General features: G+C 44.1%; 1 protein-coding gene and 2 long non-coding RNA genes across 6 annotated transcripts in view; 2 read left to right on the forward strand and 1 right to left on the reverse strand.

Annotated features, from left to right (window-relative positions):
- Positions 1–22,055: 22,055 nt before the first annotated feature.
- On the forward strand, positions 22,056–26,781 carry LOC123137194 (uncharacterized). Its single transcript, XM_044556821.1, has 5 exons — positions 22,056–22,355; positions 23,002–23,319; positions 24,697–24,898; positions 25,692–25,920; positions 26,364–26,781. The coding sequence occupies exons 1-5, from the start codon at positions 22,257–22,259 to the stop codon at positions 26,593–26,595; spliced, it is 1,080 nt and encodes a 359-aa protein (XP_044412756.1). The 5' UTR covers positions 22,056–22,256; the 3' UTR covers positions 26,596–26,781.
- A 13,356-nt stretch (positions 26,782–40,137) lies between these two features.
- Positions 40,138–42,934, forward strand: LOC123137195 (uncharacterized). 4 transcript variants are annotated; one of them, XR_006467848.1, is made up of 5 exons: positions 40,138–40,813; positions 41,305–41,439; positions 41,622–41,756; positions 41,879–41,974; positions 42,516–42,934. It is a non-coding gene; the product is annotated as an uncharacterized lncRNA (long non-coding RNA). The 4 variants fall into 4 exon arrangements; XR_006467846.1 differs by having other exon boundaries at positions 41,622–41,974; XR_006467847.1 differs by having other exon boundaries at positions 40,139–40,464; positions 40,570–40,813; positions 41,305–41,974.
- A 28,796-nt stretch (positions 42,935–71,730) lies between these two features.
- Positions 71,731–72,089, reverse strand: part of LOC123137196 (uncharacterized) — a 743-nt gene continuing 384 nt past the window's right edge. The window contains exons 1-2 of the long non-coding RNA XR_006467849.1: positions 72,075–72,089; positions 71,731–71,979 (exon numbers count right to left, since the gene is read on the reverse strand). The exon at positions 72,075–72,089 is cut by the window's right edge and continues 384 nt beyond it. This is a non-coding gene — a long non-coding RNA (uncharacterized lncRNA). The remainder of the gene's footprint in view (positions 71,980–72,074) is intronic.

Below are 72,089 nucleotides of genomic sequence, written 5' to 3' on the forward strand. Positions count from 1 at the left end.
TCTGAAAATTTAGGACCACGTGGAAAATTTGTATATTAATCTTGTGCAAAAAGAATGAACACAAAATCACTCTTCTGTTAAAAAAGGGATTTTTTCGTGAGCGCAAAAGTTTCCGTTTTTCAGCAAGATCAAATCAACTCTCACGCAAATCATCCCATAGGATTTGCTTGGCACAAACACTAATTTAAACCACAAAAACACATTCAATCAGAGGCATAATTGGGTATTTTATTTAAAACAGCAAGAAAACCAAAAAGCAAAAGAGATACAAGTTGGGTTGCCTCCCAACGAGCGCTATCGTTTTACGCCGCTAGCTAGGCATAATGCGAAGGATCTAAGTTTTATCATCTTTGTCCTTGTTTTCCTTGGGGGGTTTTTGTCAGGGGTTTTGCAAACAAAACATAAAACACATTATCCATGGAAACCTTAGCACTATCAAGTTGTTTATCATCATAACACCTTTGATTTCCGGCAGCAATCCAAGAATAATGTTGATTAACATCATTAAAAACTTGTTGGATCATGTCTAAAATAGGGACTTGCCTTTTAAGATTCTCATCAAATATTTGATTATTCCTAAGCAAATGTCTCAATGCATAATTACTATTATAAAGGATTTCATCAATCACGGGTTTTTCACGATTATTAACATAAAAATCAATGATTTCCCTAGCTTCCCATGTTATGTCGTCAAATTCATTCATGAGATCAAGAGTGGCTAACTTTTTAGCTTTAGGATTCTTTATAACGGGTAACTCATAGAACAATCTTTGCAAGGTAGGATGAGTACGAATAAATTTATTTTCAAGTGTTAGAACTAGTGCCGAAATAGCTTCCGCATAAGATTTAGTCTATTTAAGTATAGGAGCATCACCAAGACTTAAATTTCCAACACAATTGAAAAATTCTTGGATATGTTCTTTTCCCATAAAATTTCCCTGCCCCAAGACAAAAGTTTTGGCATCCAAATTACCCATACGCTACATTTTAGGAATTAGGGCATTATCTATTTCTGCCATACCAAAATCACTCAGGATTGAAAGCAAAAGGATAGATCTGGCGAGAAAATGGCGAACGAAAAAGAGGGCGAATAAAATGGCAATTTTTTGTAAACTGGGGGAGAGGAAAATGAGAGGAAAATGTCAAATAATGTAAATTGCAAGGTGATGAGATTTGTGATTAGGAACCTGGTTGATGTTGATGATGTCTCCCTGGTAATGGCGCCAGAAAATCCTTTTGATGTTTGCTTGAACTACATTGGTATTTCCCCAAAGAGGAAGGGATGATGCAGCACAACAATGGTAGGTATTTCCATCAGTGATGAGACCAAGGTTATCAAACCAATGGGAGAACCATGCAACACCACGTAAACATCTCATGCACACAGAGAACAAATAGTTGCAAGCCGACGTAAGAAAGGGGTTGTCAATCCCTCACGGGTAAAAAGATAGGTAAAATTGTAGTACATTGGATAAATAGATCTCGCGGGAATGCAAGATAAAATAAATTACTAAAAATTGCAGCAAGGTATTTTTGTATTTTTGGATTAATAGATTTGAAAATAAAAGCAAATAAAAATAGCTCGCGAAGGCAAATATATTAAAGAAGACACCCGGGGCCGTAGATTTCACTAGTGGCTTCTCTCGAGAAAAATAGCAAATGGTGGATAAACAAATTACTGTCAGGCAATTGATAGAACTTCAAATACTCACGACGATATCCAGGCAATGATCATTATATAGGCATCATGTCCAACATTAGTAGACCGACTCCTGCCTGCATGTACTACGATTACTCCACACATCGACCGCTATCCAGCATGCATCTAGTGTATTAAGTTGATGGAAAAACGGAGTAATGCAATAAAAACGATGACATGATGTAGACAAGATCTATTTATGTAGAAATAGACCCCATCTTGTTATCCTTAATAGCAACGATACATACTTGTCGGTTCCCCTTCTGTCACCGGGACCAAGCACCGTAAGATCGAACCCATAACAAAGCACCTCTTCCCATTGCAAGGTAAATAGATCAAGTTGGCCAAACAAAACCCAAATATCAGAGAAGAAATACGAGGATATAAGCAATCATGCATATAAGAGATCAAAGAAGACTCAAATAAATTTCATGGATAAAAACATAGATCTTATCATAAACTCAAAGTTCATCGGATCCCAACAAACACACCGCAAAAGAGTTACATCATATGGATCTCCAAGAGATCATTGTATTGAGAATCAAACAAGAGAGAGAGGAAGCCATCTAGCTACTAACTACAGACCCGTAGGTCTACAATGAACTACTCACGTATCATCAGAGAGGCACCAATGAGGATGATGAACCCCTCCGTGATGGTGTTTAGATTGGATCTGGTGGTTCTGGAACTTGCGGCGGCTGGAATTGATTTTTGTCGACTCCCCTAGGGTTTCTGGAATATTGGGGTATTTATAGAGCAAAGAGGCGGTGCGGGAGGCCACCGAGGCCCAGGTGCACCCTAGTTGGTTGTGCCCCCCTCGGGGCACCCCTCTGGTACTTCTTCGGCCCATCTTGTGTCTTCTGGTCCAGAAAAATCCACAAAAAGTTTTGCTACGTTTGGACTCCATTTGGTATTGATTTCCTACGATGTAAAAAACAAGCAGAAAATAGCAACTCGCACTGGGCACTATGTCAATTGGTTAGTACCAAAAAATGATATACAATGATTGTAAAACATCCAAGAATGATAATATAACAGCATGGAACAATCAAAAAATATAGATACGTTGGAGACGTATCAACTGGCATGGCATATGTGCTCGGGTCCGTCCCTGTAGTGTCGCTAAACCCAAGTGGCCGAGCTTTGTCGCGCGGGCCAGCCCCGTGTATTTCACCTCCCGTGGTCCTTGGTGCCTTGTTCTCGCATGAGCTAATCATGAGCGGATGAGTTAGAGCGTGCGGCACGGTGCCTCGCTGCGGTGGGAGCCGAGCGCCAGTTGTCTTTCTTTAGGATTGTTGCATGAGAAGACCGCGCACGGTGTCTGTGCTCGGGTCCTTCCCTATAGCATCGACAAATCCAGCGGCTGAGCTCTGTCTGGCGGGCCGGCCCCATTCACGTAACCTCCTGGGGTCGTTGGTGTTTGGCCTTCTCATGCAATATCCTCCGGAGATTCACTCCGCGCAAGTGACCTAACCATCTCGCAGGACCTCCACAAACATCCCAAGCCAAGAATTCAGGCGCAACCCGCCTTGAGGTATGGTCCCGCGAGTCCCGCGCTGGCTCAAGGGTGCCCATACACACATCCTCTAGTCCCGCCGTGCAAGCCACGTGTCAGGAAGGGGTTGTGCACGCCCCGGAGTCTCACCTCAGAGGGAGCTCCCACCCACGCACCAGTGGAAGCCCCATACTCCGCGCTGGCGGACGACACTATCGAGGAGCGGCTATGCCGATGCAAGAGTGGAAGAATCATGCTCCGCGCTGATGAATAAATAACTGAGGGCGCCCCGGCGGCTGCACTAACCTCAGGAGAGTCCCTAGGGCTCTCCATCTGGCCCCGCTGCGCCAACTTTCCCCATGGGAGAGCCGCGCGAGGGGACTGGGCACGGGGGCTGCATCTAGGTCATGCCTGACGCACGCCACCCTACCAGGTCCTCCACACAGGTTTTCTCGCGACCCTCCCAAGCTAAAGCTGGCGAGGAAAGGTATGACGGCTCTGGATTAACCTAGACGCTGCTTACATTTCCTTCACGAGGGTCGTTCGTACGTCAAGGGGGCCCCTGAGCATCGCTACTCAGGGGCCTCACTGGTCACGTAGCCCACCCCTTAGTCTCGTCCTGGCGACCGGACGCCCCAACGACAGTTGAGGTATGCGTGGGTCGGGCCCTGCTAACGCAGAACACTAAAGGCAAACGGAAGGAAGTTGAGCACAGAAAGGAAATCGCGGAATCCTAGCAAATTATTACAAAACATAATGTCTCATGAATCCAAAGCAGAAGTTCTTACGCCTCCACAAGGCACGGTAAATATTGCAGGATGAAGCTGGGGAAACGATGTCTTCAGCCTTGGTCGCTGCCACCAGCCGCCTTTGGGAGCGTATCCTCTATGGCACCGCTGTCATCGTCGCCATCGGTCGCGGTCCTCGCAACCTCAGGGTCAACGTAGCAGAACTTCTCCACCAAGGCCTCCACCTGCTTCTTCACGGCTTCGGCAGCAGCGTCGAGGAACTCAGGAGCCACCGGCTCGAGCAGCATGCCGACGTCCAGGATGGGGTCCCGGAGATGGAGGTGGCTGAAGACATGCGTCGTGGCCACAATGAAGAGCGCGCGGCACTCCCCTTCCACCATGGAGCCCACCGTGGCGCCAATGTTCTCGAGTTCTTTGGCGAGCTTGGTGAGAAGACCGGGAAGGCCGTCGTCCTGGGTCACAAGCAGCTCCGTGTACCCCTTCCCTTAAATGGAAAGAAGCACCGCACGAGACCTCGGCTCGAGGGAGGCGAAGGCATAGCGCCCTGCCTTCTCGACCGCGGCAAGGGTCTCCTCCTTGGCCTTCAACCGGGCTGTCTCCATGGAGACAAGCTTGGCGTGGGACACTCGGGCTGTCTCCACTTCCTCCTTCAGCTTCCCTAGGCGGCTTTGCTCCACGACCTGCTCTTGGGCCGCTTGCTCCAGCTCGACGTCACGATCGGCAAGCGCGAACTCTCGGGCCTTGAGCTCCTCCTCCTGCTACTGGAGCCAATGGGCATGGGCGGCTTGCCCATCGCGAAGCGTCTTCAGCTCAACCTCCACCTCGTTGCAATGACCTCTGGCGGACACGGTGTTGGCCAGTGCAGCATTGCGAGCCGCTGTGGCTTCCATGGCCTTCTTCTTGCCATCCGTGACGGCAGCCTTAGCCTGGCTCCATGCCGCCCTGATGGACGAGTCGGCCTGAAGCCACCTCGACATTAGCTCCAGATGCCCCACCGCCGCGCACCCGTCATCACCCTAAAGATCAGCTCGGAGCCGGTCCAGCACGGCGTAAGCCTCCTCCAAAGCGTCGGGCCTGGCAGAGGAGGCTTGGCCCGCCGGTGTAAGGGCTCGAGAAGAGGTTGCACCGGTGCCTGGACTAGCACCATCACGACAATGAGGGAGGCAGGGGCTCTCGAGCCCTCAGATCTTGCATGGGCGCAGCAGGGACCGGCGCCCCCGGAATCTGCTGAGCCGCGGGAGCATCCTCCTCCTTCCTCCTCTTCACCCTAGGATTCAGCCTGGCCGCTAGGAGGAGAACATCATGAGCATGGTGTCACGACGGAAAAGCAAGGATGAGGTGAGGTACTTACCCATCATCAGCGATGTATGCCCTCTTTCTGGCCAGGACTATGGCACCCCCAAGCTTCTTTAGCGAGGGCCTCGGCGCGCTCGGAGGCTCAGCCGGGCGCACGGCAGACGACTCCGGAGTAGTGGCAACAGGCGACAAGGCGAGGGCGCCACCCTGAGGCAGCACTATCGCCTTGCCCCCTTCAGGGTCCCGCGGCTCAGCCTCCGCAGGGGGTCCCTCGGACCTCGTGACGACCCCGGAGGAGCGCGGGGATCCCTCGACCAAGTCGTCGCTAGGAAGATCTCAGAGGAGCTTGCTCTGTAGTGGAGGAGAAGTCTCCCCCACCCCTTCCATGGTCGCCTCCGAGTCCTCCTCCTCCTCCTCTCCGGAGCTCTCACTGGAGGACACCGGCACTAGGGAGTTGGGGGCCCGGACGGCATGAGCCCCTGCTCATTAAAGACCGGCATAGTGGCGGCCAGCTCAGCCCCATTGCCGTGGCAATACAACAGACGGTAGGCCGCTGGGAGGCCGCCTGGATCCTTCTCGAGCAAGGTACGCACAGCCTTGCCCAGCTCCTCACTCATCAGCAGGCGGAGGTCGTCATCTGCGCCCTTCAGGTCCCACATGGGGTGCGAATGAGCTTGGAGAGGGGCCAGGCGTTGCGTCAGGAACTCCCGGACAATCATGGCCCCCGACAGCACCCCTGAATCCATGTCCGGCTGCATCTCCTTGAGGACGGGCGCCGCCCAGGGGTCAGTGAGCTTCTCGTGAGCCCATCAGTCCAGCTTCTCCGGCGGCCGGGTTGGCAGCTCCAGCCGGGCGTGGGGGCTCCGGGCGTCTAGGTAAATCCACTTGCGCCGGAAGTCGTCCACCTTCTTCTTGGCCTTTAGGAGCGCGTTGCCGAGGGGCGCGATGAAGGAGACGCATCTGGAGCACTGGTTCGAACCGTGCGTCCGGAGGGAGAAGAAGTGGCGGAACAACACAACGGAGGGCTTCACCCCCACGAAGGCCTCGTAGTAGAAGGTGAAGATTGACAAAAGGAGGATGGAGTTTGGCTGGAGGTGAAGTGCATGGATCTGGTAGTGGTCGAGGATGGCGAGGAAGAACTTGGAGAAAGGCGAGACAATCCCCGCGAAGACACTTTGGAGGAAGAAGGGGAAGAATGTACCCGTCAGGGTCCCCCGCCTGGCGGAGCCACCTGAAGCTTGGTCTCTCTCCCCTCATTGTCGTTGCTCGCCGTCAGCGGGAGCACGGCGGCAAGGTGCCCTGCCTCGGTGATGGAGGACGGGCACAGGGCCGGCGTGGCCGAAGAGGCAGAGTGCGCGACCAGGACAGCGGGCGAAGAGGCGGAGTGCGCGACCGGGACAGAGGTAGTAGCACGAGTAGTAGCAGGAGTAGTAGCAGTAGCAGGAGTAGTAGCAGGAGTAGTAGCAGTAGTAGTAGTAGTAGCAGGAGGAGTAGTAGTAGTAGCAGGAGTAGTAGCAGGAGCAGGAGGAGTAGCAGGAGCAGCAGGAGCAGGAGGAGCAGCAGTAGCAGTAGAAGCAGCAGCAGCAGCAGCAGTAGCAGCAGTATAGAAGTAGCAGTAGTAGTAGCAGCAGCAGCAGGAGCAGCAAGAGCAGGAGCAGTAGCAACAACATCATAATAATATGATCGTTATTATGAAAAAAAATCATCGAGCAGTATTTTTATATATTCCACAAAAAATCTCCATAAAGTTTCGTCCAATTCCGAGCATTCTTTATTTCTGCAAAAAAATTACACCAAAATAGTTCTACTAAAAACAGCATCAACCCAGGTTAGTTTCATTCAAATCATGAAAATTAGAGTCCAAAATAAGAGCAAAAGTGTTTGGAATGTAGATATGATGGAGATGTATTAACACCTCAATCTTAACTCTTTGACTATCCTCAAGCAATTCAGTTGACAAACTGAAAATGATAAATAAAAACTTTTTCAAACTCATTTGCTTTTGTTGTTGTACATAAGCTTAGCTAGTAATCAATAGTAAAGAACATGAACTAACCACATATATGATAACACTTGGAAGCCATATTTACTCAAGTACGAACACTTTGTCAAAATAACTATGATACAACATGATATGATGGTATCTCGCCCCCCCCCCTTCTCAGACCATAAAACATAAACGCAAAGCACCTCTAATTCAAGCAATGACTAAACATTGTAATTCAGGGTACAAGATACCTAGCCATGCTCACAACCAGCATTAATTAGAACAAACACATGTTAAACAAAGAATGACAATAACACTCTCAAACTTGGTGCTTGAATGAGAAGGTGATGACTCGATAATAAATTAAAAGATAGGCCCTTCAAAGAGGGAGTCAGGGATTTGCTTATGTACCAGATCTCATTGCCTTCAAATATAGATAAACTCATTTTGAGAGGTGTACATTTTAATTCATAATTTACGACTGAGCTTCCAATATCTTCCATGCTAAACACATTGATGAAGGTTCCCATGCAGAAAGTTTTATTCCCCTCCACCATACTAACACAACCATGGCTAGCTGAACCCACGGGTGTCTGTCAACAATCAACTATTCAAGGGGGTGGGCCAGAGAATTTTTATAAAGTAATTTAGGACTGAGCATCCCTGTTACCAGCCTCTCTCACACGTGACAGGTGAACAAACTCTCGCCGTGAGTTAAACACACCTAGCATGGAATATATTGACTACCGAACTGCTCCATGAGCTTTGGAGTACACAAGACAGTTGTTTATTTGAATATTTAGAGATGACACATGAACATTTACTTGGAACGACAGGGTAATATCGCATATAGGTAGATATGATGGACTCTTATGGCATAACTTTTGTTTCAAGATTTTGGATGCACAAGCAACATTTTTGCTTAGTAAAGGTGAAGGCTAGCAACAGACTGGGAAGCGACCAAATAGAGAGCAACAATGGTCATAATGCATTTTGAATAATTAACATTGAACACGAGCATGATGAGGGTATAAACACTTTGAACATAAATATTATGGAGGCAATGTTGGGTCCATATCAATTACATGTGTGAACATGTGCCAAGTCAAGCCATTTGAAATTTTAAGAGGAGAATACCGTCCTAACATACCGCATCATAATCAGTTTAATGCATGTTAACACTCGAGATAACATATTACCCACGCATAGCTACTTAAGCATGGCATGAGCAACTATGTACTCTAATCATGATCATACACATGTTTACTCATAATAAGCTGAATCAGGACTACTAAGGTAAACATATTTGCAAAAACAAAAGCTAGTAGAGTTCATACTAGCTTTTCTTCACTACAGTCACTTCATCAAATCATCATCATTATTGTCTTTCATTTGCATGACCCAATGATGTGGAAAATATAACATAGTGCAAGTGTGTCATGGACTAAGATGAAATCTGCGAACACTATATACACAGGAGAAGACAAGGGAATATTTGGTCTTGCATTAGATCAATGATAAAGCACATAAGAGACACTTGGAATCCTTTGATGTTTTGTCCTTACAATGACTCAAGAAAAGAAATTCAGACAAACACACTAAAATACTTTTGGAGTTATTTTATTTTCTGAAGAAAGCAAATAAACGAAGAAAAACGGAAAGTGAGAAAAATATTTACACCGAAGAACTCCAAACAAACAATAAAAGAAGAAACAAAAAATATTTTTGGTTTTCTTTTAATAAAATGCACTAGCAAACAAGGAAAGAAGATCAGACAAAAGTGAGAAATATTTTGGATTTTCAAAGTTTTATAAACTCACAAAAGAAAGTGAATAAAAGCGAAACATGGATATACAAAGAAAACGATGAACACCGACAAGTGTAATGAATGTGTGATATATGAATGAAATGTAAGTGAGGATACGTACTCCCCCAAGTTTAGGCTTTTAGCCTAACTTGGATGATGGCTACTGGTGGTGACGGTACATATCAAAACTGAAACTCTGCCTAGCGTTATGCAAATTGGCCTCCGCCAGATGGATAGCTTCCGCTGCTTGATGCGCTTCAGCTTCCTACAAAGTGACATGATATCTGTGTTTTACCTCGTGATCAACTAAGGTCGGAGCAGGTCGGGTGATAGTAATAGAAGGACACATATCAAATTTTAGTTTATATCTATATTCGTTCATTCCATACTCAATAAATCCATGAAACCGCACAACTGCAAAGTCTAGGAAACTCAAGGGAGTTCATAATCATGTTGAATCTAATAGGTACCCCAAGATGAGCAGCAATACAAGAGGCATAAACCCCCCATAAATATCACCACTACTAGCATATTCCTACTCAGCCAACGAGCAATAATAGCCCACATGTAATATGTCTTACAACCATGCCAAGAAGAATGCAAAATGCTTAAATTAGCGGCACAAGTAGCACTAGGATCCATGTGCCCCCAAGCCTCTGTTTGACCTAATTCCGGACCTATAAATACCCAACATTCTGTAACCACAAAAAGTGAACCCGAAGAATTTTATCGCTGCCACAAGCCTCTATTTCGAAGCGATCCCATCCGGTGCCCTGTTTTGGTACTCATTGGGAGACCATCTTCATCACCTTGCTGCCTCCATGATGATGCGGGAGTAGTTCCATTAGGACCTACGGGTCCATAGTAGTAGCTAGATGTCTCTCTCTCTCTCTCCCTCTCCCTCTCTCTAATCTTCAATACAATGATCTCCTCTGAGATCTATCCGATGTAATTCTTGTGGTGTGCTTGTTGGGATCTGATGAATTGTGGATTTATGATCAGATTGTTCATTGATTTATAATTATTCTCTTGAAATCTCTTTTATGTGTAATTTATAGCTATGTATGCTTTCCGATCTATGAGTCTTCTTTGGCCAAGATAGACGAGTAGTTCTTCAGAGGGAGAGGTGCATAGTAGTGGGTTCAATCTTGTGGAGATCTTGTCCGTTGACAAAAGAGGTGAAGGCACGTATTGTGTTTTTGCCTCTAAAGATAAAAGGATGGGGGTTAATCTTATTGCTAAGTTTTCTTCTGACTACATTATGTCATCTTGCTTATTGCGTTACTCTGTTTCTTGCAAACTTAATACTTTGAGATGCATGCTAGATAGCAGTCTTAGGGTGGAGTAATAGTGGTAGATGTGAGTAAGTTTAATGGTCTACTTGTCGCATATGTAATGCCTATGTGAGATTTATGCCATGAATGATCATAGTTATAATTTGCACTACTCTATCAATTACCCAACAATAATTTGTCTACAATGCCACTACATGCTTTCGGGAGAGATGCCGCTAGTGAGCCTATGCCCCCAGATCTATTCTCCATTAATACAAAAGTTCCTACAATTTGCTCTTTACTATTTTGCCGCTTTGCCCTATCAATATTTGTTGTTAATCTTGTCACTAGCAAGAACAAGGGGATTGACAACCTCCTTGCTATTGTTGGGTGCAAGCATTTTTATTTGTTTGTGTGAAGATATTGCTAACGTTGTTAGCTTGGTGACTCCTATTGGTTCGATAAACCTTGGTTCTTAACCGAGAGAAATACTATATGATGTTGTGCTACATCACCTTTTCTCTTCGGGGAATCAAAGAACTCCTAGGGGGGGCATAACCCTAGGCCTCCGGTATATAAGTCGGAGCCAGGCTAGTCGATATAACACAATATTAGAGATAGAAAAAAATGGTTCTACTAGATAACCCATTGCGCCATTGGCTCAAAGACCAATTGCAACCAAGAAACGAAGCAACCTATGAACAATATGTTTTACGAGTGAGTCGCAGAGGGGCAAAACATATGTGAAATCGAGAAGTTAGGTGAACTATTTCAAGGAATTTTTCCGTGAATCATCTGAAAGTGAGTATAGATGTGGTGCATTTGTGTTCGCCTTGTATTTACTAATGAGAGAAGACGATGATCATTGCTAGTGGCTTTCTTTGCTGATAACCAAAATTGCAACCAAGAAGTGGAGAAACCTATGAATAGTAACGAAAGCAGGCAAATGATCAGATTACAGGACGAGAAGAGGTTGAAATTTCCAATTAAAAGAAGGGAAAATGTAGTAGAAAGAGGACATGCCTTGGTTTGTCAAGGATATCTTCTATTCCACTCAACAAAAGGTCTACATTGAGGACACTATCTAGGTCATTGGATGTCCTCTATTTTACATCTCATAGAAGGTTTAGATGGGGCAAAATAAGGAGCCACACAAGCGACCTCGAGCCCTATCTGAAACCAGCAAACAAGATAGACAGACTCAAATTATACATTTCAATGATGGATCAAACAACAGTAGCAAATGGTATGCCTTCCTTCATTGATATGCAAAAACATAGGGCACATTGATGAAAAGTGGTTCGATATGACCAAGAAGTAAAGAGAACATGGCCTCCTTCCTAAAGAACAAGATCTGATGCTTATTGTTCACAACAAGTACAATATGGCAATATCATGTTCTTAAGTGAAGTTGTCATAGCCGTATTTGATGAACAAGGGTTTGTAACATTTAATGGAAATATACGAGTATGGGCCTTTGTCAAAGAAATTGAAACACAAGGAAATACCAAAAACAGGCAAAGGGATTATGGAACTGAAATCAACCATAATTACTAGGGATGTGATGATTAATTATTTTTGTCAAAAGGTGATTCTAACTATTGAAGCCTAGTGGCCTGAAGCTAATGGAATCATCTTCATCCAACAAGACAACGCTCGGACACACGTTCTTCTAGATGATCTAGGATTTTTAGATGCTATAACAGATTAGGACTAGATATTTGGTTGATGCGGCGACCTACAATTCACCTAATGTGAATGTCATGGATCTTAGCTTCTTCAACTCCATACATTCCTTGGCACTTTCCATTGCACCTACAAATTTAAAGGAACTGATAGAATCTGTCGAAGAGGCATATGATGAGGATGATTGATACGTCTCCAACGTATATATAATTTTTGGGTGTTCCATGCTATTATATTATCTATTTTTGATGTTTAATGGGCTTTATTATACACTTTTATATTATTTTTGGGACTAACCTATTAACCGGAGGCCCAGTCCAAATTATTGTTTTTTGCCTATTTCAGTGTTTCGCAGAAAAGGAATATCAAACGGAGTCCAAACGGAATGAAACCTTCGGGAGAGTGATTTTTGGAACAAACATGATCTAGGGGACTTGGAGTGGACGTCAAGAAAGAAGCAAGGAGGCCACAAGGCAAGGAGGCGCGCCCCCCACCCTCGTGGGCCCCTCGCAGCTCCACCAACCTACTTCTTCCTCCTATATATACCCATATACCCCAAAAACATCCAGGAGCACAATAGATTGGGAGTTCCACCACCGCAAGCCTCTGTAGCCACCAAAAACCAATCGGGACCCTGTTCCGGCACCCTGCCGGAGGGGGGATCCCTCACCGGTGGCCATCTTCATCATCCCGGCGCTCTCCATGATGAGGAGGGAGAAGTTCACCCTCGGGGCTGAGGATATGTACCAGTAGCTATGTGTTTGATCTCTCTCTCTCTCTCTCTCTCGTGTTCTTGATTTGGCACGATCCTGATGTATCGCGAGCTTTGCTATTATAGTTGGATCTTATGATGTTTCTCCCCCTCTACTCTCTTGTAATGGATTGAATTTTCCCTTTGAAGTTATCTTATCGGATTGAGTTTTTAAGGATTTGAGAACACTTGATGTATGTCTTGCATGTGCTTATCTGTGGTGACAATTGGATATTCATGTGATCTACTTGATATATGTTCTGGTGATCAACTTGCGGGTTCAGTGACCTTGTGAACTTATGCATATGTATTGGCACATGCTTTCGTCTTGACTCCCGGTAGAAACTTTGAGGCACTCTTTGAAGTACTTTGTGTTGGTTGAATAGATAAATCTGAGATTGTGTGATGCATATCGTATAATCATGCCCACGGATACTTGAGGTGACATTGGAGTATCTAGGTGACATTAGGGTTTTGGTTGATTTGTGTCTTAAGGTGTTATTCTAGTACGAACTCTATGATAGATCGAACGGAAAGAATAGCTTCATGTTATTTTACTATGGTCTCTTGAATAGATCGATCAGAAAGGATAACTTTGAGGTGGTTTCGTACCCTACAATAATCTCTTCGTTTGTTCTCCGCTATTATGACTTTGGAGTGACTCTTTGTTGCATGTTGAGGGATTGTTATATGATCCAGTTATGTTATTATTGTTGAGAGAACTTGCACTAGTAAAAGTATGAACCCTAGGCCTTGTTGCTGTTTTATACCGTTTATTGCACTTGTATCACCATCTCTTCGCCGAACTAGTGCGCCTATACAATTTACCATTGTATTGGGTGTGTTGGGGACACAAGAGACTCTTTGTTATTTTGTTGTAGGGTTGCTTGAGAGAGACCATCTTCATCCTACATCTCCCACAGATTGATAAACCTTAGGTCATCCACTTGAGGGAAATTTGCTACTGTCCTACAAACCTCTACATTTGGAGGCCCAACAACGTCTACAAGAAGAAGGTTGTGTAGTAGACATCAAGCTCTTTTCCGGCACCGTTGCCCGGGAGGTTAGTGCTTGAGGGTATATATTTAGATCTTGCAATCGAATCTTTTAGTTTCTTGTTTTATCACTTTTATAAAAAGAAAACTACAAAAAAATGGAATTAAGGGTGCATCATATGCTTCATCTTTTTATGTCTTTCGTGAAAATGATGGGAAGGAAAATTGTGCTCAAGTACTAGAAGAAGAATTACATAGAATGCTTGGCATAAAATATGTGAATGATGAGCATGATTGCAATGTTGTTAGTATGAATTTTCGGAATATCTATGATGCTAATGATATGCAAAGCCACAAGCTTGGGGATGCTATGTTTGATGAAGATGATATGTTTAGTCCCCCAAGTTTTGATGAGAATATTTATTATGATGAAAGCATGCCTCCTATTTATGATGATTATATTGATGAAGGTGGGTTTGGAAGAGTGTCAACTTCAGGAAGTAATGATCCCAATATTTTGGAGGATATTGAATATTATTGTGATAATTATGAAAGTGGATTTGGAGAGGTCATGACTTTATTTAGTGATGAATCCACTATTTTGGAAGAGGTTCCAATTGATTATGAGAACAAACTTGCTATCTATGATGATTATTGTGATGACTTGTATGCTATTAAGAATAATGATAACCATGAAACTTGTCATCATGATTTTAGTTTTCGACTGGATTATGCCTCACATGATAATTATTTTGTTGAGTTTGCTCCCACTACTATTCATGAGAAGAAATTTGCTTATGTGGAGAGTAGTAAATTTTCTATGCTTGTAGATCATGAAAATAATGCTTTATGTGATTGTTATATTTTTGCATTAATTCATGATGCTACTGAAAATTATTATGAGGGAGGAATATATGCTTGTAGGAATTGCAATAATATCAAGTTTCCTCTCTATGTGTTGAAAATCTTGAAGTTATGCTTGTTTTGCCTTCCTATGCTAGTTGTTTCTTGTTCCCATAAGTTGTTTGCTCACAAAATCCCTATGCATAGGAAGTGGTTAGACTTAAATGTGCTAGTTATATTCTTCATGATGCTCTTTTTGTGTTTCAATTCTTATCTTTTATGTGAGCATCATTGAAATCATCATGCCTAGCTAAAAAGGAATTAAAGAAAAGCGCTTGTTGGGAGACAATCCAATATTTACCCTTACTGTTTTTGTGTGTACACATGATTATTCTACTGTAGTAATCATGTTTTATAGCTTTTGTTTCAATAAAGTGCCAAGTAAGACCTTTAAGATAGCTTACGGTGATAGTTGTGTTGATCCTGCTGAAAATCAGAAACTTTTGCGCCCGGTAAATTAGTTTTGATAATTCACAAAAACATGATTTTGATTTGATTATTTTTGCTCTGGATTGTTACACAAATTGGTCAGGGTTTAATAATTTGGTAGGAGTTTTGGAGTTACAGAAGTATTCGAGAGTTACAGATTACTAAAGACTGTTCTGTTTCTGACAGATTCTGTTTTCTATGTGTTGTTTGCTTATTTTGATGAATCTATGAGTAATATCGGAGGGTATGAACCATAGAGAAGTTGGAATACAGTAGATATTATACATCAATATGAATTTAGAATGAGTTCATAACAGTACCTAAGTGGTGATTTATTTTCTTATACTAACTGAGCTTACGAGTTTTCTGTTAAGTTTTGTGTTGTGAAGTTTTCAAGTTTTGGGTAAAGATTCGATGGACTATGGAATAAGGAGTGGCAAGAGCCTAAGCTTGGGGATGAACAAGGCACCCCAAGGTAATATGCAAGGACAACCAATAGCCTAAGATTGGGGATGCCCCGGATGGCATCCCCTCTTTCGTCTTCATTCATCGGTAACTTTACTTGGAGCTATCTTTTTATTCACCACTTGATATGTGTTTTGCTTGGAGCATCATTTTGTTTTATTTTGTTTTGCTTGCTATTTGAATAATATCCCAAGATCTGAAAATCTTAAATGTTAGAGAGTCTTCACATAGTTGCATAATTATTCGACTACTCGTTGATCTTCACTTATATCTTTCGGAGTAGTTTGTCGTTTGCTCTAGTGCTTCACTTATATCTTTTTAGAGCACGGTGGTGGTTTATTCTGAAGAAATAGATGAACTCTCATGCTTCACTTATATTATTTTGAGAGTCTTAAACACTATGATAAATTTGATACTTGATAATTGTTTTGAGATATAAAGGTGGTAATGTTAGAATCATGCTAGTTGGGTAATTATGAAATTAAGAAATACTTGTGTTAAAGTTGGCAAGTCCCGTAGCATGCACGTATGGTGAATGTTGTGTGACAAATTTGAAGCATGGGGTGTTTTTTGATTGCCTTCCTTATGAGTGGAGATCGGGATCGTGCGATGGTTAACTCCTACCAACCCTTCCACTACGAGCATGCGTAGTAATACTTTGCTTCGAGGGCTAATAAACTTTTGCAATAAATATATGAGTTCTTTATGACTAATGTGAGTCCATGGATTATATGCACTCTTACCTTTCCGCAATTTGCTAGCCTCTACGGTACCGTGCATTGCCCTTTCTCACCTTGAGAGTTGGTGCAATCTTACCTGGTGCATCCAAACACCGTGATACGATACGCTCTATCACACATAAACCTCCTAATATCTTCCTCAAAACAGCCACCATACCTACCTATTATGGCATTTCCATAGTCATTCCGAGATATATTACCATGCAACTTTCCACTGTTTCGTTTATTATGGCACGCTCCATCATTGTCATATTGCTTTGCATGATCATGTAGTTGACATCGTATTTGTGGCAAAGCCACCTTTATAATTCTTTCATACATGTCGCTCTTGATTCATTGCATATCCCGGTACACCGCCGGGGGCATTCACATAGTCATATTTTGTCCTAAGTATTGAGTTGTAATTCTTGAGTTGTAAATAAATAAAAGTGTGATGATCTTCATTATTAGAGCATTGTCCCATGTGAGGAAAGGATGATGGAAGCAATGATTCCCCCACAAGTCGGGATGAGTCTCCCGACTTTATGAAAAATAAAAGAGGCCAAAGAAGCCCAAATAAAAAAAATAAAAAAAGAGGTCAAAGAAGCCCAAATAAATAAAAAAGAGAAAAAAGAGAAAAAAAATGAGAGAAAAAGAGAGAAGGGACAATGTTACTATCCTTTTTCCACACTCGTGCTTCAAAGTAGCACCATGATCTTCATGATAGAGAGTCTCCTATGTTGTCACTTTCATATACTAGTGGGAATTTTTCATTATAGAACTTGGCTTCTATATTTCAATGATGGGCTTCCTCAAAATGCCCTAGGTCTTCGTGAGCAGGCAAGTTGGATGCACACCCACTTAGTTTCTTTTGATGAGCTTTCATGCATCCGTCGCATGGCAATCCCTACTCCTCGAATTGACATCAATTGATGGGCATCTCCATAGCCCGTTGATTAGCCGCGTCAACGTGAGACTTTCTCCTTTTTTGTTTTCTCATATAATCCATATTATCATACTCTACTCCCCCCATAGTGCTATGTCCATGGCTTACGCTCATGTATTGCGTGAGGGTTGAAAAGGCTGAAGCGCGTTAAAAAGTATGAGCCAATTGCTTGGCTGAAACCGGGGTTGTCCATGATGGGAGCATTTTGTGTGACAAAAATGAAGCATGGCCAAACTATATGATTTTGTAGGAATAAGCTTTCTTTGGCTATGTTATTTTGATAAGACATAAACTGCTTGGTTAGCATGCTTGAAGTATTACTATTTTTATGTCAATATTAAACTTTTATCTTGAATCTTTTGGATTTGAACATTCATGCCACAATAAAGAGAATTACATTGAAAATTATGTTAGGTAGCATTCCACATCAAAAATTCTATTTTTATCATTTACCTACTCGAGGGCGAGCAAGAATTAAGCTTGGGGATGCTTGATACGTCTCCAACGTATCTATAATTTTTGATTGTTCCATGCTATTATATTATCTGTTTTGGATGTTTAATGGGCTTTATTATACACTTTTATATTATTTTTGGGACTAACCTATTAACCGGAGGCCCAGTCCAAATTGTTGTTTTTTTGCCTATTTCAGTGTTTCGCAGAAAAGGAATATCAAACGGAGTCCAAACAGAATGAAACCTTCGGGAGAGTGATTTTTGGAACAAACGTGATCCAGAGGACTTGGAGTGGACGTCAAGAAAGAAGCAACGAGGCCACGAGGCAGGGAGGCGCGCCTGCCCCCCCCCCCGGGCGCGCCCCCACCCTCATGAGCCCCTCGCAGCTCCACCGACCTACTTCTTCCTCCTATATATACCCATATACCCCGAAAACATCCATGAGCACAATAGATCGGGAGTTCCGCCACCGCAAGCCTCTGTAGCCACCAAAAACCAATCGGGACCCTGTTCCGGCACCCTACCGGATGGGGGATCCCTCACCGGTGGCCATCTTCATCATCTCGGCGCTCTCCATGACAAGGAGGGAGTAGTTCACCCTCGGGGCTGACGGTATGTACCAGTAGCTATGTGTTTGATCTCTCTCTCTCTCGTGTTCTTGATTTGGCACGATCTTGATGTATCGCGAGCTTTGCTATTATAGTTGGATCTTATGATGTTTCTCCCCCTCTACTCTCTTGTAATGGATTGAGTTTTCCCTTTAAAGTTATCTTATCAGATTGAGTTCTTAAGGATTTGAGAACACTTGATGTATGTCTTGCATGTGCTTATCTGTGGTGACAATGGGATATTCACGTGATCTACTTCATGTATGTTTTGGTGATCAACTTGCAGGCTCAGTGACCTTGTGAACTTATGCATAGGGGTTGGCACACGTTTTCGTCTTGACTCTCCGGTAGAAACTTTGGGGCACTCTTTAAAGTACTTTGTGTTGGTTGAATAGATGAATCTGAGATTGTGTGATGCATATCGTATAATCATGCCCACGGATACTTGAGGTGGCATTGGAGTATCTAGGTGACAGTAGGGTTTTGGTTGATTTGTGTCTTAAGGTGTTATTTTAGTACGAACTCTATGATAGATCGAACAGAAGGAATAGCTTTATGTTATTTTACTACAGACTCTTGAATAGCTCGATCGGAAAGGATAACTTTGAGGTGGTTTCGTACCCTACAATAATCTCTTCGTTTGTTCTTCGCTATTAGTGACTTTGGAGTGACTCTTTGTTGCATGTTGAGGGATAGTTATATGATCCAGTTATGTTATTATTGTTGAGAGAACTTGCACTAGTGAAAGTATGAACCCTAGGCCTTGTTTCCTAGCATTGCAATACCGTTTACGCTCACTTTTATCACTTGTTACCTTGCTGTTTTTATATTTTTCAGATTACAAAAACCTATATCTACCATCCATATTGCACTTGTATCGCCATCTCTTCGCGGACTAGTGCACCTATACAATTTAACATTGTATTGGGTGTGTTGGGGACACAAGAGACTCTTTGTTATTTGGTTGCAGGGTTGCTTGAGAGAGACCATCTTCATCTTACGTCTCCCACGGATTGATAAACGTTAGGTCATCCACTTGAGGAAAATTTGCTACTGTCTTACAAACCTCTGCACTTGGAGGCCCAACAACGTCTACGAGAAGAAGGTTGTGTAGTAGACATCAATGATATGTAGAAACTGGCCAGAGTGTTTACAATGTTGCAGTCATGCATGGTGGAGGTTATGAAAGATCAAGGAGGTATGGATTACAAGATACCACACATGGACAAAGCAAGAATGCAGAGTGAGGGAAGGTTACCTATAGCTCTAAAATGTGATGGTGAACTCTATCAGAAAACCTTTGAGATTATAGTTGATCACTAAAGGAGATTATGGATGGAGTACTTTGAAATGAACTCTGTACCCCATCACTAAGGAGATCACTAAAGGAATTTGTAGTGCATCTACTGTATTTATTGTATCTACTGTTACAAATTGAATAGTCTACCCTATACTCCATCTAGTCTACATCTTTTGCATCAACTTCAAATACACTAAATAATAATACAGTCTTCATATGACTTATGAAGCCTTTTATCCCAAACAAGTTGGGGTAGGCTAGATATGAAACCCTTTCATGAGGACTTCCCAGGAGGTCACCCATCCTAGTACTACTCTCGTCCAAATGGGTTTCATACCCAAAAGACTGGCTAGTTTTTACGTTGGCTCGCCAAGCCTATCACAACCCTTAGATATGAAACCCTTTCACGAGGACTTCCTAGGAGGTCACCCATCCTAGTACTATTCTCGCTCAAATGGGTTTCATACCTATGGGACTGGCTAGTTTTTACGTTGGCTCGCCAAGCCTATCACAACCCTCCTCCTTTACCCGGGCTTGGGACCGGCTATGCCTAGAAGACATAGGCGGAGTTAATAATACAGTCTTCATATATATGGCGAATATATGCAGATGAACAAAAATAATGTACTCCATCTAGTCTACATCTACTCAAATGGCCATCTACAGATGCTTACACTATACATTTATAGGTCATACCAAAAGACAAATGGTCATTTACTCCAAATGCACAAATGTATAGACTATTTACAAATGTCATCTACTCCAAATGCAAGTACAGATATACTCCATTTACAGGAGTACTGCAAATGTATATATAATACTCCATTTGAAGGAGCAATAAGTAATAAGTCAGTAACTGCAAATGCACACTCAATTTACAGATTTCATTCATAATTGCAGTAAATTTTACTCCAAACATTAGTAATTTTTTTCACGTGATCATCTAAGTGCATCTAACAACAAAGGAATTTAATACAAACATTAGAGAAATCTTACAACATCTATCGAATAGTAGGAGTACTACTTCAAATGGTCATCTAAGTGTACTTATACATTTGCAGAGTGTACACCTAGATATAATCTACTCTTTTGCTGCAATAGTACTTGTTGCAACAATACTTGTTGCATGTACTGCATTACCAAAGTAACTGCATCTACAGACAACACTCTATATACATCTACAAACAATAGGAGTACTGCATCTAGGGTCTGCTTGGTTAGATACTTAAACACCATGCCTGGGAAAAAGTAGTGCCTTGGCGGAGGCTGAGAATGATGGACGTTTTTTGCCTAACAATGCTAGCCTGATGTATGTGTGTTTGGTTCTTGCCTAGGTTATTACTTTGTCTTTTAGTGATTAAGAAATACTCACACGAAGGACATTTTGCTCATGGCTCGTGGTTAGGCCACGCTGCTGACCAGGCGCAAGAGATGGGATGCCTGGCACAGGTTAATGACAATGTCAGCTTCTTTCATTTTCTTTTTATATATAGGCCAAGCTAATCACACATCCAAGAACAACCATGTCAGGCAAATGTTTACTTTCTCAGGCCAACATCCAAACACTTATCAGGCGAGTTTTAGGGATGGTCCAGGCCAAGCATGCAACACCCATTTCACGAAAAAACACGCCCCTACTACTGCATTACCCAAGTACTCTTGCAACAGTACTTGCTGCAACTAATGGAGTAAGAAATGAATAAGTCTACTGTATATAATGGAGTGAGAAATGGACAAGAACATCAACAACATCTACAACCAAGAACAAGAACATCTACTGGATCTAATGGAGCAATAAATGAACAAGTATACTGCATCTACAGATAGGGACTACATCTACTGCATCTACATGGCAGGGAGAACATCTACTCAACGAGGAGTACTAAAACTACAAATAAGAACATATGCTGATGAGTATATACCACATTATCCAAGAGCGAGAGTGAGAGAGAGAGATGAGAGAGAGAGGATGCACGGTGGGGAAGGTGTAGGAGTCGCATGTCTTACCGACGGCTCCATGTTGACTCGTTGCCGCCGACACCAGATCTAGCACCGCCGCACGCAGATCCAACGTGGTAGCCACTAGGTCCGACGATTCCTTGTCGCTTCGAAAAAAATGTTTTTTTTTGCCTTAGGTGATGCCAGAGGACGGTAGGGTTAGGGAACGACAGAGCCGAGGAATGCTGAGGACGATGGAGCCAAAAGCCAGGGAGACGGTGGAGCCGGGAACGCCAGGGGATGGTGGAGAATCGCCGGAGCGTGAAGAAGTTCACTGGAGCGGAATGGAGGAGAAAATGGAGGGGAGTGGGTGTCGATGTCGAGGAGAATGGAGGGGAGTGTCGATGTCAATGCTGAGGGAATGGATTTTTTTTTGTTTCTTTTTTGCAAAATGGCGGTGGCCTCAATTAAATGGGATTGGAGGAAGTAGTAGTATTAATTTCGCTTTCTCCTTTTTTTTTGCCACAAAATCCTCGGAGAGTTTCTCGCTTCTACTCGTTGACGTCAGGTGTTTGTCAAAAAGAAAAAAACTCGTCACGTCAGGAATAGAAGGGAGGTGCGCAGAAAAACCGGCGAAAGGCGAAATTTCTCGAATCGGACGTGAGATCCGGATTTCGACCCAGTCCCTTGGCCTGGTTCCGTCACGGGCTAGGGTTTCGCCGTCTCTCCAGCGTTGCGGGTCGGGGCGGCGAAGATGGCAGGGAAGGGCGCCAAGGCGACGGCCGCCAAGGCGGCGGAGAAGGAAAAGGGGAAGAAGGCCCCCGGCTCCCGCTCCTCCCGTGCCTGTTCCCAGGTCTGTTCCTTGCATCGTACATTTAGTTAAGATGCTGTTCTGATGTGCACTTTTTTGTGTTTTGGGGGGGGGGGGGGGGGGGGGCACCTTAGATTCATTCTGTAATGTTGGTTGGAGTGCTCGGTGTGGTCTAACGAAATAATTGTAAGAAGGGTATAAGGGCGTCTTCTTACAAATTGGACAGCTTTGGGCCTTCTCACAGAATTTTATGGTAGATCCGGCCAAGTGCTCGGTCTGTCTAGTTGCTTCCGTGGATGCACTGGTGGCTAAAAGATTTCTGTTTGTCCTTCACAAATTGGGATTTTTGGGGGACTTTGTTGTGCCGTGGCCTTGAAGTACCGTGTTCCAGCTGCTAGGGTGTGTTCACTCTTGTAGCCTCCACTTCACTTCTTCACTGCGGTGTGTGATATATTCTACCTATGGACCTCCACATGAGTGGATCCTCACAGAGGATACCTCGTTTGTTTGCCATTATTTGCTTACACCTGATTACCTGAGAGCAGACAGGATACTTTTTGGATCACCTAGATTTGATAGTATGGTCATCCATATTATTTTGTATGTAAGACTGCAAGATTTTTGACACATTCTAGACATGTTCTTCCCTAATGGTTAATAGTGATAAAAATAACATTTTGCTGTATAGGAGGAGCCAGCTCCAAAGAAAGATGTGTATCAATTGTTTGCTGAGAAGGTTCGGGATAACAAGCAGCTGGAATCGAGATGGGCTGTGATGCAAGAAACTCGTGTTGAGTATTTTCGTGGAAAAGATTTTACTACCTTCATCAAGAATCATCCAGAAGTTGGGGAAATTTTAGGGCCGGATAAAGATATGGAAGCTGAAGATATTGTCAACACTTTGCTTATCAAGAACCTCGTAATAAGGTGTGACCGAGTTTGGAAAACTGTGAGACCAGGAAAGAAAAAGTTATCATCCTGGCCTGCTCATTTGGAGATACATCAGGTAACTTTATGTGCTGCTTAGGAAGAATGCTTTATCATATGACATCTAGTTGTTCTTATTAGTGGTTACTACTGTCTCCTGTATAATGTAGCCTATACAGTTAATATTCCCAGTGTGTGGATGTTCCTAAAGTTGTTTTTAGTGTTATTAAAGAAAGCAATCGTTTATATTGCATTCATATTCTTATCATCATTTTTCGGTGTCAAGTGAGTTTATTTGTATGATTTAGAGGACCATTACCTTGTCCTTTCCAATTGATATATGTGTTCATGTGAGGTAACGATTGTGTCAGCCTATGAAAGGTGAAACCGAAGCACCGATATGGCCAAGTCTGCCGTGTCTGCGTATAAAACGCCGGCGATACATGGATAAGCTAATCCCCCAAGTATCCCACCTTCTCTTATTAAAAGAGAAGAGAATATTCCGGACACGCCTCCGGTACGCCGCTGATACGTCGTGAGCAAGGGTGCAGCCATAAACAGGGGCGGTTGGGAAGGATAAGCGGGGCAGCTTCAGTGCGACCTCCGGCTCCTGATCTGTGAGTTTTCGAGAGCGAGGGAGGGAGGGGGGGGGGGGGAGATGGCCTTCCCCTCCAGCTTAAGTGCCACCTCTGCCTCCTGAACTGTGAGTTTTCGTCCAGCTTCAGTGCAGCTATGTGTTCTGTTTCTCCATTCCGCTCCTCTGTTCTGAACTTCTGATGTATGTGTTGACCTGTGGCTGTTATATGCGCTGCATCCTTTTATCCTTGTGCTAGTGGCCTCACCATACGTCATGGTATTTTGATCTCTTCTCCGTATCTCACATCTTCAAACTATTATATTGTCTTCATCACGTAGCATTATTTTATTATTTATGTACGTACTCTCCATATTGCATTGTAGCTGTTTCTATAAATTGCTATATCCTGTGTCCCCGTATGGCTGTATCGCCGTGTCCATGTCCCCGTATGCCCGTATCGGTACTTCATAGGGTGAAACAATACCAGTCTTATAACCAGAAGATGTGCTTCATTGTCTGGCTTTTGAACCTATGTTTTTTTGCACCTTACTTTTTAACAATTTGTGTGTAGCAAATGCATTTCACTTTTTTGGTGATGTCAAGCGATTTTTTTGTATGAGTAGGAGGTTCATTACCTTGTCTGTTCCAGATGCATGTAGCAAGTAAGATAATGACACTATCAGCCTATGAAGTGAAACAATACAAGTCTGAACCAGCAGATTTCCTATATTGTCTGGCTTTTTATCATTTATGTGTAGCGAATGCATTTCACTTTCTTGTTGTGGTGTAATAAAGGGCTACTACAGATTGTTGCTTTCAGGTTATTATCCTTTTTGTGGGTTTGTTCCTATTGAACTAAAGCTTCATTTGTACTTACAGGAACAAGTATTCACTGAAAATGATGGTTTTTACGCTTGGATGTTTCTCAAAAGACGGACCTTGTGGCAGACGATTCTTTCATTTATCTGGCCTGTCTTTGCGTTGGCAGTCTGCTTATTTCCAGTTTACCCATACCAATGCAAGATTGTGGTACTGTACTCTTGCGCTGGAGCTTTACTGTTCATTGTGTCCCTGCTTTTATGTAAGATTCCCTTCCTGAATCTCTCTCATATTTGCCATCTTCTGGTTTTGTAGTGGCAGTTAGCCCTAGCAGTCTGAGTTGCGTGTATTGCTAGTTATGCATTAAAAATGCACATTCTCCGTGTTGCATTCATGAATAATATGCCATTATTTAGTATTTTTTGTAAAGGCAAAGTCTTGTATATCAGTTTCACAGATGCATAGTTAAGTTGCTATGGGAGTATCTAACATTTGATTTTGCATGTTGCTTGCGAAACTTTAAGTATGCCTGTTGGTGGCACCGTCCAGAGTAGAATTAAATGTCTCAGCTGGCACTGCTGCACATCTATTTGCATGATTGACATAGAGCTGCAAATTTATTCAAAATAACAGTAGGCAGGTCGCCATAACTCTATACCTGCCAGGCACTTTTATAAAGGGCTTCTACCTAGCCTGCCCTAGGGGCTGCCTAGCCTAGGTTCCGTTTCTCCTTTGGATTGGGTTTCTTCTTTTGTGTTGTACGTACATGATAAAGTTTGAACATATTTTTGTTTCTTCATGTACAATATCTTCATTTCATATATTCCTTAGTGAGAGAACATAAGAAATTCGGCACTAGGAATTGTTAAGTGACGCGGTTTCAGGCAAACATTTTTACCAGCCGGCTGTTACTAGTGCTGGTGCATGCTTATGTTGCTTCTATTGCCATACTATTTTATGTGGTGGGATTATCCCACATACCCACTTGCATTCCTTTGTTAGATGCTCTAATTTGGGAATGATGATATTTGTTTACATATTCGATGGAATTGCAGTAAGAGCTGCCATCTTTGGCGTACTATGGGTTCTTCTTGGAAAACGGGTGTGGTTCTTCCCCAATATAAATGCAGAGGAGACCACATTTAGAGAACTCGTTCGGTTTTGGCCTGTGAAGGATGAGGGAGAGCAACCAAAGTGGACGTCAAGACTTTTCTATGCTACTGTTGCCTTATTGGTGATATTGCTGCTTAGACATCACGCTCCAGATGAAGCAGCTAGAGCGAGGTAATTTCTTTTCTATAATACATTTTCCTATCTCATGCCTTTGTGTCACCTGAGCGATGAACTCGGTCAATGAAGTGTTCTATCAAGCATGCCTCCTCTGCATTCAGCAATATATTCCAGGCACCTGCCTTCCATTTTTTGGCACATATGCAGTTAAACTTTCAAGATAGCTCCTATGCAATTGTTATTTCGACAGTCCACAGTTTGTTCCCAGAATAGAGGAATCACATGTTTGGTTTGCACCTGTATTGGGTCACTGTGTTCAACTAGAATTTATATACTAGTAAAAGTGTATATTTTCCTGTCAAAGAGAATACTATCAGTATAGATGTTGTTCTTGCCGTGAATTATAACTAGTCGTGTGTTGCCAGGGAGGCACCGGACCCTGGTAACGGAGGGCTTGAAATCCAGTTGCATAACCTTCTATTTTTCTCTGTCGTCAGGTACCAAAAGAAGGTTTCTAATATAATTGATGATGTCCTTGAGTGGTCTCCGAAGTTGGCTCTGTCTGGGATGATGGATAAACATACTGAGGATAATGCGACAGAAACTAGTAACTACACCAGCCATGCCACAACGAGTACTGAAGAATCTACAGATGCAGCCGAGGATGAGGATGCAGATGAAACCCAAGGTGCTGCTGATGATACGAGAACAAGATCTAGTGAAATTTAAAACGGAAATCAAACTTCTAAGTTTGATGGAAATTTCATAAGTACTCTCGTGGGTTCTAATTATACGGATATAGAAAATTCGGGGTGTTCAATCTGACCATGTTTTGTTCGTATATTGCCACCGATCAGCTGTACTCTTAAAGGAAGTGTTGTCAAAACCTAAAGCACATTACCTTTTTTGCTTGCATGGGGCTTGTTTTTTAAATGCGTGTTTCACAGGATAGGAGTAGATTTGTAGCAGGGGCACCTTTTCTTCATGGGATTTCTATTTTGATGGCTCTCATTGTTTAGTCCTCAGTTTTGCCCATGCTCGTTTGCAGTCCTCACTTTTCCCCTCTATCGCGTGGTCCATCCTGGCACCTTTTCTTCATGGGATTTCTATTTTGATGGCTCTCATTGTTTAGTCCTCAGTTTTGCCCATGCTCCTTTGCAGTCCTCACTTTTCCCCTCTATCGCGTGGTGCATCCTTACAAAAGCTCGAACGGGGGTTTGTCGTCTTGTCAAAGTCTTTGACCGTTACTTGTGCACTGATGCGTGATCGTAGGTAGGCTCTGAGCATATTACTTGCATGGGGCTTGTTTTTTAAATGCGTGTTTCACAGGATAGGAGTAGATTTGTAGCAGGGGCACCTTTTCTTCATGGGATTTCTATTTTGATGGCTCTCATTGTTTAGTCCTCAGTTTTGCCCATGCTCGTTTGCAGTCCTCACTTTTCCCCTCTATCGCGTGGTCCATCCTGGCACCTTTTCTTCATGGGATTTCTATTTTGATGGCTCTCATTGTTTAGTCCTCAGTTTTGCCCATGCTCCTTTGCAGTCCTCACTTTTCCCCTCTATCGCGTGGTGCATCCTTACAAAAGCCCGAACGGGGGTTTGTCGTCTTGTCAAAGTCTTTGACCGTTACTTGTGCACTGATGCGTGATCGTAGGTAGGCTCCGAGCATATTACTTGCATGGGGCTTGTTTTTTAAATGCGTGTTTCACAGGATAGGAGTAGATTTGTAGCAGGGGCACCTTTTCTTCATGGGATTTCTATTTTGATGGCTCTCATTGTTTAGTCCTCAGTTTTGCCCATGCTCGTTTGCAGTCCTCACTTTTCCCCTCTATCGCGTGGTCCATCCTGGCACCTTTTCTTCATGGGATTTCTATTTTGATGGCTCTCATTGTTTAGTCCTCAGTTTTGCCCATGCTCCTTTGCAGTCCTCACTTTTCCCCTCTATCGCGTGGTGCATCCTTACAAAAGCCCGAACGGGGGTTTGTCGTCTTGTCAAAGTCTTTGACCGTTACTTGTGCACTGATGCGTGATCGTAGGTAGGCTCTGAGCATATTACTTGCATGGGGCTTGTTTTTTAAATGCGTGTTTCACAGGATAGGAGTAGATTTGTAGCAGGGGCACCTTTTCTTCATGGGATTTCTATTTTGAGTTTTAGTGAATTATTGGAAATTGCCCAAATTTGAACTACAAGAGTGATGTAGTTTGGTTATGAAAATTGCCAAAAATCGTTTTATGCTATAATGTTGGTGGTGCATGAACTTGGGACAAACGAAGTTGAAATTCCAAACCATTTTGTATGAATGGTCAACATTGCAAGTTTGACCCATTTAGAAAAACAAAGAAAATGAAGAAAGAAGCCTCAAAATTGAAATGCCTTTGCATGGAGCCATCTTATGTGCACTAGTTTGTGGGAAAAATCATTAACTTGCAATACAACAAGTTTGCTATACAATAAGTTTCAAAATTTGGCATTGTTAGATTGGAAACACCCAATTATTTTAGGGAAAAACTTACCTTCTGCCGGCCGATCTCGCACCCACGTCTGCCGGCTCTGTGTTTGTTGGACTGTCTTTTGATCCAACGACCGATAGCACCCCGCACCCACGTGCACAGGTCTGTAGCTCAGCTGTCGTGTCAGAAAAGCTTTCTACAACCGAGAGCATGTTTCAAAGCTCCGTGGTGGTTAGATCCAGCAGGAGAGAGGCAGAGCACCGTGCGGCTGGGATGAAGGCGGTGGCTGGGTGGTCGACGGCGGCTAGGCGACCGCGGCAGACCAGCCGTCGACCGCGGCAGACCAGCCGCGCTGGACGATGACGACGCGATCTGAGGTCGTTGATGGCTGCACAAGCACCAGGTGTGCATCCTTTCCCCTCTAGATCTACAAATTTCCCCCATTCCCGCAGGGGCGAAATTAAGGGAGGGATGCGGTGGTGGGCGGCGGCGGTGGTGCCCCGTCGCATTGGTGGGCGGTGGTGGTGGTGCCCCGTCGCGTTGATGCGCTCCCCCATAGCGGCGTGCTTCTACTACAGCAGGGACAGTGGTGCTACTGCTCTGTTGCGGTTGGCAGCAGCGCGCTCTACGCAGGCAACGACTTCTGCACACTTTTTTCATTTGCAAAATTTTCTGCAACATTACCTATGTTGCAAAACTTCTTCCACAACATCACCCTTGTTGCGAAAAGAAAGAAAGACAGAAAAAATTCTGCAACACGACCTATATTGCATAAAAAAAAATTCTGCAACACAACCTATGTTGCAAAATAAAATAAAATCCGCAACACAACCTATGTTGCAAATAAAGTATCCGCAACACAACCTCTATGGAAATGTTGTTTCTGCAACAAGGCCTTTGTTGCAAAGGTAGAAGAGCATGTTTAGCGACTAGATTGTGTTAAATCTGATGGCTTGTGAGGCGACGGATCTTTTAAAACGATCCGCCGACCGAGCGTAGCAACCCCCATTATTTTAACAAAATTAATGAAATGTGGGTCGCCACTTGTCATGGACATGCAAACTTGGCAAAAGTTGGACATTCAAACATGCAAACAACACAAATTTCATTTAAAGTTTATAATTTTTACAAACATAAACCCTAAACATAGCTACTGACAAAATAAAGCTAGTTCATAAACCTAATCTACCAATCGTCGTCATCCACATCGGACCCGCTGCTGCCGCCGGAGGAGCCCTCCTCCTTGTTCTCCTCCTGCTTGCCGTCATCATCGTCCTCGCTCACGAGGTCGATGGTGATGTCGACCATCGAGGCGATGATCGCCTGTTGCAGCCCCGGAGTGTCGACCGGGTCATTGGGGTGGGGTTGCGGCCCCTTCATCGATTCACGCAACACCAGGAGGAGCCTCGGCAGGTCTGCACGGTCACCGAGCTCGTTGACCACCGCCCTCCTATACTCTGCTAGCAGCGGCGGCTCGGCTTCGGCATGAGCAGGAAACCGCCAGAGCCCATCCCAGGCTCGGGCTTGGGCATGAGCAGGGGGCTGAACGAGCTCATCCCCGAGTCGGGCTTTGGGACTAGCAGGGGGCGCCACGGGAGCTCATCCCCGGCTCCAGCTTTGGGATGCGCAGGCCGCCGCTGCGCGAGCTCGTCCCTAGTGTCCCTGGCTCTAGCTTAGGAAAGCAGAGGCCCCCACTGCTGTTGGCATCGCTGCCACCTCCCACAGACGTGGGCGTGGATCGAGGCATGGCCCGCGATGGTGAAACCCGGTCGTCCTCGTCCAGGCCGAGCTGCGCGCGGCACACGACCATGACATCGACGAAGGTATGATACGTCCATTTTGCATCATGTTTACCTACTATTATTTACTATGTTTTTATGCATAATAATGCTTTTTGGAGTAATTCTAATGCCTTTTCTCTCATAATATGCAAGGTTTACACAAAGAGGGAGAATACCGACAACTAGAATTCTGGACATGAAAAAGCTACGTCAGAGTTACCTATTATGCACATCTCCAAATGAGCTGAAACCTTACAGAGAATTGTTTTGGAATAAAAGAAAAATACTTGAGCAAATAACTACCGGAGGAGGCCCACCAGGTGGGCACACCCACCTGGGCGCGCCAGCCCCCCCAGGCGCGCCCTGATGGGTTGTGCCCTCCTCGGCCCACCTCTGGTGCCCCTCTTCTTGTATATAAGTCATTTTGACCTAGAAAAAAAAATAAGGGGAGGACTTTCGGGATGGAGCACCGCCGTCTCGAGGCAGAACTTGGGCAGGAGCACTTTTGCCCTCCGGCAGAGTGATTCCGCCAGGAAACTTCCCTCCCGGAGGGAAAATCATTGTCATCGTCATCACCAACAATCCTCTCATCTTTGGAAGGGCAATCTCCATCGACATCTTCAACATCACCATCTCCTCTCAAACCCTAGTTCATCTATTGTGTTCAATCTTTGTACCGGAACCTCAGATTGGTACCTGTGGTTTACTAGTAGTGTTGATTACATCTTGTAGTAGATTAGTGGTTTATTTGGTGGAAGATTATATGTTTAGATCCATTATGTTATTTAATACCCCTCTGATCTTGAGAATGATTATCATTTGTGAGTAGTTATTTTTTTTCTTGAGGTCACGGAAGAAATCTTTTTGCAAGTAATCATGTGAACTTGGTATGTGTTTGATATTTTGATGATATGTATGCTGTGATTCCCTTAGTGGTGTCATGTGAACGTCGATTACATGGCACTTCACCATATTTGGGCCTAAGGGAATGCATTGTGGAGTAGTTATTAGATGATGGGTTGCTAGAGTGACAGAAGCTTAAACCCTAGTTTATGCGCTGCAGCTAAGGGACTAATTTAGATCCAAAATTTAATGCTATGGTTAGATTTTATCTTAACACTTTTCCCGTAGTTGTGGATGCTTGCGAGGGGGTTAATCATAAGTAGGAGGTTTGCTCAAGTAAGAACAACACCTAAGCACTGATCCACCCACATACCAAATTATCAGAGTAGCAAACACGAATCAAACCAACATGGTGGAAGTGACTAGATGAAATTCTCGTGTACCCTCAAGAACGCTTTGCCTATTATAAGAAACCGTTTTCGCCTGTCCTTTGCCACCAAAGGATTGGTCTACCTTGCTGCACTTTATTTACCATTACCGTTACTTACTACAAATTATCTTGCTATCAAACTACTCGTTACCGACAACTTTAGTGCTTGCAGAAATTACTTTGCTGAAAACCACTTGTCATTTCCTTCTGCTCCTCGTTGGGTTCGACACTCTTACTTATCAAAAGGACTAGGATTGATCCCCTATACTTGTGGGTCATCAAGACTCTTTCCTGGCGCCGTTGCCGGGGAGTGAAGCACTCTTGGTAAGTGGAAATTGGCAAGGAAAAATTATTACTACGTGCTGAAATTTATTGTTACTTGTTACTATGGAGAACCATCTTTTGAGGGGTTTGTTCGGGGTATCTTCACTTCGAACGGAACCATAATTAGTTGCCCTCAACCTACCGCACCTACTAAAAATATTGGTTATGAAATTCCTTCGAGTATGATAGAACAACTGCTAGCTAATCCTTATGCAGGAGACAAAACCGAACATCCTGATATGCACTTGATATATGTGGATGAAATTTGTGGATTATTTAAGCTTGCAGGTTTACCCGGAGATGAAGCCAAGAAGAAGGTTTTCCCTTTATCTTTGAAGAGAAAAGCATTGTCACATTATATGCTATCTGATGATATTGGATCTTGGAACTGGAATTGATTGAAATTGGAATTTCACCAAATTTTTTATCGTATGCATCTAGTTCATCGTGATCGGAATTACATATATAATTTTTGGCCTCGTGAAGGAGAAAGTATCTCTCTAGCTTGGGGAAGGCTTAAGTCAATGTTATATTCATACCCCAATCATGAGCTCTCAAGAGAAATTATTATCCAGATTTTTGATGCTCGGCTTTCTCATGATGATCAATCCATGCTCGATACTTCTTGTGCTGGTTCTTTTATGAAGAAGACTATTGAATTCAAGTGGGATCTTTTAGGAAGAATTAAACGCAACTCTAAAGATTGGGAACTCGATGAATGTAAAGAGTCAGGTATTAAGCTTAAGTTTGATTGTCTTAGATCTTTTATGAATACCGATGCCTTTCACAAGTTTAGCACTAAATATGAACTTGACTCTGAGATAGTAGCCTCTTTTGTGAATCATTTGCTACCCATGTTGATCTCCCTAAGGAGAAGTGGTTTAAATATAATCCCCCTATTGAAGAATAAATTAAAAAACCAGTAATAGCTAAAGAAGAAACTATTATTTACAATGTTGATCTAGTTGTCCCTACTACTTATATTGAAATACCACCTTTCCCTGTTAGGATAAAGGAACATCTAAGGTTTCAACTATGGTCCACAAAAGTAATATCAAAGCACCTAGACCTTCAGAACAAATCAAAGCAGAACCTAGTGTTGCTATGGTTAAAGATCTCTTGGTAGAAAATATTGATGGGCATGTTATTTACTTCTGTGATGAAGCTGCTAGAATTGCCAAACCCGATGAAAAAGATAAACATAGACCTGTTGTTGGCATGCGTGTTGTATCAGTCAAAATAAGAGATCATTGTTATCATGGTTTATGTGACTTGGATGCTAGCGTGAGTGCTATTCATTTTACCTTATATCAAGAAATTATGGATGATATAGCACCCGCTGAAATAGAAGACATAGATGTTACCATTAAACTTGCTAATAGAGACACCATCACACCACTTGGGATTGTTAGAGATGTTGAAGTCTTGAGTGGGAAGGTAAAATACCCAAATGATTTTCTAGTTCTTGGTTCCCCACAAGATGACTTATGTCCCATTATTTTTGATAGACCTTTCTTGAATACCGTTAATGCTAAAATAGATTGTGAGAAACAAACTGTCGGTGTTAGTTTTGGTGATGAGTCTCACGAGTTTAATTTTTCTAAGTTTAGTAGAAAACATCATAAGAAAGAATTACCTAGTACGAATGAAATAATTGGTCTTGCTTCTATTGCCGTGCCTCCTCCTGCTCCACTAGAACAATATTTGCTAGACCATGAAAATAATATCCATATGCATGAAAGAAATGAAATAGATAAAATCTTGTTTGAACAACGACCTCTGCTCAAACACAATTTGCCTATTGAAACTCTAGGACGTCCTCCTCCACCTAAGGGTGATCACGTGTTTGAATTAAAACAATTGCGAGACACTTCGAAATATGCTTACCTTGATGAGGAAAAGATATATCCTGTTATTATTAGTGCTAACCTTTTAGAACATGAAGAAGGAAGATTGTTGAAAATTTTGAAGAAGCACCGAGCTGCTATTGGGTATACTCTTGATGATCTTAAGAGCATTAGTCCCACTCTATGTCAGCATAAGATTAATATGGAACCTGATGCTAAACCCATTGTTGATCACCAACACCGTTTGAATCCTAAGATGAAAGAAGTGGTAAGAACTGAGATATTAAAGCTTCTTGAAGCAGGTATAATATATCCCATAGCTGATAGTAGATGGGTAAGTCTCATTAATTGTGTCCCTAAGAAGGGAGGTATTACTATTGTTCCTAACGATAAAAATGAACGCATTCCACAAATAATTGCTATCGGCTACAGAATGGTAATTGATTTTAGAAAATTAAATAAAGCAACTAGAAAAGATCATTACCCTTTGCCTTTTATTGATCAAATTCTAGAAAGACTATCTAAGCACATACACTTTTCCTTCCTTGATGGATATTCTGGTTTTTCTCAAATACCTGTTTCACAACCTGATCAAGAGAAAACCACCTTTATTGCCCTTTTAGAACGTATGCTTATAGACGTATGCCTTTTGGTTTATGCAATGCACCTGCTACCTTTCAAAGAGGTACGACTGCTATATTCTCCGATTATTGTGAAAAGATTGTTGAGGTTTTCATGGATGATTTTTCTATTTACAAAACTTCTTTTGATGATTGCTTAAGCAACCTTGATCGAGATTTGCAGAGATGTGAGCAAACTAATTTTGTCTTGAATTGGGAGAAGTGCCACTTTATGGTTAATGAAGGTATCGTCTTGGGGAATAAAATTTCTGAACGACGTATTGAGGTGGATAAAGCTAAAGCTAATGCAATTGAGGAAATGTCATGTCCTAAAGGTATTAAAGGTATTCATAGTTTCATTGGTCATGCTGGTTTCTATAGGAGGTTTATTAAAGACTTCTCCAAAATTTCTAGGCTTCTTACAAATCTTTTACAAAAGGATGTTCCATTTGTTTTTGATAATGATTGTGTAGAAGCCTTTGAACACTTATGAAATCCTTAACTTTGATGTCTACTACACAACTTGTTCTTGTAGACTCATGTTGGGCCTCCAAGCACAGAGTTCTGTAGGACAGTAGCAAATTTCCCTCAAGTGGATGATGTAAGGTTTATCAATCCGTAGTAGGCGTAGGATGAAGATAGTCTCTCTCAAACAACCCTGCAACCAAATAACAAAGAGTCTCTTGTGTCTCCAACACACCAAATACAATGGTAATTTGTATAGGTGCACTAGTTCAGCGAAGAGATGGTGATAAAAGTTTAGTAATGATAGTAGATATTAATTTTTGTAGAGGAACAATAGAAAACAACAAGTTAGCAATTGATAGAATAGAGCACAAACGGTATTGCATGAGGCCTAGGGTCCGTACTTTCGTTAGTGCAATCTCTCAACAGTGCTAATATAATTGGATCATATAACCATCCCTCAACGTGCAATAAAGAATCACTCCAAAGTTCCTATCTAGCGGAGAACATAAAAAGAAATTGTTTGTAGGGTACGAAACCACCTCAAAGCTATTCTTTCCGATCAATCTATCCTAGAGTTTGTACTAAAATAACAGCAAGCTATTCTTTTCGATCGATCTAACCAAGAGTTCGTACTAAAATAACACCATATGATACACATCAACCAACTCTAATGTCACCTAGATACTCCAATGTCACCACGAGTATCCGTGAGTTGATTATACGATATGCATCAAAGAATTTCAGATTCATAATACTCAATCCAACACAAAGAATCTCAAAGAGTGCCCCAAGATTTCTATCGGAGAAACAAATACGAGAACGTGCATTAACCCCTATGCATAGATTACCCCAATGTCACCTCGGGAATCCGCGAATTGAGTGCCAAAACACATATCAAGTGAATCAATATGATACCCCATTGTTACCACGGGTATTCATAGCAAGACATACATCAAGTGCTCTCAGATCCATAAAAGTATTCAATCCGATAAAACAAAATCTCAAAGGGACTCAATTCACAACAAGATAGAGAGGGGAAAGCACCATACTCCCTCCGTTCCTAAATATAGGGTGTATAGTTTTTGGCACGCAAATTAAAGAACACACGTGGAGTGAAAATTTCACAAGTTTTGGGCGAGATTACACCTGACTAATTGAGATAACAAAATACAGCAGCTTGCATATTATAAGTAAATGTAATCAAATCCCTAAAAAAATTATCCAAACGAGTGGTGCAACGCAATGCACCTTATATTTTGGATCTTTTCTCAAAAATCTATACACCTTATATCAAGGAACGGAGGGAGTATGATGCAACTAAATTAACAAAGCCCGCGATACATCAAGATCGTGACATCTCAAGAACATGAGAGAGAGAGAGAGATTAAAAAATAGCTACTAGTACAAACCCTCAGCCCCAAGGGTGGACTACTCCCTCCTCATCATGGTGGCCGCCGGGATGATGAAGATGGCCATCGGTGATGATTTCCCCCTCCGGCGGAGTGCCAGAACAGGGTCTAGATTGGGTTTTCGTGGCTATAGAGGCTTGCGGCAGCGAAACTTCTGATCTAGGGTTACCACAAGGATTTTTAGAATATTTGGCAATTTATAGGGCAAAGAGGCGGTGCGGGAGGTCACCGAGGGGGGCACAACCCCCCTGGGCACGCCTAGGTGAGTTGTGCCCACCTCGGGCCTTCCTCTGGTACTTTTTAGCCCATCCTGGGTCTTCTGGTCCAAAAAACTTCTCCAATTTTTTTTGCTGCGTTTGGACTCCTTTTGATATATGATTTCCTGTGAAGTAAAAAACAAGCAAGAAACAACAACTGGCATTGGGCACTATGTCAATAGGTTAGTCCCAAAAAAGATATAAAGTTGCTATAAAATGATTGTAAAACATCCAAGAATGATAATATAACAGCATGAATACTTCATAAATTATAGATACGTTGGAGACGTATCAGCATCCTCAAGCTTAATTCCTACTCATCCTCGAGTAGGTAAATGATAAAAGAAATAATTTGTGAAGTGTGAATGCTAGCAAAGTGCACAAGTTTGATTAATGATAATTTCAATCACTTTTCCTAGCATCATAACAACAATTCTTTCTCATAGAACTTATCATGTTAAAGTAGCAACCAATTCACATGTTAAGGTTCAAACAATGAATTCTCTTGAAACTCAACAACCTATATTCTTAGTCACCATGCAATTGTAATTCAACTTATTCAACAGAGTCTAAAAGAGCTCCACATACTCTATCATCATATAGTCTTCTATGATGGCTAGTACTCAAAGCATATTTTTAGAACAAATGGCATCCATCAAACACAAAGAAAGATAGGGGCTTATATTTTGCCTCCCAACTCATTTATGATAGAGATAATTGTCAACAATAATAAATCATGATCAAATATATTTGACTGGTCATATGTTCCTAGATCTTTCCCCACCACATGATACTTGCCAACTAGAGAATAATTGATGTTGAAATGAGAATATATTCTATTGACTCTTTCATAAAAGTAATACTGAAAAGTAAAAGATAGGCCCTTCGCAGAGGGAAGCAGAGGTTGTCATGTGCTTTTTATTTGGATGCCCAAGCTCTTAATACAACGGAACGTCACATTATATTGCCCCTTATGATAGAAATCTTTATTATGCAGTCCGTCGTTTATTACTTTGCAATCACAAGTTCATACAACGCTCAATTTTCCCTTACAATAAAAGATCAAACATATTTAGGAGCAATTTTTATTGCTTTATGCACCGATGAAAACTTACTTGAAGGATCTTATTCAATCCATAGGTAGGTATGGTGGACGCTCATGGCAAGAAACTGGGTTTAAGGGTTTTTGGATGCACAAGTAGTATGTACGAATTTTTGGCTAGCAAAAGATCCTAGGAAAACACCACATGTTGGAGGATCCATAACAATATAACTTCTATGCAAATATACCCAAACATAACTCATTACGTTGTCTTCCTTGTCCAACATCAACTAATTTGCTCAAGTTTGAAAATAATTAATGGGTCTTCACAATCATTGAAGATTTCGAAGATAATATATTTTCATGTGAAAGTTCTCTTCCTTGTACTAATCATTCATGAATTTCTTGTATGACAAATATTGTGATTGTCAAGCTTCAAAAGATTTCATTTTCTAAACCCAATGTGAAGCTACTACTAGGCATGATATGGACATCAACTTCATGACATTCAATTCATTCAACAATTTACTCATAGTATATAAGTGAAGCACGAGAGTGAATGACAAACTACTCCAAAAAGATATAAGTGGAGATCAAATGAGTAGTTAAGTCAATGGATAGATATGTGAGGACTCTCTCTCATTAATTTTTTAGATCTAAGTATTTTATTAAAAAAACAAGCTAAACAAAACAAAATGACATTCCAAGAATAGCACACATCATGTGAAGAAGTAAAAACTTAGGCTCAACCGATACTAACCGATAATTGTTGAAGAAGAAAGGTGGGGTGCCTACCGGGGCATCCCCAAGCTTAGATACTTGAGATTTCTTGAAATATTAACTTGGGATGCCTTGGGCATTCCCAAGGTTGAGCTTTTGTGTCTCCTTAATTCCTTTATATCACGGTTTCCCTAAATCTTAAAAACTACATCCACGCAAAACTAAACAAGAACTCGTGAGATAAGTTAGTATAAATCAATGCAATACCTTATCATTCTTTATTGTAGAAAATCACTAAAATTGTTATTCAACATTGCATACTAAATGCCTCCACATATTTAATACTCCTATCCTCAATTTGAATCGTTAAACAAGCAAACATATGCAAACATAACAACAATTTGCCAAAACAGGACAGTCTGTAATGGATGAAGAAGTATCTAGACTTATTTAACTTAAAAAATTATGAAAATTTACCACACTGTAGAAAATTAATCATAGCTTATTTTGCAAAAAATTTCAAAATTTTATCACATTCTGAATTTTCTTGGGAATTTTTACAACAACGACTAACTTTCTATTTTCAAACAACAACTCATATACTTGCAAAATAAGCATGGTAAAGGCTATCCTTGCCACTTTTATTGGAATAAAAGATACAAAAGATTATAAATAACAGCAAGCAAATCAAAACAAATTAAAATGACGCTGCAAGCAAAACTCATATGATGTGACGAATAAAAATATAGCCTCAAGTAAGGTTACGATTTTGTTGGAAACGAAAGAGGGGATGCCTTCCGGGGCATCCCCAAGCTTAGTTGCTTGGATCTTCCTTGAATATCACCTTGGGGTGCCTTGGGCATCCCCAAGCTTATGGTATTTTCACTCCTTATTCTCCTCATATCGATATCTCACCCAAAACTTGAAAACTTCAATCACACAAAACTTAACGGAACTTCGTGAGATGGGTTAGTATGATAAAGGCAAATCATTGACTTTGGTATTGTCAAAGACAAGATTCATACCTGTTATCACACAATTCCTACTGTACCCCATCATTTCTACAATTTATGTCGAGCAATATAAGCCATAGAAACTAGAAAACAAGCAAACTATGCATTGAAAACAGAATCTGTCAACAGAACAGTCTATAGTAATCTGTACTCCAACCATACTTATGTAACTCAAAAAATTCTGAAACATTAGGACAACATGGAAAAGTTGTATATCAATCATATGTAAAAAATCAGATGAAAATCACGTTCCAGTGTTTTTTTAAAATTCCTGGACTGTGTGCAAAAGTTTCTGTTTTTGCACAGAATCAAGTCAACTATCATCCACACTATCCCAAAGGCTTTACTTGGCACTTTATTGAAACAAAGGCTATAAAACATGATTATTACAGTAGCCTAATCATGTTAACACACAAAAACAGTAAGGGTAAATGTTGGTTTATCTCCCAACAAGCAATTTTCTTTAATGCCTTTTAGCTAGGCATGATGAGTTCAATGATGCTCGCATAAAAGATAAGAATTGAAACATAACAAGAGCATCATAAATCATAAGTTCCCCTCTCATAATAATTTTCAGTAGCATCATGAATAGATTCATCAATATAACCATCACATAAAGCATTCTTTTCATGATCCAAAAGCATAGAGAATTTATTACTCTTCATATAAGCAATTTTATTCTCATTCACAATATTGGGAGTATCATATGAAACTTGAATACTAAACTTTTTTTCCACATTAAAAGAGTAATGTTCATTAAAAGGATATTCAAAATTATGACAATAACTATCACTAATCTATAATACCTAAATAGTTCATCCCCACTATGTTATTTCTCTTGACATGCATCCTATCCACCTAAGCACACCTACCATGTCAGCATTTTGTATAATACCTAAATAGTTCATCCCCACTATGCTATTTCTATTGACATGTAGCCTATCCACCTAAGCACACCTGCCACGTCAGCGTTTTGTTAGAGACTTACACGAGGGACCCACCAACTTACAAAGCAACCACATTAGCTTTCAGTTACTACTAGAACCCGCGAGAAGCTGACCATGGACGTCTTCCTTCCTCTTCCGCCTTTGGTTACCGAGTCAGTCTAGCATTTTAATTACTCCCAAAACCGTGTGTAACAGAGGAGTCAGTCTAGGACCGCTGCATCCTTATCGGCGTGTTTCTTCTCCCTCTGTCTCGATCTCTTCGCCTCCGTTTCCTCGTGGCGCACCACACCTTTGTCGTCCACCGTCTCCCCATCCCCCGGTCCCTCCTGTGGTGTGCCTTGCTGCGGGCTCAGATCTTGGAGACGACAAACAACCCACCGACGCGATGCGTCGTGCCCAAAGAAATCGTCGGCAGTGCCAACTTATAGCCATCGCCTGTGTGGAAGGTGTGAGGATTCCCGATCTGATGTTGGGAAGCAAAATTTGGCAATTTTTCTGTTGTTCTTCCTGGGTTCCATAGTATTCACATCAGTCGTGTGACCATGCTCCAGAGGATTTGCTAATAAAGTTTCACCAATGGAAAATCAATTTGCGGGAGCGCTCCTTTATCCGTGTTGGACATGGTGAATTAGGAGGAGGCTTTGATGTCTTCAGGTCGATCAAAGCTGTGGTGCCATCTCCGACCGTCTAGCGCCTCCACCATATACATCGTCGTAGCGTCTAATCGATGCATCAGGGGAAACCCCCCGACTTTATTCCTTCTCCAGGGCCTAAGAAGACCTCGCAGATGAGCAGGTAACTAATCGCTCACCTCAATCCCCTTTTATATATCTCAAATTAATCTCACCATGTTGTTGATTTTGCTTCACACATGTCTGTTTCCGTCAAGTTACACTACAAGGCGAAATCTCAAATCTTACATGATTTGCTGATTATTTTTGTCATGCTTTCTGTAATTATATTCATAGATAAATGGATTTTTGTTTTGTTTGCATCCCAATGATGGGTGCTTATTGATTTGTTCTTCTATATTTCAAACATTAGTACAAGAAGCATAGATGGTTATGATACTAGGAGGGTTGGAGCTCTCAATTTCATTTGACATGCACTACATCCCAATAGGAAAAATGATTATATCAGATTGTCAAGCAATTCAAGCGGTTCTTGAGGACTACAGATTGTATCTCTTGCTCTATGTTTTAAAGTTTACTTCCATATGTCCAAGCATATGCCATCTCACCATCTTGTGTCGGCTTTACCAAGACTTATTTTCTTCTTTATTTCAGTTTTCTTTCAAGAATCAAGATTACCAAGCACAATGCAAGTCAATATACAAATAATTATGTTTCAACTCATGTATGCCTCAAGTGTTGGTTACATGTTGTCATGAAAATAGTAGCTACATGGATCATCAGATTAAGGTAAATACATATCTCAATACATCATTTGGTCATTATAATTTCTAATTGTTGCTTTGTTAGGAGTAGGAAATAAAAAAGTGTCCTACTTCTACTATGTACGGAGGCTTCTTCCTGCATTTGATATTTCAAGCCCCTGTGTTTGCATTCTAATTCATTCCCCTTCCTTCACTGTTGTTCATCAGGATGGTCCCATCTTCCTACCTCTTTGTTTCAGTTCAACCTTCTGACCACAGGCATTCCTACCCCACAGTAGTAGGCACTCGTGATATCTTCTTGCTGCATTCCCTATTCTACTGCAGAGATTGACGCTATACTTTGTATGATGAGATAAACCTTTCAAGAGTTTTATGGTTAATATAGTCGCTTTGTGATCATCTCTATTCTGCAATCTGGATGTTCTAGCAATAACATGGTTTGCTCCTTTGTTCTTGCATTGCAGGTATACAATTCATTATAGGCATTCTTTTATATTTTATCCAAATCAATATAATCTCACACAACACTGACGTCCGACGACCTCTCTGCTCCTGAATCGGTATGAATGACTGATGAAGATTTTGATTTACAAATACATAGTCCATTTATCATTCCTTTGGTTATATTGTCATAGAATACAGTCACGGACCTGAGAGAAGACATAAGAAGTGGATGGCTTAAATGTGAAAGGCATAAAAGTTAGTCGTATGTAGTGTGTTTCTTCCCGCAAAAAATATATGTAGTCTGTTTCTGACAATTAAGTGTACATGCCAATTTTTTCATTTGTGATCGTAAGTACATGTTAAAAATCATATAGAAACGACTCAACCTTCAATACTTTTTAAACCATGATAAGTTATCCATGCATCCAAGTGAGATATGCAAACTGTGTCCTGATGAAAAGGGAAGTGAGATCTTACGTGACTATGCCAGTTCGATAAAGAGAACATGAAACATAAAATTTATACAAATAGTTATACAGCTGCGCCTAAGTCAAAGGTAAATAAAATCCACATGATACATGATTAATCACAGTAAAATACACAATAAGAAGGAACTAGACATATAATTAATCAGAGCTGGTTTATTCGTTTGTGCAGGAATCAAACACGTACACGTTGCATTCCGGGCATTCTTTTATATTATCCCCATACCAATATGAGCTCACACAACATTGATGGCTGACAGCCTTCTCTGCCCTTGGATTAGGATCCCACATATGACTGATGGGTGAAGATTTTCTTTTTGCTAATCTTGAATCGAGCTAATTTTTATCATTGCAGAATTTCAGTCACTTATAGGAAGACACTTCAACTTATCCACCAGAGTTAATCAGAAGTACTTGCGTTGCACAATACAACAAATCATTTCGTGTCATTCCAGAATAAATTGTATGTAATACATATTTTGCTCGCCCCTTTTATCGTGTGTAATTCTGCACATGTTTGTATCTCGAGCACATGATTTTTGTTATACAAATATGTCACTGCATTTTGGGATGCGTATTTGCAAACTTATATTTTGTTTGCGAACTTACAAGCTTTTCATATGGAAGCGCATGGATCCTGTATTGCTATTCAGAGTTCATTGCCAACTTCTAATTCCATCGACACTGCTACCTTCCAGTACAAAGTCTTCAGGGAATAACAACGTGAATAAAACTAAGTGCAATATTACTATACAAAATTACAGAGATGCGAGATGATCCCTCAATTCATGCTTGCTGGTAACTATGCTAAGCAAGTTGTTCACTTTGGTTTTCCTGAAAGGAGTCTGGCAAATCCTTGCATAGATACAAACCCACCATGCATTCTATTATGCTACTTATATGGAATGGATAATTTAAAACTATACAGTAATGAAGTACATTAAATCATAGTATTATTTTTAGTGCTGGTTGTCATTTTATTACCAATGTTTGTATTCCTACAAAAAAAATCTCACTTAAATATATTGCAACCAATTCCCGCAGCAACGCGCGGGGTATCATCTAGTTTTTATAACATAAGTATCATCACAATAATCATCATAAGTAGCAACTTTATTCTCATGATAGTCAACTGAAACCTCTTCTGAAATAGTAGAATCATTACTAAATAATGTCATGACCGCTCCAGATCCACTTTTATCATTATAAGAAAATTCAACACCCTTCAAAATAGTGGAATAATTATTATCTGAAGTTGACGCTCTTTCATACCCACTTTCATAAATATTGCAATCATCATAAATTGAAGGCATGCGGTCATCATAACAAATTTGATCATTCAAAGTAGGGGGACTAAAAAGATCATCTTTATTAAGCATAGCATCCCCAAGCTTGGGAAAAACATTAATTGCAGCAAATAAATTCTCAAATATGTCATTCTCATCAAACATAGCATCCCCAAGCTTGTGACTTGGCATATCATAAACATAATCACTCTTATTACTAATAGTATGAATAGCACCAATAGTATAACAATTATCATCATAATTTTCGAAATTGGTGCCAAAGAGATTTTCAATATTATAAGAAGTATCATTATCTTCCCAATGATAATCATCACAACAAGCAATAGGCATAACAAAATCATCATCAATAGTGCTCTCGGACATTCTGCCATAAGACAAAGAAGCAATATCATCATCAAGTGCATCATGTTCCATGATTATTTTTGATTCATTTTCATGAGGCACAACAATAATAGGAGCAACATTATTTGGGAGAGATACCTTTTTACCTCTATTCTTTCTTGTTTTCTTCTTCTTGACCACATCATGTGTGGGTTTAATTAAGTTTTTTGAACTTTTTATTGACGAGATTGGTTGAATAAGGAGCTCTTCCTCATCACCTATTTCATCATGAGAGACAATAGGAGGGAAAGTGGAAATCTTTACCCTTTCATTAGTATTCCTTTTATATTCTATTAGTTTCCCCATCTTTCTATAGTTGGCAATATAAGCATTCTCATTGCAATTTACCATGCAATATATATATATATATATATATATATATATATATATATATATATATATATATAGGGTGGGTCTATTATGATAACACCCTTAAGAGTCTTATTATGATAACACCGGAGCTTATTTTGATAACACCCCGTCCGAACTGTGGATGCAAATAAAAAAACAAAACCCACCCCGCCTTATGCTCTCCTCCACCCCTCACTCTCCCCTCCCTGCCTTTCCCTACCCGACCCGCCTCCTTCCCGCAACCGCCCCCACCACCCGATCCACCTCTCTGCGCCGGCCAACCCCAAGACCAACCTCCACCGTCGCTCGCACCTTTCTCCTCCAGTGGGCCACCCCACAACCTCCCTCCATCTCCCGCCCGCCGGCCTCTCCAACCCACCTTCTCCCTCCGTGCCCTACCCGCCCCTGATGCGGATCCTTCCTGGTCCGGATCCAGGCAAAGGCGCCCCACCAACCCCCGTCACCTCCCTCCGGCGACGGCTAGCATGACCGCTGCCTCCCCACGCCACCTCCGCCCCAACCCCGACCGATGCCCTCCAACTCCAGATCGAACGGCACCACACCGCTCAACGATAGGCGCTATATCCGGGGCCGACGACCCGATCCACGACGGCGTGTCAGGAGGTGGATCTCGACGGGGCGATGGCCGTCCATGCTCCTACACTTGGCGTCGAGCACATCAGCCTTGAGCACCTTCTCCGGCGCGGCGTGCACCACCCGAGCCGTCGCCACACCCTCCTAACCTTCTCCGCGTGCAACGCGCCCCACCCGAGCCGCCACACCACGTCCGATGGTGGCCCTATGAAAGCACAAGTGCTCTCTGGGTGATTCTCGTAATTAATGTCAACATATCTCTTGTTGGACTAACACTTTTACCTAGTATGTTTCAGATGAGTTCAACAATGAAGTGGCATGGACTAGAGGATGTGGAACCCCTTCAAGATGCTAAGGACAAAGGATTGGCTCAAGCTCAAAGCACAAGACTCTACATTTTCTATTTTAGTGATCCAAGATCACATTGAGTCTATAGGGAAAGCAAATACTATCAAGAGGGGATGAGGTGTTGCTTAATGAGGCTCTTGCTCAAAATGCTTAGTGATATGCTCCAAAGCCCTCAACTACCTTCTCACATCCACATATGACCTAAACCAAAAGTCCAACTCGGCCCCACCGATTCTTTCTATCCGGCACCACTGAGTTAACATGTCATAGCAACTACCACAGACCCTAGGCAAATCGGTCTCACCGATAGGGATCTCGGTCTCACCAAGATGGGATTGTAATCTCTCTGTGTATGTCCATTACCAAAATCGGTCCCACCGAGTTTTTGTAATCGGTCCTTCCGAGATTACAATGCAAACTCTCTGTTCCTCTCTGTAACATTTCGGTCTACCGAGATGAGCGAATCGGTCCCACCGAGTTTGCCTGACCAACTCTCTGGGTAGCTTATTACCAAAATTGGTCCCACCGAGTTTGTGTAATCGGTCTCACCGAGATTACGTTATGCCCTAACCCTAACCATATCGGTCCTACCGAGTTGCATGTCGGTCCCACCGAAAATCCTAACGGTCACATGATTTCCTAAATTGGTCCGACCGAGTTTCTCAATTCGGTCCCACCGAGATTAGTAAGTTGTGTGTAACGGTTAGATTTTGTGTGGAGGCTATATATACCCCTCCACCCACTCTTCATTCGTGGAGAGAGCCATCAGAACATGCCTACACTTCCAACATACATTTTCTGAGAGAGAACCACCTACACTTGTGTTGAGACCAAGATATTCCATTCCTACCATATGAATCTTGATCTCTAGCTTTCCCCAAGTTGCTTTCCACTCAAATCTTCTTTCCACCAAATCCAAATCCTGTGAGAGAGAGTTGAGTGTTGGGGAGACTATCATTTGAAGCACAAGAGCAAGGAGTTCATCATCAAGACACCATTTGTTACTTCTTGGAGAGTGGTGTCTCCTAGATTGGCTAGGTGTCACTTGGGAGCCTCCGACAAGATTGTGGAGTTGAACCAAGGAGTTTGTAAGGGCAAGGAGATCGCCTACTTCGTGAAGATCTACCCCTAGTGAGGCAAGTCCTTCGTGGGCGACGGCCATGGTGGGATAGACAAGGTTGCTTCTTCGTGGACCCTTCGTGGGTGGAGCCCTCCGTGGACTCGCGCAGCCGTTACCCTTCGTGGGTTGAAGTCTCCATCAACGTGGATGTACGATAGCACCACCTATCGGAACCACGACAAAAACATCCGTGTCTCCAATTGCGTTTGCACACTCCAATCCCATCCCTTTACATTCTTGCAAGTTGCATGCTTTACTTTCCGCTGCTCATGTACTCTTTGCATGCTTGCTTGATATGTGTTGTGATTATTAAACTTGTGCCAAAACTCCACTTAAACTTAAAGAAATTAAAAACTGCAACTTTTCTCACTTAGTGTCTAATCACCCCCCCTCTAGACACCTCTTCTCGATCCTTTCAATTGGTATTAGAGCTTTGGTCTCCATTGCTTTGGTTTAAACACCATTGGAGGAAGATGGATGAGTCTACTTTGGGGAGTCTTAGACATAGAGTGACTATACTTGATGGGGAGTATTTTCATGAGTGGAAAAATGAGATGCTTGTGATTGCAATGAATATGATTTGAACACGTACATTGCTAGCCCTTGTGCAGCTCATGTTGATCCTATGCATCCTACCCTTGATGAGTCAATTGACATGATTCGCAATCTTAGAATTGTTGAACTTATCACTAGAGGCTTGCCCAGAAACTTGATTGGGTGTTTGCCTACTCTTAAGTGTGCCTACACCATATGGAAATTTCTTGAGGAACGTTTTCCAAATTATTCCTTGAAAAATCTAGATGAAATTCTCCATAAGTCTATTGCCTTGAGTAAGATGAACTCCAATGATCCTATGTTTGGTGATTGTCTATTTGAGCTTACAAACCTTATGCGTGCCAAATGAGATGTTGGAATTATTAGTGATATTATTTTCGAAGCTATTAAAATTCATAAAGAAGATCACTGTCAAACTCAGTCTAACGAATCACCCTTTCTAGGATTTGATCCACCACATGACGATGTTGAACATGGATACTATGATAAGGATGATGATAGTGCCTTTGATCTTGATGATGCAATGAGCCACTTTGGTCTTATGGCAAATCTTTGGGGATATATGGCAAGAGGAAAGGAATGGGTTCTTGATAGTGGATGTACCGATCACATGACCGGAGATAAATAAATGTTTTGTGAGCTTGCTGAAAATGACGGCCCTCGAAAGTATGTCACTTTCGGTGACAACTCAAAGGGTAAGGTGGTTGGCCTCGGTAAGGTGGCCATCTCACATGATAGCTCCATTCAAAATGTCATGCTCGTTGAATCTCTTGGTTACAATTTACTTTTAGTATCTAGACTTGCTGATTTTGGTTTAAATGTCCTATTTACTGAAGTAGATTGCCAAGTGTTTCGTAGAGATAATCATAAAATGGTCTTTACCGGTATACGTAGAGGTGATCTTTACATTGTTGATTTCACTAAAAAGGCTCAACCTAGAACTTGCTTTATTGCTAAATCCTCTAAAGGCTGGTTGTGGCATAGACGATTAGGCCATGTGGGCATGCGAAACCTTGACAAGCTTATTAAAGGAAATCATATCCTTGGTGTTAACGATGTCATATTTGATAAGGATAGACTTTGCAGCGCTTGTCAAGCAGGTAAACAGGTTGGAGGGAGACATCCTGTGAAGAACATCATGACCACAAGGAGGCCACTCGAGCTACTTCACATGGATCTTTTTGGTCCCAACGCCTACAAAAGTCTCGGTGGAAATTCTTTTGGTCTTGTTATAGTTGATGATTTTTCAAGATTTACGTGGGTGTTCTTTCTCGATGAGGTCCAAAAGATCTTCAAAAACTTCGCTAGGAAGGCCCAAAATCAATTTGAAGTGAAGATCAAGAAGGTTCGCAGCGACAACGGAACGGAGTTCAAGAACACAAATGTGGACACCTTTCTTGATGAAGAAGGTATTTCACATGAGTTCTCGGCTACGTACACACCTCAACAAAATGGATTTGTTGAGAGGAAGAACCGGACGCTCATCAAAATGGCGAGAACGATGCTTGATGAGTACAAGACGCCGAAGCACTTTTGGGAAGATGCGGTTGAGACAGCTTGTCATGCAACAAATCGCTTGTATCTTCACAAGCTACTCGGCAAGACGGCATACGAGCTCCTCACCGGTAACAAACCCCAAGTTGGATACTTTCGAGTATTCTGCTCAAAGTGCTACATTCTTGACAAACATCGTCGTTCTAAATTTGCTCCTAAGTATCATGAAGGTTTCCTACTTGGTTATGGCTCAAACTCACACTTACCGTGTTTACAACAATTTCACCCGAAAGGTTGAAGAAACGGTAGATGTGAAGTTTGATGAATCTAACGGCTCGCAAGTAGAGCAATTGCCAATTGATACAGGAGACAAAGACCCCTCGGAAGCAATCCAAGACTTGTCTATTGGCAAGATTCGTCCAACGGAGGTGAAGGAGAGTACCTCGTCCGTCCAAGCGGAAGCTTCTACATCACGACAAGGTGAACCAAGAGTTGATACGGAAGCATCCACAAGTGGGACACACCAAGATGAAGAAAACGAGGAAGTGCACCAAGATGAACGCCAACAACCTCCTTCTCCACCACGACAAGAGAACGACAACGTCAACAACGAAGAAGGCCAAGAAGAAGAACAAGATGAAGAAGATGTTCAACCAAGATCCAAGCAAAAGCTTTCACGAGTTCGAGCAAGGATTGCTAAAGACCACCCCGTCGAGAAAATCTACAATGATATCCAAACCAGGAGAATCACTTGCTCTAAAACTCATTTAGCTAACTTTTGTGAACACTATTCATTCATCTCTAGCATTGAACCTATGAAGGTTGAAGAAGCTTTGGAAGATTCGGATTGAATAAATTCCATGCATGAAGAGCTACACAACTTTGAGAGAAATCAAGTGTGGACATTGGTTGAGAAGCCCGATAATGACCACAACATCATCGGTACCAAATGGGTATTTCGCAACAAGCAAGATGAAGATGGACAAGCAGTTCGCAACAAAGCACATCTCGTCGCCCAAGGCTACACTCAAGTCGAAGGTATGGACTATGGTGAGACTTATGCTCTCGTTGCTAGACTTGAGTCCATTCGCATCTTACTTGCCTATGCTAATCACCATGATATCACCTTGTACCAAATGGACATTAAAAGTGCTTTTCTAAATGGTGAAATAGAGGAGGAAGTTTATGTTAAGCAACCTCCCGGCTTTGTCAATCCTAAGAAACCTAATCATGTTTACAAACTTCACAAAGCTCTTTATGGTCTTAAACAAGCTCCTAGAGCGTGGTATAAATGCTTGACCAAGTTCCTTATTGAAGAAGGCTTTGAAATTGGAAAAATTGATTCTACTATTTTTTACTAAAAGTGTTAATGGGGAACTATTTGTGTGCCAAATCTATGTTGATGATATTATATTTGGTTCTACTAACCCTCACTTTAGTGAAAAGTTTGGAAAGCTAATGTCAAAGAAGTTTGAGATGTCAATGATGAGTGAACTCAAATTCTTTCTTGGTTTGCAAATCAAGCGAACTAAGGAAGGCACCTTTGTCTCTCAAACGAAGTACACCAAGGACTTATTCAAGAAGTTCAATATGCAAGAATGCAAAGGTATGACTACACCTATGCCTACTAGTGGACATCTTGATTTGACCAAGGATGGTGAACCGGTTGATCAAAAGGTTTATTGCTCTATGATTGGTTCATTGTTATATCTATGTGCTTCACGTCCCGATATTATGCTAAGTGTGTGCATGTGTGCACGATATCAAGCCGCTCCTAAAGAATGTCATCTTAAGGCTGTGAAAAGGATAGTGAGAGTATACCAAATTTTGGCATTTGGTATCCAAAGAGGGCCGCTTTCAATCTTGTTGGCTACTTCGACTCGGACTATGCCGGTGACAAGGTAGATAGAAAGTCCACTTCGGGTACTTGTCAATTTATTGGTAGATCTCTTGTGTCTTGGTCTTCCAAGAAACAAAACTCGGTATCCTTATCCACCGCCGAAGCGGAATACATTGCCGCTGGTTCATGTTGTGCTCAATTACTTTGGATGACCCAAACTCTTAAAGATTATGGGATATATGTGAAACATGTTCCATTGCTTTGTGACAATGAAAGTGCTATCAAGATTGCTCACAATCCCGTGCAACATTCTCGAACTAAGCATATTGAAGTTCGTCATCATTTCATTCGAGATCATGTTGCCAAAGGGGACATTAATCTTAAGCATGTTCGCACCAAAAAACAATTAGCGGATATATTCACTAAACCACTTGATGAGAAAGTGTTTTGCAGGTTGAGAGGTGAATTGAACATCATTAATGCTTCAAACTTGGAGTAGGAACTTCATTTGTTACATGCAAGACATGTGCCTATGACTAATCCTTGATATTTATCTTATGATGATAACCTTATGTCTTGGATATATTTGCACCTTGCATGTTATCTAACCCGTGTAGGTACTTGGATGAATCTAAATCTATGAGATTGCAACTCACTCACATCTTGAGCAATCTCTACATCACCAAGTCTCTACACAATGGTGGATGAAGACAAGGAAGCACAAAACCACTCAAACATATCCTTTGACAAATTTATTACTGAAATTCATGATTGTCATTTTGGATACACAAGTGCTTTTTCCTTGCAAAAACTAACCCATGTAGGTAGATGAACTCAAATTCCAAAGTGGTGCTCCCAACTCTTGATGAGCTACATCAACCTTGAGCAACCCACATAAGTTCAACTACATGATCTCGATCAACACCACCACCCAAGGTATGGTATTCCATCTTAGAGAAGCTTTACTCCAAGTCACGAGTCAAAGAAACTCGACAAGATGTGAATACATCAAGATGCTTAAATGAAAAATGGTAACCCCATCTTGAGCTTAAACGATGAGTATGACCTATTATCAAGTGATCTCACTTGACTCCTAAGTCAATATACTCTAACATAGGTGACTTTGTCTCCGACCAATTCTAGATGAAGTTCTCTTGTGTCTTCTTTTCCGTGCTCTTGCATTTATCTCATGCATATTTGTTTCCCCTTTCAAAAAAAACTTCATCTAGATTTCTTCTCTTTTATTTTCTGTTCTGCATTCCTGCATCCAATTCATTGCAAATCTCCCAGTTAATTCCTTGCAAATCCTTGTGAGATCTTACTTGTCTAATGAGCTGAGGTGACAAGTGTTTTCTCTGTGATGAACTTGGTCACACCGGTCAGTTGTTTTCGGTCCAATCGAAACCTCTCAGTGCAACCGAAGCATAAAACTCGGTGCCACCAATTTCACTACAGGAAAGATATCTCGCCACTCATTTCTGCATTCGACTTGATCCAGCTCCACTCAATGATTCCCGTCCTCTACCAGCATCACATTCAACTTGCTGCTTTGTTCCGTGACTCAAGGACCAAACTCTTCGTGACAAAAATCCAGAAGAACCCTTCTTGGAAATTGATGTCAAAGGGGGAGAGAGATCACATCAAAGCTTAATCATATCTATAGGGGGAGAGAATACTCAAGGGGAGAAAGAGTAATCATCAAGGACCCCAGATGCTTGGTGTTCAAGAGGAGAGAAGTCACATGTCTTCAAGAGGGGAAAGACATGTTCATATGTGTTTGTTTGCATTAGCTCTGTTTCTTTTCTTTGAGCTCTGATTTTATGTTCCCTATCTTCTCCCAGTATCCCATGCTAGATTCAGGGGGAGCAAGACATCTAAGGGAAGGAAGTCTTTGAATTCATTGCACATCTTTACCTTTGGGGACATGTCTATATCCAATGCGGTACTCAGTACTCACTCTCTACATGTCATCCCAGTCTTGGTACTTTTGTGGTTTCTTTTGTTTGCTCTGGCTAGTAGGTGCATCTGTGTTATCTAACCTTGTTTATGCAGGTTCATTCCATTCTAAACCAACTCAAGACCAAAAGGTAAGTATGCATCACAGTCATGTGTATGAGGAATTCTTGCTGATGTACATACTGTTTGCAAGAAGGACTCATGAGCATGAAGGTACATTTCCCATATTCACATCTTTTGCTCTGATGCATATAGCCAAGATACATGTAACACATTGCTTACTCTGTCATGTTTATGCATTCACATGCTCCTATATTCCATATTCACATGTTTGCATACATGTAGGGGGAGCCTATGCATGTTACATCTCTTTCCAAAGCTTTACTAGGTATTCTCTCTATCTTTATCTAAAGCTTTGATGTATGTTGTCATCAATTACCAAAAAGGGGAGATTGAAAGCACAAGTGCTCTCTGGGTGATTTTGGTAATTAATGTCAACATATCTCTTGTTGGACTAACACTTTTACCAACTATGTTTCAGATGAGTTCAACAATGAAGTGGCATAGACTAGAGGATGTGGAACCCCTTCAAGAGGCTAAGGACAAAGGATTGGCTCAAGCTCAAAGCACAAGACTCTACATTTTCTATTTTAGTGATCCAAGATCACATTGAGTCTATAGGAAAAGCCAATACTATCAAGAGGGGATGAGGTGTTGCTTAATGAGGCTCTTGCTCAAAATGCTTAGTGATATGCTCCAAAGCCCTCAACTACCTTCTCACATCCACATATGACCTAAACCAAAAGTCCAACTCGGCCCCACCGATTCTTTCTATCCGGCACCACCGAGTTCAGATGTCATAGCCACTGCCACAAACCCTAGGCAAATCGGTCTCACTCATAGGGATCTCGGTCTCATCGAGATGGGATTGTAATCTCTCTCTGTATGTCCATTACCAAAATCGGTCCCACCGAGTTTTCGTAATCGGTCCTACCGAGATTTCAATGCAAACTCTCTGTTCCTCTTCGTAACATTTCAGTCTTACCGAGATGAGTGAATCATTCCCACCGAGTTTGCCTGACCAACTCTCTGGTTAGCTTATTACCAAAATCGCTCCCACCGAGTTTGTGTACTCGGTCTCACCGAGATTACGCTATGCCCTAACCCTAACCATATCGGTCCTACCGAGTTGCATGTCGGTCCCAACGAAAATCCTAACGGTCACATGATTTCCTAAATCGGTTCGACCGAGTTTCTCAATTCGGTCCCACCGAGATTAGTAAGTTGTGTGTAACAGTTAGATTTTGTGTGGAGGCTATATATACCCCTCCACCCACTCTTCATTCGTGGAGAGAGCCATCAGAACATGCCTACACTTCCAACATACATTTTCTGAGAGAGAAACACCTACACTTGTGTTGAGACCAAGATATTCCATTCCTACCATATGGATCTTGATCTCTAGCCTTCCCCAAGTTGCTTTCCACTCAAATCTTCTTTCCACCAAATACAAATCTTGTGAGAGAGAGTTGAGTGTTGCGGAGACTATCATTTGAAGCACAAGAGCAAGGAGTTTATCATCAACACACCATTTGTTACTTCTTGGAGAGTGGTGTCTCCTAGATTGGCTAGGTGTCACTTGGGAGCCTCCGACAAGATTGTGGAGTTGAACCAAGGAGTTTGTAAGGTCAAGGAGATCGCCTACTTCATGAAGATCTACCCCTAGTGAGGCAAGTCCTTCGTGGGCGACGACCATGGGGGGATAGACCAGGTTGCTTCTTCGTGGACCCTTCGTGGGTGGAGCCCTCTGTGGACTCATGCAGCCGTTACCCTTCGTGGGTTGAAGTCTCTATCAACATGAATGTACGATAGCACCACCTATCGGAACCATGACAAAATCATCCGTGTCTCCAATTGCGTTTGCACACTCCAATCCCATCCCTTTACATTCTTGCAAGTTGCATGCTTTACTTTCTGCTGCTCATATACTCTTTGCATGCTTGCTTTATATGTGTTGTGATTATTAAACTTGTGCCAAAACTCCACTTAAACTTAAGGAAATTAAAACCTACAACTTTTCTCACTTAGTGTCTAATCATACCCCCTCTAGACACCTCTTCTCGATCCTTTCACCCTGCTACTATGCAGGCGGGGGACAGAGAGGAATTGCACTCGACTCAAGTGAGGTACATCTTGGATTCTCATGTGATTTGGTTGCTCCTCTAGTACAGTTCGGCTTGGATTGAGGAGTGCCACATCTTGCTGATCTCCATCCCCATTTTTTCCTTGTGGAGCTCGGCGGCGCGCCACGTGTAGTTTGGTGCTCATCACTGCGCATCCATGTAGTACAGCTCGATGAGCTGCCCCTCTTCCTCTTGCAGTCCAGGCGTCCCGGCCTTGGAGTGCACGGGACACCCAAGTGTAGCTCAAGTGTGCGTGCATGTGCAGCTCCCCCCGCATGTGCGGTGTGCATATGCAGCTCGCCGTTTCGTGCAGCTCAGTTTCGAGGAGCACCTCATCTCGCATGCACAGTTGTGCTATCTATAAAAATTACACTTGTTTGGCTACTACTACTACAGGAAATTAAGCTCGAGCGCCTTAGTGTGGTTCATCATCAGTGCATTTCGTGTGTGATGGGGAACAGAAGAAAGGAAACGGATGCAATTTTGTTACACTGCATTATGGGTTGTTACTCAGTTTGTAAAATCTTTTCTTTGTAAAAAGCAGTGCGCTCAGTGAACCGAAGTACATTTTTCAAAATTATTTTAGTTCATCGTTAAAAAGTTTGTGGTTCCCTTATTGCAATGCACACGAAAGTAAAATTGCATTGGGAGTTGCAGTTCACTTCGTTGTCACGTACACACGATGATTTTTAGTTCGTTTGATGCAGTGCGGTTTCGGTCTAAAGCAGTGCACTCATCTGTCTGATGTAGTGCACTTCGTACGTCATGTACGCATGACAATTTTCAGTCTGTCAGATGCAGTGCGGTTTCCAGTCTGAAGCAATGCACTCATCTGCCTGATGCAATGCATTTCGATCGTCACGTACGCATGACAATTTTTAGTCTGTCAGATGCAGTGCGGCTTTCTGTCTGAAGCAGTCCACTCATCTGTTTGATGCAGTGCACATGACGATTTGGGTGTCGCAAAAAATAGTGTCCACATTTTTGTAAAATCGAAAATGCTCTTATACCATAAGGAATTAGCGGAAGTGTTCTACATGAAAAAGTTGCGCCTTGTTGATATCTTTCCAACGGTGCATAATTTGAATCATTTCAACCAGCGGTTCGTGAAAATTTCACGAAAAACGGCCGCTGCCTCTCATCGTCAACCACATGATTTTCAAAATTAATTAAAAACCATAAGGAATCTCAAAAACATTTCAACATACGAAAGTTGCGCCTCGTTCGTAGCTTTCCAACGGCGTATCACATGCCTAGTTTCAACAAACAATTCAAAAACTGAAGCGAAAATAGTACAAAAATTGCTAAAAATTCGAAAAAAACAGAATTCCGCGATTTACTAAATTTATGCTCTTAAACCGTAAGGAATTAGAGAAAATAATAGATATGAAAAAGATGCGCATTGACGATATATTTTCAACTGTGTATCATTTGCTTCATTCCGACAAGCGGTTTAGAAAAAAAGCCGTGAAAAAACGTTCGCTGCCACTCATCATGCGCCGCACCATTTTCAAAACTGCTCTTAAACCGTGAAGAATCTCAAAAAGTGTTTAACATGGCGAAGTTGCGCCTAATCCATAGCTTCTCAACAGTATATTACACGTCTCGTGACGATAAATGGTTAAAAAACTAGAGCAAAAAAGGTACTAAAAAAACACCGCATGCAATTTTTTCCGACACGAAGTTCACTAGTCTCTATATTGCAGCACCCCTGTTACTGAAAGTGCAGTGCATTTGCGTTAAGCGTGTAGTGCGGAAGTGTTATCTGAATAGTTATTCTGCTAATATTAGCAGAATATACTGGCTCTCTCTCTCTCTCTCTCTCTCTATATATATATATATATATATATATATATATATATATCCAATGTCATCAGAAAAAACTGCATGCATTTTTTGGCATTGTTTTAGGTCTAGTTTCTAAAGCGTTTGTCAGAACGAAGCATATAATATATTGTCAGATAGCTATGGAAAATGCACAGCCTCATCATGTTGAACACTTTTCGAGATTCATCGCGGTTTAAAAGCAGTTTCAAAAATAGTGCGCGCATGACGGGATGCAACGAGTGTATTTTTGCGATGTTTTCTAAACCGCGCATCGGAATTAAGCAAATGATATGACGTTAGAAAGATATCGTCTAGCCACAACTTTTTCATATGTATTATTTTCTCTAATTCGTTATGGTTTAAAAGCAGTTTTAAATTTAGTAAATCACAGAATCCTGGTTTTTCGATTTTTTTTGCAATTTTTTTACTGTTTTCGTTCCAGTTTTTGAACTATTTGTTGAAATGAGGCGTGTGATACGCCGTTGGAAATCTACGGACGAGGCGCAACTTTGATATGTTGAAATGTTTTTGAGATTCCTTACGGTTTTTAGTTAATTTTGAAAATCGTGCAGCTGACAACGAGAGGCAGCAGCCGTTTTTCGCGAATTTTTTACAAACCGTTGGTCAAAATGATTCAAATTACATGCCATTGGAAAGATATCGATGAGGCGCAACTTTTTCATCTAAAACACTCTCTCTGATTCCTTACGGTTTAAGAGCAATTTTGGTTTTAACGAAATGCGGACACTCTGTTTTCTCGCGACCCAAAATCGTCGTATGTACTGCATTAGACAGAAAACTGCACTGCTTTAGACTGAAAACTGCACAACATTAGATGGTCAAGTGAACTTCATGAATTCTTTTGTCGGACGTAAATTTTCTCAGACGAGTTTTTGTTGTCTCTTTTTCAATATTTTCTATGAACGAGTGGACTGTTGAGACAAGGGCAAGTGAACCTCGACATATATCCAAGTGAATGGCATTACTATCTTGTTGTTTCGCTAAGTTTTTGGCACTTTCATGTTGGGAACAAGTGAACAACATCACTCTCAAAAATGAACCACAACCGAGGACCAAACACACTGCAGGTGTTGCATACAACCATACACATTTGTAACAATGGAATGCAAACCCCTCAATAATGCAGGAATTTCTTGATGCAAAAGAAAGGCAAAAACAGTGAAGCTGTTGGCCATACATACAACCATAGATGGCGCAATTAGCACTCGAGAGCCACCAGGAAAAACAACAGCAAAAACTGATAGCAATTCAGACAAACTTTGTTGTGTGTATGAACCGCGGCGGCCATCGAAGTGCATTGTACCATGGTAGGGAACCCAAACTTTTGTGCGCCGTGGAATTGTCCATCAGAGGGGACTGCACGGGAGAGTAGAAGGGAAGACTGCACTGCTCGAGAACCATAGGAGGGCGCGCGATGCACTGCTCGCGGCATCTGACCACACTGCACATCCAAATTTTTAGAACTGCATGGGCTCGTCGCTGTCGTTGACCTTCATCGCATGGGATCACAAGCGAGATGGGGAGGAGGGTAGAAGGGTCCAGCCACCGTCCCTGTTGCACTTTGACAACTACTTGACAACGTCTCCACTAGTACCTGTGAACTGAACACGCCGAAGCGCCCGGCCTCAACGATGGTAGTCCACCATCCAGCAGCTGCAGTGCAGTTGTGTTCATCGAGCAGCACACGCACGAGCAAGGAACTTCATTGCGTTTGCGCACTTGTTCGAGCTGCACAGCCACGGCCGTAGAATGCACGACTGTGGTCGCCGGACTGTGCGGCTGTAGGAGATGAGGGGGCTGGCGAGCTCGAAGGGAGAGGAGGTCGCATGCCGCGACGGTTGACATGGGAGTCAGGTGATCCTCCCCTTCACATCTCCGGCGTGCTAGAGGAGCAAGGCGTGGCGGTTCCTGGTGCGCCCCAACGTCGGAGTTGCTCGCGCGCAGATGGCCGGCATGGCGGTAGTCAAATCCAATGCTTTGCTGGTGGCAACCCTGCACGCCATCATTCACCGTACGACAAGTCGTTGTTGGCCGCACTACACGCTGTCATTGGTCGTACTACAAGGGATGGAGGGAAGCTCATCGGCAGGACATGGCAGATCTCGCCCACAATGTAGCAGAGCCCGTGGCGTTGCGTTGACCGGTGTCGCACCACACCCTGGTTCTCGGTGCCATGGATCTCAGTGTACCGCAAAACAAAATTCAGCGAGCTGCAAAAAAATCAAAGGAGCTGCAAATAGGGGGAGGCAGATCCTGCGACGGGCGACCTGCTGGTGTAGAAGGGAAGGAGGGGAGGTAGGGAGGACCACAACGAGGGTGGCACGGCTTGAGTTCGCTTGATTTGTGCGAGAAGAGGACGATGTAGGAGGGGAGAACCCAAACCGGCACGGGGATGCATGGATCCATGCCCTGGGTCACCGTACCCAGCAGCGTGGGTCGAGGGCGGTGCTGAGGGAGTCCTGGATTAAGGGGTCCTTGGACGGCCAGACTATGTAGCATGGGCCGGACTGTTGGGCCGTGTACAAGATAGAAGACTCTCTCCCGTGTCCGGATGGGACTCTCCTTGGTGTGGAAGGCAAGCTTGGCGTTCGGATATGTATATTCCTTTCTCTGCAACCGACTTTGTACAACCCTAGTCCCCTCCCGTGTCTATATAAACCAGAGGGCTTAGTCCATAGAGGCAATCAAAATCATACATGCTAGACCTCTAGGGTTTAGCCATTATGATCTCGTGGTAGATCAACTCTTGTAATACTCATATTCATCAAGATCAATCAAGCAGGAAGTAGGGTATTACCTCCATAGAGAGGGCCCGAACCTGGGTAAACATCGCGTCCCCCGCCTCCTGATACCATCAACCTTAGACGCACAGTTCGGGACCCCCTACCCGAGATCCGCCGGTTTTGACACCGACATTGGTGCTTTCATTGGGAGTTCCGCTGCGTCGTCACCAAAAGGTTTGATGGCTCCGTCAATCATCTACAACAATGCAGTCCAGGGGAAGGTTTTCCTCCCTGGACATATCTTCGTATTCGGTGGCTTCGCACTACGGGCCAACTCGCTTGGCCATCTAGAGCAGATCGACAGCTACGCCCCTGGCCATCAGGTCAGGTTTGGAAGCTTGAATTATGTTGACGATATCCGCAGAGACTTGATCTTCGACGGATTCGAGCCCATGACAGCCGCTCCTTGCCACCACGATGAACATGACCTAAATCTATCATCGGACCATGCCCAGGAGATAGCGCCTGTAACTGCTCTGGCCCTAGATCCGGAGCAGACTGCGCCGTCCGAGGACGGGAAGCTCAACCCCGCCGCGGAAGCCGCAGACTAAGCGGCATTAGAGCCGCACACAGATCCAACCTCGAGCGGGGCCTGTGTCACCGGAACCTCGGACTCGTCTCTAGCCATTGGTTCTGAACTGCGTGCATCCACGCCCATCGAACCTGATTAGGCGCCGATCGTTGAATTCAGTTCTACGGACATCTACCGGCACTCACCTTTAGGTGATGTGCTAAACTCATTAAAAGTCCTCTCCTTATCAGGGGACTCTCAGCCGAACTATATCCAGTTTGGATTGGAAGCTGACGACGGAGAATTCCGCTTCCCACCCACCACCCACTTCATAGCCACTGTCAAAGACTTAACTGACATGCTCGATTACGGCTCTGAAGACATCGATGGTATGGACGAGAATGCCGGAGAGGAGCAGGCACAAAAACCACCGCTTACAGGGCGCTGGACAGCCACCTCCTCGTATGACGTATACATGGTGGATACACCCAAAGAGAACAACGGCGACAATGAAAAGGATCCAGTCAAGGATAAGCCTCCTCAGATACAGCCAAAGCGCCGACGTCAGTGGCGCCATTCTAAACCACGTCGTGGAAAAAACAGCAATACCGGCATAGGAGAAAATAGTACTCCGGACGACGCCGAAGACAACGAAAACCCCGTTGAGCCAACTTCCGAACAGGACGAACGGGAGGATGGGCAAGTCAGCCCTAATGAACAGGTCGTTAACAAAGACTCGGAGGACAGTAGTTATCTTCCACCCTCCGAGGACGAGGAGAGCCTCGGCGACAAAGACTTTATCGTGCCTGAGGAGCCCGTCGATCAGGAGCACTTTAAGCGCCGGCTAATAGCCACATCAAGGAACCTGAAAAAGAAGCAGCAGCAGCTTCAAGCTGATCAAGATCTACTCAATGACAGATGGACTAATGTCATGGCAGCCGAGGAATACGGCCTCGAGCGCCCAACCAAAAGTTACCCTAAACGCAAATTGTTACCCCAATTCGATGACAAGGCGCCGGAGCCTGTCCTACCAGCGCACAATGCGGCTGACCGACCACCATGTGGCCGGGACAAAGCAACAACTAAAGCCGAACACCAGCCCGTACTACCTCGCCGTAAAAACAGAGACACAACAGCTCGGGGATACACATACCACCTGCGGCATGACCTGGAAAACAGAGCAGGTCAAACCAGATCAATCTATGGATCACGGGGCATGCCCCGATGCGCGACAATGGCCATCCGGCCGTACGTGACAAACATAACCACGCCCGGTCTGAAAACCGTAGACGAACTCCATCTGAGCTATGTCGCGACTTATATAGAGGCGCCGCACACCCCCTCTGCTTCACTGATGAAGTAATGGAACATGAATTCCAGGAAAGGTTTAAACCCGTGAACATCAAATCATATGATGGGACAACATACCCCGCGGTATGGATTGAGGATTTTCTCCTCCATATTCATATGGCCCACGGTGATGATCTTCACGCCATCAAATACCTCGCGCTAAAACTCAAGGGACCCGCTTGGCACTGGTTGAACAGTTTGTCCGAAAACTTAATTGGCAGCTGGGAAGACTAGGAAGACGCCTTCGTCGACAACTTCCAGGGTACATATGTCCGACCTTTGGATGCCGACGAATTAAGTCACATAGTTCAACAACCCGGAGAGTCAGCTAGGAAATTCTGTACTAGGTTCTTAAGTAAAAAGAACCAGATCGTCGACTATCCGGATGCCGAAGCCCTAGCGGCCTTTAAACATAGCATCCGTGACGAATGGCTCGCCCGACACCTGGCCAAGAAAAGCTGAAGTCTATGGCAGCCCTCATGACGCTTATGACCCGCTTCTGCGCGGGCAAGGATAGCTGGCTAGCCTGTAGCAATAACAATACAAACGAACCTGGCACTTCTGAAGCCAGAAATAGCAACAGCAAGCCCCGACGTAACAGGCACAAGCGTCGAAGCAACAATGACAACACTGAGGACATAATGGTCAATGCCGGATTTAGCGGCTCTAAGTCTGGTCATCGGAAGAAGCCATATAAAAGTAATAATCCGGGCTCGTACATCTTGGACCGCATACTTGATCGTCCATGTCAAATCCGCGGCACTCCTGATAAACAAGCCAATCATACCAACAGAGACTGTTGGGTTTTTAAACAGGCTGGAAAGTTAAATGCCGAGAACAAGGAGAAGGGGTCGCAAAGCAAGGACGATGACGAGGAGCCCCGACCATCGAACACAAGGGGACAGAAGAAGTCCCCCCCCCAAGTTAAAACGCTGAACATGATATACACTACCATATCCCCAAGAGGGAGCGCAAGCTAGCGCTCAGGGACGTGGAGCCAGTCGCCCCAAAGTTCAACCCATGGTCATCCTGCCCGATAACCTGCGATCGCAGGGACCACCCGACCAGTATCCGTCACGGTGGTTCAGCCGCACTGGTCCTCGACCCAATCATTGATGGATTCTATCTTACGCGAGTCCTCATGGACGGTGGGAGCAGCCTGAACCTGCTCTATCAGGATACAATGCACAAAATGGGTATTGATCCCTCAAGGATCAAGCCCACGAAAACCACCTTTAAAGGTGTCATACCAGGTGTGGAGGCCCGCTGTACGGGCTCAATCACACTGAAGGTGGTCTTCGGATCCCCGGACAACTTCCGGAGTGAAGAGTTGATCTTCGATATCGTCCCCTCCCGCAGTGGCTATTACGCACTGCTCGGACGAACCGCATTCGCCCGATTCAATGCGGTGCCACACTACGCTTATCTCAAGCTCAAGATGCCTGGACCACGTGGTGTCGTAACAGTCAATGGAAACACGGAACACTCCCTTCGTACCGAGTAGCACACCGCTGCCCTCATAGCAGAAGCACAGAGCGGCCTTTTCAGGCAGAACCTTAATTCGGCGGCCAAGCTCCCGGACACTGTCAAACGAGTCTGAACTACTCTGCAGCAGGAGAGTCCAGCTCGTCAAGAGCTTGACTAGCAATTCGGCCTCCGTCCCAGTCCCGACCAAACGGTGGCATTCGTACCGCGCGTACATAACTACGCACTCAAAATACCGTGGGCATAGACGGAGGCACAACTAGATCATGGTCCATAATATGGCTCAACCTCCCTTGGACCCACATACTTTCACTTTTTCTTTTTCTTTTCAGGTTTCTTTTTTCCCCAGGCCTTTCCTGGTGGCCTGATTGTCGGACCTATCAAGGGACGGATACACCAAGACAGCAAGAAGCATTGACGTATAAGGGAATTTCCAGGCGATCTCTTTATACGATCGTTATGCCTGTTTTAAGGACCCGCACGCAGCTCTCCCTTGCTCGTGGCATGTTAAATAGCCATGTTGCTTATTGCACTACTTGTACAAATACGCTTCGGCATATTAATCAAACTATAATGGAAAATAGTTTGCGGCCCAATTTCTGCGGCATTAGCCTATTACTTCATTTTTCTTGATATTCTTATCAATTGCACCCGTACACTCTGGTATGCCTTAATTCGCCAAGGGCTTCATTACGCCCCATAATACGACAACAAAGTCCGAACACTTTTTTATAGTATAGTTTGGCACCCCAAACTTTAGCATTATATGCATCGGCTCCGAATCATGTCTTTGGTCAATAGTTGGGTTGCCCGGCTCCTGTGCTTACTACCTTACGTTCCGCTATATCGGCTAGGGTAGTAAAGGGAGAACTACTGCGATTGTTCCTGGTTTATCCGGATGAGCACCTCAGCAGAAAAAGCCGAAAACTGACTGTCATGATGCGGCATGAGCCGATCACCTGTTCAAGAGGTTACAAATCTTTTGCAATTTTTTCCGCATTATGCGATGGATCAGTTTTTATCCGATCAGGTGTTTACATCACCCCAAGTTCGGACTCACGAATACTAGTGGCTGCGCCTAAATTTCTATTGTCAAACTCCTATGGCTAAGTGAGGGTGATAAAGCCACATAGTCCGATTGCCTGGTTCGTTGCGCTAAACACCTCCTTCAAGGACCAAACCTTTGGATCAAGAATGTTTAGATTCCATCCCGAACACCCCCGTACTAACTACGTGGGGGCTAAAGCCGACGACTGACCAACTCTCAGATTCAATGAGAACGGCCGCACAGGAGGTAAAATTTTGAATAAAAAACAAGCATTATATTACATCACGATCCTGTTTCACAGTACAGGACAGGATAACATGAATGTATTCATTCAAAGATAAAATCCTTAGCACATTGCTCCGCCACAAGGCGGGATCCCTCCAGGACATTGTCAAAATACAGCTCGGGCGTGCGGTGCTCCTTGCCAGCGGTCGGTCCTTCGATCGCGAGCTTGACGGCATCCATCTTAGCCCACTGAACTTTGACACGGGTGAAGGCCATTCGCGTGCCTTCAATGCAGACCGACCGCTTTATGGCATCTAGCCGAGGGCAGGCATTGACCAACCAGTTCATGAGCCTGAAGTAGCTGCTGGGTATGGCTTCAGCAGTCCATAGCCGGATTATTAAATCCTTCATGGCTAGTTCGACCACCCTATGCAGTTCGACCAGCTGTTTTAGCTGATCGGACACCGGATGTTCTGGCGCAAGGTATCGCGACCAAAACAGCTTCTCCATGGAGCTCCCCTCTTTGGCTCGGAAGAACTCCGCAGCGTCTGAAATGCTGCGCGGCAGATCCGCAAACGCCCCTGGAGAACTCCAAATCCGGGTCAGTAAAAGGAACCTTTTCTTCACATATTTGCTCTGCATAATAAAGGCCTTACTCGCCACGATTTTTCTGCCCCCCTGGACTTCCTGGAGGGCGCCCTGGGCTTCAACCCAGGCATCATGTGCGCTTTGGCAGGCCTTGGCAAGTTCGGACTCTTGATCCGCAATGTTGCACTCCAAGGACTCGCATTTCTTCACGGCGTCCTGGAGCTCCTGCTGGACCTCACCGACCCTGGCGTCATGCTTTTCACGGGCGGCTTGTTCCTTGGCCGCTCTCTCCTCGGCCTCGACCAGCGCCTTCTTGAGGGCCTCCACCTTGGTCACCGCTCATAATAAATATCATGGCACTTTAGTCAGCACAAATCATTCATCCTTCCTGAATATAGACAGGGTTATTGCATACCTTGATTGTCTTCCAGCCATTTCTTCACTCGGCCGAGCTCTTCCTCGGTCCGCTCCAAACTCTGCTTCAGTCCAGAGACCTCAGCAGCACGAGAGGTCGCAGCCAGCAATGACGCCTGCTTATTCATATAGACATGTCAGGTTAGTCTCCTGCGAAAATTATTTGATCCTCTGTTTGGCTTTTCTTTCCGAACACCGGACAGAGTCTCAGGGGCTACTGTCTATACTATGACATTGTTTTTATATAATTGTGTCGCTAACCTCAAAACCTGTTAGAAGGCTGGTACAGGCATCGGTCGTCTGCTCTTAACGGACCACACCCTCTCAACCACCGTACCCATAAGGATACGGTGTTCCTCAACAATGGAAGCGCCTCGTAGCACTTCCAGCAAATTATCCGGTGCCTCTGAATGGACAGAGGTCATCGGTGGAATAGGCGCACCACCTTCTTTCTAAAGAGGCTGCTTGCCTGATTCCGAAGCCGTATAGGTCTCCGAAATTGTATTCCGCTAGGGGCCGAATTGGATATGGCCCCCATCGCCAGTATCCGTGGGGATTTGCTCCCCCATGTGTTCGACGGCCGAGGTTCCACCCTTTGGCGCCGCCTTGACAGCCTCCTGCGTCTCTCCCTGGCCCGGGGTCCTTCGGGACAACACCTCGGTGTCACCCATGGCATTGGGAGAGGAGGGCGCCGGAAGGGACCCGCTGTCCATCACCTTCGGGTCCAGCGAATTCCCCGTTGATGAGGATCGCTACAGGACGGAATGGGCCGGGCTGCAGCACATGATTTGACATGTTAAAACCATGAAGGAAAAGGGTCAGATATATGAGTGCATCTTCGAGTACTTACGATTCAGCCAGGGTCTTATCCCTGGGGCGCCATTCCGAGCTGCTGTCGGTGTCCGCTGTGGAGTTATCCGGGAGGGAAGCCTTCCCCTTCTTGGACGCTTCAGCCTCCAGACGCGTGGAGGCCGTCCTTTTCTTTCTTCCCCCCTCAGGGGGGAATGGCTTTCTTCTTCTTCCTCCTCTACCTCGTCGTCCTCGGCGGCGTAGGAATGAGTCTCGGCATCTCTGGACATCATGTCCGAAGTGCCCTTATGACGGAGGCCACCTCTGGCCTCCTTAGCCTTCTTCTTGGCCTTCTTCTCCGGCGCTTGATAGGGCGTCGGAACTAGCATCTTCATCAGAAGAGGAATTGCTGGGTCTTCAGGCAGCGGAGCCGGACAGTGAATCCGCTCCGCCTTCTTTGTCCAGCCCTGAGAGAATCAGTAGGTAGGCTTAGGCGTCTTCCTCGAGTATGCAAGTAAAAGATACACCTTGAAAACATGAAATAACTTACCGGACTAGCGGGATGGGCCAAGTCGTGCCCACGGTTCTCAGTCGTATCCGGCCACGTCTTGTTGGACTTGAAAAGCACCTACCAGATTTCTTCATGCATAGTGCCGAAGAACTGCAGCAAGGTCTGGTGCTTGGCCGGATCATACTCCCACAAATGGCAAGTCCAGCTTTGGCACGGAAGGATCCGGCGAACAAGCATCGCCTGGATCACATTGAAAAGCTTGATATTCTTGTCTATCATGCTCCTGATGCGCGTCTGAAGCGTTGTCAGCTCGTCCGACGAAGACTAGTCCAGGCCCTTCTCTAGCCAGGTGGTGAGCCGCATCGGGGCTCCGGACTTGAATTCGGGAGCCACGGCGTGCGGCTCTATGACGTAGAACCACTACTGTTGTCACCCTTTGACGGTCTCTATGAAGGTACCTATTGGCCATGTGACGTTGGGCATCTTGCTCACCATGGCGCCTCCATACTCCGCGTGTCGACTGTCCACGACCTTCGGCTTCACATTGAAGATCTTTAACCATAATCCGAAGTGGGGTGGGATGCGAAGGAAGGCCTTGCACACGACAATGAATGCCGAGGTGTCGAGGAAGGAGTTGGGGGCCAGATCGTGGAAATCCATCCCGTAGTAGAACATGAGTCCGCGGACGAACGGGTGGAGAGGAAATCCCATCCTGCGGACGAAGTGGGGGATGAATACTACCCTCTCATGGGGCTCCGAGGTGGGGACGATCTGTCCCTAGGCCAGAAGCCGGTGGGCAATTTCCTTGGTCAAATACCCAGCCTCCCGGAGCTTGGTAATGTCCTTCTCCTTGACGGAGGAGGCCATCCACTTGCCCTGCGCTCCGGACCCGGACATGGTTGGAGTGCATTCTTGGGGCGAAAAAGATGAGAACTTGGGCGCTGGAGCTCGAGAATGGGGGAGGCAGAGAGAAAGAAGGCGTGGGTGAAAATGGGTGAATCCTTATCTCCTTATAAAGGCAGCGAATATCAAGCACCTCCCCACTCTCCTTAAAACTCGCTTATTCCCCAAGGGCCGTGCAGGCGACACGGTTGGGTTACCCACGACCGTATTGATGAGAATCCCACAATAAGGGGACATGATCTCTGCTTTGACAAGACATGCCAATGAAACCGCATCTCGAAATATGGAGCAGTAGGATTAAAAAACGGTTCGAATAATGGCCGGGTGGCGACGTGATGTCACGCTACAAAAAGTTGTCAGCGGATTAGACTCGTGAAATACTATACTCTCTGTGGTTGTGTGTGGTATTTGTTTTGCAGAGCCGAACACATTTTCTGTATTCAAAGGATGCTTTGGAGTATTCGGAGGAGGAACCCGCCTTGCAATGCCGAAGACAATCTGCACGCCGGACACCTCGTCATTGAAGCCTGGTTCAGGGGCTACTGAGGGAGTCCTGTATTAAGGGGTCCTCGGAGGCCAGACTATGTAGCATGGGCCGGACTGTTGGGCCGTGAAGATACAAGACAGAAGACTCTCTCCCGTCTCCAGGTGGGACTCTCCTTGGCGTGGAAGGCAAGCTTGGCGTTCGGATATGTAGATTCCTTTCTCTGTAACCGACTTTGTACAACCCTAGTCCCCTCCGGTGTCTATATAAACCGGAGGGCTTAGTCCGTAGAGGCAATCATAATCATACAAGCTAGACTTCTAGGATTTAGCCATTAAGATCTCGTGGTAGATCAACTCTTGTAATACTTATATTCATCAAGATCAATCAAGCAGGAAGTAGGCTATTACCTCCATAGAGAGGGCCCGAACCTGGGTAAACATTGTGTCCCCCGCCTCCTGTTACCATCAACCTTAGACGCACAGTTCGGGACCCCCTACCCAAGATCCGTCGGTTTTGACACCGACAGGTGCATCGCGGAGGCATGGTATTGCTGGTGGAGGCTTTGTCCGGCAAGGAAGGCAGGGGATTAGGAGCATGGCCGAGCGGGGGCTCTCCTATCACCCGATAGAGAGCAGCCCGACGGTGATGGCTGAGGCACCGCGCGGTGGATCCTTGCCAGATCCGGGGGTGGGACATGGGATGGAGGTGCTGTGGGGCTCGGCTGCGCGCAACAAGGAGGGAGACGGCGCGACGCTTGGTGGACAGGAGGCATTTGGGCGGCGCCGATAAAGGAGGCCTGGGGCAGCTCTTGCGCTAGGAGGAAGAAGGCAGGGGCACTCCAGCGTTGGGAGGAAGGAGGCTAGGGGCGCTCTGCCGCGGGGAGGGAGGCGCAAGAATGGGCGGCCGCTTCCTGCAGGCTCCTGTGTGGAAGGTGGAGAGGATAGGGGGGATGAGTCATGTGGTCGCGTGGGTGGTGGCCGATGGAGGTTGAGAGTAGGGAGGGAGGAAGGGAGGCTAGGGAAGGAATTGATTCTTGGTGGGAGGAAAGGGTAGCCGGCTCACTGGGGAAGGCAGGTTGGGCGGCACCGACGACCTCCTGATCCAGATTGGGAGAGGAGAGAGCATGCAGGTAGGTAGGAGGAAGAAGGTGGTTAACCGGGGTGGGGTTCTTGCATGGTAGAAGGTGGGACGGTTTTTGGGCTACTACAATTTTTTGGGGGGTTTCTGTGCGGTCCAGTTCTGTTGGATGGAGCAGCGCTGAAGTGTTGTTAGAATAACCATTTTTGTTATTAGAATAAGGTCTTAAGAGCAACTTCAATGGGCCGACCCAAATGGACAGCGATTTCGTCCGCTTTTTGTCTGTTTGGGTCGGCCGCCCACCCGGCATCCGCCCTATTTTTCATATGGGTCGGCAGCGTGCCCAACGCGCCGACCCATATGTGCAGGCGTGGCCGGCTGGCCGCCCAAGTTTGCATTGCATTCAACATATTGTGAAATGAAAATTTAAGACAAACAAAATAGTCCACCCAAATAAATAGTAGTTTTTACAGGCCAAACAAAAATAAAAATGTTTCACATAGTTTTACGAACGAATAAAAGTAGATACATCTATTGGTTGCCAACATGAGTCCACATATGCTCAACCAAATCATTTTACAGTTGCACGTGAGTTTTCCAATCACGCATGTCTTCATGAAACTGAGTGAACTGCTCAAATGTTGCCGCTACTCCATGCTTAGGCACAACATTCTCACCCTGAAACTGAAAGCCTTGATCGTACAGACGTTCTGGACGCTCGTCTTCTACGATCATATTGTGCATGATCACACAAGCAGTCATCACCTCCCATAGTTTCTGCGTGCTCCAAGTATTAGCAGGATACCGAACGATGCCCCATCGAGATTGCAAAACACCAAAGGCACGCTCGACATCCTTTCTAGCACTCTCTTGCTCTTGGGCAAATCTTTTCCTTTTCTCTCCAACAGGGTCGGGTATTGTCTTTACATTAGTGGTCCATTGAGGATAGATACCGTCACCCAAATAGTACCCTTTTTCATAGTTGTGGTCGTTGACAGTAAAGTTCACCGGTGGGCTGTTGCCTTTGGCAAGACTAGCAAACACCGGCGAGCGCTGGAGCACGTTGATATCATTGTGTGATCCAGCCACGCCAAAGAAAGAGTGCCAGATCCAGAGATCTTGAGATGCCACGGCCTCTAATATGATAGTGCAAGCCCTGACATGTCCCTTATACTGCCCCTGCCAAGCAGAAGGGAAGTTCTTCCACTCCCAGTGCATGCAGTCTATGCTGCCAAGCATCCCCGGGAAGCCCCTGCTAGCATTCATCGCCAACAAACGGGCTGTATCTACAGCTGTCGGCTCTCTCAAGTACTCAGGGCCAAACACAGCAATCACAGCCTTGCAGAACTTATACAGGGACTCTAGGCATGTAGACTCGCTCATACGGACGTACTCGTCAATGAGATCACCGGGCACTCCGTATGCAAGCATTCGGATGGCGGTAGTGCATTTTTGATAAGAGGAGAAACCAATCTTGCCGATAGCATCCTCTTTGCACTCGAAGTAGTCATCATAGCCGACCACTCCCTCTCTAATACGGTTGAAAACATGCCTACTCATACGGAACCGGCGGTGGAATTGATGATGTTTGAACAACAAGTTTGTTGTATCAAAGTAGTCCTTCCAGAGAAGGAAATGCCCGCTCTCTCGGTTACGATTCAACGCCGGAAGGTGGCCTGAAATTAAGCCACGGAACAACGGTCGCTGGTTGTTGAGGTGGTGATGGACAAACACGGCAGCCAATATCTCCTCCTCGTCATCGGACGACGAATCATCGGAGTCGCAAATGAAATTATGGAAAAGGAACTCGTCGGCGGAGTCCATTTTTGTACCTTGGCAAACTGTCGAACAGCTTGCGGTCGTCGAAGAAGAAGACTGCCGGCGAGGGGAGACGCGGCGCGCATAGACCAACTAGCTGCCTAGCCGGCGTCCGACGAGTGTGACGGCGTCCAACGAGCGTGCTGGTCGTATGTGGCCGGGGCGGCGAGGCGTCTTCTTAGTCTTGGGCGGCTGTGCAGTGGGTGAAGCGGCGACGGGAACCAGTTTGCTCCCCGGCGGCGGCGCGCGACTGGGGACAGGGGCGACGTTGCTGGGCGGATGTGGAGGCGGCGGTAGCTGGAGGAAGAGTCACCGCAAAAATGGGCGGCGGCGTCGGTGACGGAGTAGGCGGGGGGCGAGGGTTGCTTGTTGGCGAGGGGGGGAGGGAGGCCAATGTGCCACGGACCAGTGGGCCCGGGGACAGGAGTAGGCGACCGCGCGGGCGTCCGTCGCGTGTCCGCGCTGACGCAAATCAGGCTAAAAAATGGGCCGGGAATAGGTCACTCGCGGACGAAAAACGGACGTGCGTCCGTTTGGATCGGCGCATTGGGCCGCCTTTTCTGTCCGCGCCGACCCAAATGGACGGCCGCGGACGAAATGGGTCGCCCCATTAGAGTTGCTCGAAGGGGTGTTATTAGAATAGACCCACCCTATATCTTTTCCTAATAATAAAGCTAGTACGTTTTCTGGTCATACGTTGCAGAAATTTTATAAAAAAGTCCCTCTGTTTCTAAATATTCAACCCGCGGTCCTATTTCAAAGTGGCTAATCTGGAAAAACGATTCGTTCTTACAAAAAGGACCCTACAATTTTTATTGTTCAACCTGCGACCGCAGGACAGGCAAGAGGCGGCGCTTGGTTGGTGGTCTGGACGGCGGATCTGGCGGTGGGGCGGACGGATCGGGGTGGAGGAGCAGGAGGCTGACGAAGAGGTGGTGGCCCAAAGGCAGGGCAAGCTACAAGGCGGCCCATGCGGCGAATGAATGGGCGCTCCTCTCGGTCATCCTCCTCCTGACCGCAGGACATGCAAGATGTGGCTCTTAGTTGGTGGCCTGGGCGGCGGATATGGCTGCTCCGGCGGGGATCCGGCGGCTGGGCGGACGTATCGAGGCGAAGGAGCATGAGGGCGACAGAGAGGTGGTGGGCTGGAGGCGGGGCGAGCTCCAAGGCGGCGGGGTTGTTCAATGGCGATTTCCTTCCCTATAGGAGAGAAAGATTAGTGACAAAGAGAAGAAGGCAAAAGCCGAGAGAGAAGGACAGAGGGGCCGCAGCGGCTGCTAGGATGGACTGCTCGTGGCAATGGTGGCATAGCTAGAGCTCCTCTCCAGGCACGGTAGGAGGCAGGAAGGTCGGGCTGCTCGAGTGGGAAGAAGTGGGGATTTGCGAACGGGGGAAGAATAGAAACATCTGCAGTTGCGTGGTTTTGCTGGAAAAAATTAGGTTTATTATTAGAATACACCTCGCTCCTTTGTAATCAATCGGATCAATTCATATAAGGCATCAACAAGCAGAAGAAGGGAACAGAATAAACTCAAAGGGAGGCTACGAAGGAACAACTGATATCCGATAACCAGAGCACACACTCGGCAGCGGCTGCTTGAGGCATCAACAACCAGAGGAAGGGATTAGAAGGAAGAAGCACAATCCAATCAGCTGGAGAACGACGACCCCTTGAGGAATAGAAAATGCGTCAATACAGTAATGATTTAGGCCACTAGATTCGCAACCACAAGATCACTTTCAGCCCCACCAAAACAGCACTCACCGCGTCGCGTGAGTA

Source organism: Triticum aestivum, chromosome 6B, assembly GCF_018294505.1.
Source record: "Triticum aestivum cultivar Chinese Spring chromosome 6B, IWGSC CS RefSeq v2.1, whole genome shotgun sequence".
Taxonomy (NCBI): domain Eukaryota; kingdom Viridiplantae; phylum Streptophyta; class Magnoliopsida; order Poales; family Poaceae; genus Triticum; species Triticum aestivum.

Excerpts from the sequence above, each read along its gene's own strand:
- LOC123137194 (XM_044556821.1), top strand. The coding sequence starts at position 22,257 with ATGGCAGGGAAGGGCGCCAAGGCGACGGCCGCCAAGGCGGCGGAGAAG. Across the intron at positions 23,320-24,696 it reads CTCATTTGGAGATACATCAG|GAACAAGTATTCACTGAAAA; the intron begins GTAACTTTATGT and ends TTGTACTTACAG. Across the intron at positions 25,921-26,363 it reads GATGAAGCAGCTAGAGCGAG|GTACCAAAAGAAGGTTTCTA; the intron begins GTAATTTCTTTT and ends CTCTGTCGTCAG.